This window comes from Nelumbo lutea, chromosome 2 (assembly GCF_056320005.1).
Source record: "Nelumbo lutea isolate HS-2025 chromosome 2, American lotus-T2T, whole genome shotgun sequence".
Taxonomy (NCBI): domain Eukaryota; kingdom Viridiplantae; phylum Streptophyta; class Magnoliopsida; order Proteales; family Nelumbonaceae; genus Nelumbo; species Nelumbo lutea.
Window position 1 is genome coordinate 56,893,173 of NC_142685.1, and position 58,811 is coordinate 56,951,983.

At 39.0% G+C, this 58,811-nt stretch overlaps 1 protein-coding gene across 4 annotated transcripts; it reads left to right on the forward strand.

Annotated features, from left to right (window-relative positions):
* Positions 1 to 9,766: 9,766 nt before the first annotated feature.
* On the forward strand, positions 9,767 to 45,705 carry LOC148870889 (DHHC-type zinc finger family protein). 4 transcript variants are annotated; one of them, XM_088972376.1, is made up of 8 exons: positions 9,767 to 9,859; positions 9,959 to 10,330; positions 21,164 to 21,256; positions 21,392 to 21,493; positions 21,576 to 21,647; positions 44,191 to 44,289; positions 44,390 to 44,485; positions 45,155 to 45,705. In XM_088972376.1, the coding sequence occupies exons 2-8, from the start codon at positions 10,058 to 10,060 to the stop codon at positions 45,248 to 45,250; spliced, it is 831 nt and encodes a 276-aa protein (XP_088828502.1). In that variant the 5' UTR covers positions 9,767 to 9,859; positions 9,959 to 10,057; the 3' UTR covers positions 45,251 to 45,705. The 4 variants fall into 4 exon arrangements, with proteins under 4 accessions (XP_088828502.1, XP_088828503.1, XP_088828501.1 ...); XM_088972377.1 differs by having other exon boundaries at positions 9,767 to 9,855; XM_088972375.1 differs by lacking the exon at positions 9,767 to 9,859 and having other exon boundaries at positions 9,910 to 10,330.
* The last annotated feature ends 13,106 nt before the right edge of the window (positions 45,706 to 58,811 follow it).

The window sequence follows — 58,811 nt, forward strand, 5'->3', positions numbered from 1 at the left end:
GCTGAACCATGTAATCTTAATTGTCATTTCTTTTCAAAAACCAAAATCAGTCATGTTGTCAAACACCCCATAACTTTATGATGACCAATAATAGGCATAGAAGGTGAAGATTATTTGTTGCTAAAAAGTGTCAAATTGAAATAATGCTAATGCTTGCTCTTAGTTACTCCCATAAAAGGAATGTTAATAACATTATAAAGTTATTTTTAAAGGAATAACATTTATTATAAGCTTTAAACCTACAAGTCAAGTTAAACATTATAATCTAAATAAATAATTTCAACAATGTAAATTATTATTAAAGTAATCAAAGGCCATTAAGCAACCGAAGTTATGACCAAATCAATTTTTTTGTTATTTAAACCATTTTTTTGTATTATATTTATATAATGTATATTAGTAGGGACTGAGGTGGCGATAGAGCAGAGTGCATATTCTCCGTCTTCGCCCCGATTCTAAAATTAACCTCATCCCCATTGCGGATAAAATTTGTCCTCCATCCTTGATTCCCGACAGGGATGGGTTCCCCGTGGGGACCCAAATCCATGAAATTTTTTTAGATAATAGTATTTTTTAAAAATAAATTTATTTAAAAAAAATAAAAAATTTAAATTATAAATAATGTTTTAAATATATTTGATATCTATAATACACATTTAATATAAATAACATTTAAATATATATATATATATATAATCGGGGTCGAGGTGGGGTGAGGACCTCAATCCCCATCCCCGACCTCCCTCGACCTCGACCTCGATCGGGGATTCCTATTAATCCCCATCCTTGCTCCGCCAAAAGAATCTCCATTGGGGTCGGGAAAGTCGGGTCCCCGTCAAGGATGGGAAAAATTACCATCCCTACTAGTCATGGAGAACTAGCACTTCAGCAGGATTGATCTTGGGCCTCTTTTGAAGCACTCCAGGTCTCCTATGTATACCGACAAATTCTTCTTAGTTACCTACCCACAAGACACTACAGCCATGCATTGTCATTCATAGAAAGATGTTCCCAATAATACATAGTGGAAAACTTGTTAAGCCGGACCCCTTTACAGCACAGAATGGAGAGAGAGAGAGAGAGAGAGAGAAGGGTTTCAAATCTCTTTGTCTTCAACATATCCGTTCTAATTAATTTTAGCCAATGATGTAACCAATATATCATAATGAAGATTTTTTCTTTCTAGAATAAGAATAACTGTACAGTAAATTCACACGTGCCCCACTGAGCACGTTTTCATGTACATCTCATCGTGTATTGGGAATATCTCAATACATGAAAACGTTTTCATGTACGTTTTCATGTACAGTAAATTCACACCTGTGGGGCACGCTCTAAGGGGTGCAAATGTAGTGCCTACAACATTAACTAAAGCTATGTATGGTTTAAAGGAAAAAATAGGGAAAGTTAGAGAAACCTTTACAAATCTTGTATAGGTTTTCCTACCTTTCCCTACATTTTCCTTCAAACCAAACACAACCTAAAGGAATAATGTAGTATCAGAAGCACTGCTACAACCTTACAAAAGAGAGTTTATCTTAGGTTGTTGTCTTTTATTCACCCTTCTTTGTCCTGGGTTTAGTTAGTTGTTCAGCAGTTAATCCAATTGCACTAAACAGTGAGACAAACTAAAGTTTTAAGTTGGTTAATTAAATTCAAGGCCAGAAGTTTAAAATCATCAATTGATGTAATACAATCTGAGCATCAAGGAACTTTCTCTATTAGTTTTGTTCTAGTTGTATTTAATTCTCCAGATTTTTCATGAACCATTTCTTTCAAAACGGTTTTAAGCAATTTTCTAAACCTAGGAAATCTGTACATGCTTATTAGAATGATCACAGGAAATTTTTAAACCTTTTGTAGAATCCCCATAATTTAGTACAAACTAACTCCAGTTAGGTGAGCTAGTGACTCCCTCTTTTGTACAACATAGATGGTAAAAGATTCTCAAGTGACTATATGATCAAAGTCCCAGGGATGCCATTATATACTAGATATATTAGAGAAGCTAGAGACTTGGCATCTACCATGAACAGGTCATTGAAATACTTCAGGTAAATTATACTTAGCCCTCCAAAGTTTCATTTGTGGTAAAACCCTTTGAACTTTTAAATTCTAACACCTTGCCCCCTCCCTGTTAACTAGATTAAACCTCTGTTCATGGGCTGGGTGGTCCATTGGGCTTGGTTGTAAGAGACAAAACCTAAAACCCAACGAAGCCATACAATTAGCCAAAAGAAACCCAAGGTAATAACTTATATTTTGTGTGTGATTTATTATTTTAGTTCAATTTAGGTGTATAATTGTGTCTAGGGCAACAATATTTTAATGTGCAAAATGTATGGTTGGATAGGAACAAGTTAAAAAATATGGAATTAAAAGATAAAGCTAAGGCCCCGTTTGGTTCGTGAGAATAGGGGTCTGCAATTGGAATTGGAATCCTATTTCCACTCCTGCTAGAATGACATTCCCCCATTTGAGGGAATGGCCATTCCTTTCCCCTCCCTAGGGAATTAAATCCCATTCCTGTTAATTCTAATTCCCATTCCCATACCCATTTCTAATTCTGATTCTAATTGCAAACCAAATGAACCCTAAGATACATAACATTCACTAGGCTTTCTTTTTTATTAATATGTGATAAAAACTTGGCTTGAGCTTGACTTGAACTCAACCCATGAATAGCTAAACTGGATTGATGGGTGAAGTTAAATTATTAAATGGGCAGGGCAAAACACATTATCTCTTTCTTGCCCACTCTGCTTCTAAATCTTAATTGAACAAAACCTTCACTTGTAAGAAAGAAGAAGAAAGAAAACACAAGTAAAAGGGTTTCTACAAATATGTAAGAGAAAGGGCAAAATGGTCCCATAAATTAAACAAATGGTAGTTTTGGGATTTAGAAATGTTTAACAAGCATATGAAAGTCAAAAGAGAATCTTTTTTAAAGTCAACAGAATGCTAATAAAGGGGGTAAGCTATTGGAACCTAAAAGTTTACGAGGTCTTTGTTGCAAATGAAAGTTTTGAGGCTAACTAAGTGTCACTACCCCCAAAGTACAAGGTGGTAATCTAGTTAAATACTTTTATTGCAATGCCAATTTGGATATTCAATTGTTGGGTTACTAGAAGTAACATAGGTGAGTTGTAATGGGAGTGGGAGACCATCCCCCAAAATAGAATCAATTTTATTTTAAATCATAGTTGAAAGCTTTTTCTTGGAAGAGTTGGAGAAAGTGAATGAACCAAAATAGGCATGCACTAATTTAAAATTGAGTTAATTAATATAAGTCCTAGAGAATGAGACATAGCAATAATAAATAATATTGTCCCTGACCATATCATCATCATCCAAGCCTTATGGGGTTGGTTACATGAATCCTATCTTGCTACTTCATTCTGTTAATGCCATATTCATTATTAAATTATCGGTGCTTAAATAAATTTTTATTACTTCTACCTATGCCCTTTTTTTTTTTATCTATCCCTTAGTCTAATTATTATGACATATTATTGGACAAAAGAAATGACACGCTATGAAGGGGGAAGAATTTAATGGAGATTTTTAATAAAATCTGCTTATATATTATGACATATTATTGGACAAAATGAGGATAATATAATGGAAAGCTCATTGTCCTAATAGAGGTAACGAGAAACTCACAAGAAAAAGTTTGCTAAGGGGCCTCAAAATTAATTGATCTAGGGAAAATAATGAAGTTGTGGATCATATTTTTATAAAAGGAGCAAGTCTGGGCCATTATTACCTCTTTATGCCTAAGCCCACATACAAGTCGTGACACAGTTTTAACATAGTGGACAAGAATGTTGGAATTCAAGGTGAATCACCGTCTAAAGCATTTTTAGGAAAAATGTGACCTATATTCTATGGTGCATATGGAAGAATAAAAACAATAAAATCTTCAACAATATAGAAATAGCTTATTCAATGCTTATAGAGAGAACTGAGCAGTATTCACCCAACCATGATTTTGGGTCTGGTTTGGCTAAAACTCAAGAGTTGGTCAAAACCCATTGATTTGGTAAAAAACTGTTCAACCTAGATGATTGAACTGTTGGCCCATTCCACTTGGTCACTGGATCATGATGAGTTGCACACTCAATGAATATACAAACTTCCCAAATGCCATAACTTTGCACTTGGATGTCAATTGGGGGTGATTTTTTTGTTTAGGATAATTTTTTGAGATCTATGCATCTCAAGGTGCCTTGTCCCATTATTTTTGTCAAAAAAAATTTTTTGACCACAAATTACAATTTTTAGCATTTTTTACAAATAAAAATTAAAATTTGAATTAAAAATACGCATTACATACAAAAATAATGCATATGTTATATGTAGAATATAATTATACATTATTTATTGATAAAAAATATGTTTATATAGATAGATAGATAAACAGGAGAAAAAATGATTCGACCTTTGGGTCAGTTTTTAAAACATTGGTATACTTGGAGTACAAGGAAAACAACCAATTCATGGATACAAATAGGAAAAATAGGAGGAGATGAACAAAACAGAAAATGCCAAAGGAAAATTTTAAGATTAACTTTGATGTCTCTAAGCAAAGCTAATGGGCAATGTGCCATCATTATGAGAGAGCACCAAGATTGTATAATTGAGGGCAATGCAAAGCCCATCAAGGTAACATCACTTAATGCTGCTAAAGGATGGGCTGCTCATTAGGCCCATGTAATGGCGAAATAGAGAGGGTCCAATTTTGTATTGAATGAGGTGACTAAGATTGTAATTGAAATATAGAACTGTGATGGAAGATAAGCAACATCATAGGATATGATGATCAAATTCAACCACTTCGTTGAGAAGCAAACCAAGCTGCTGATTGGTTCATCAATTTAGGTTAAGGATAAATATTTGCTTCTATCAACATTCTAACATAAACCTCTTATATTTCCTCTTTTACAAAAAGGGAAAAGTACTTAAACCTCCTCTCTAGTTTTTGACAACTTGTTTAACCTCCTCTGAACTATGACATATCTAAATTTCTTTCTTAATGTCTTCTATATCCACACAACAAGATCCCTTTCCTTAGTTTGACATTAAGATCTTAATAAAAAGTGTAAATTGTTGAAACCTCCCCTGAAGTTTAGTAATTGCAATCTCCTCCTCTAAACTTTCTGATACTATTGCAAGTAGACTCATCTGATAGAATCTTTAAAAAGGGCATGAAAATGACCCCAAATACCCATGAAGTTACGACTGAGGCTGGTTCTTACAAAAAAAAAAAAAAAAACAATACAAACATTATGAATAATAAAAACAAAGAGAATTTAAAGTTGCAGCCATTTGAGTGATATATTTTTATGGGGAAATTTGAAAAAATAAATCAGTTTCACAAAAGAGATTGAAAGGGTTTGGGATAATGAATCATATGAAGAAAAAATTTGGAAATAAACATTTTTTCAAAAGCAACTGCATTGGTATTTTAGACATTTTCATGCCTATTTTTAGAAGATTCTACCAGGGGGAGTCTACTTGGGACTATGTTAGAAAGTTCAAGGAGATGATTGAAATTACCAAACTTTAGGGAAGGTTTTAGCAAAAACTAGAAACTTCAAGGTAGATTTTAAGGATGTGACGATTTGAGCCCAAGCACTCATGGTTATAAAAGCCATGGTCTCACTTGACCATTGAATTACTTAAGTGATTTGATCATTTGTTTTTATTTTAATATTTTGTATGTGTATAATAAATAATATAAAGGGTAATATTTACAAATTTAAATTATAATGACAAAATTTCAACCATATATTAATATATTATGATAATCTACATATTAAATTATTTAATTTAATCAATAAAGATAATCTAAGTTTTAAATTGTATATTATCATTATTGAAAATCAAGTTTTTGAAGGACATGTTTCATTTTTTTCCTTGAAGGGGGAGAGCAAAGAAGGAACAAGTTCCATGGGTAAACCCTGGAACCGATCCTAGAACCACCAAGGACAGAACTAACCTTAGAACCGACCTTCACAGGGTAGGTTCCGGTTCCAAAAACCTAGAACTGATCCCTACAAGGAAGGTTCCAAGTTTTGCCTTGGAACTTAACCGAACTGACCCATCCTCACCCCTACTATTGATCAAAATACCCCCAAAAGGTTGGTTTACATACTTAAGTGAAAGGCATTGTTCATTTGGTTGAGTACACAATAGAGGCATTACTTAATCTAATCGAAGGGTAACATTGCTAATGCTCAATTTTGGAAGGACTACAAATACAAATATATAGAGTGCAAAACCTTATATTTTATATTATTTTGTATGTATTTGTACCTTTTCCACACTAGCATAAGGCTTAGTTTGGAAGGAGTACAAATATAAATATGTAGAGTGCCAAAGTCTTGTATTTTGTTTTATTTTCTATGTATTTGTACTATACATATTTGTATTTGTACTCTTTTTAAACTTGAAAAGAGTACAAATACAAATATGTAGAGTGCAAAATCATGTATTTTGTATGTATTTGTGTTGTATATATTTGTATTTGTATTCTTTTCAAATTGAGCCTAAGAGAAAATTGTACCTTTCTACCTAAACAAAGCCACAAAGGTAAGTGTAATTTTATGCTCTACATCTACAAGAACTATCCAAAGAGAGTGAATCTCTTAAAGGCAAAAACCATGCAAACACCCAAAAAGCACAACCAGTCACACATCAGAATGGTTAAATTCATGAGATATGTCTCGATGTGTCATGTATGGCTTGTTGTGTGCTCTCAGGGTGTCAATTTTGCTTCAAGGAAATCCCATTTCCTAACTGAATGAGGTCTTTGTTGTATTGATATTGAGCACATTGAGAGATAAATTTAAAGTCCCATTGGTTTGGTTTGAGGTCAATATCAAAATTTGAATCAGAATCAAAATCCCCTAGAGTTGGAATTGGAATAGCCTATTCCCAATATGTCTATTTGATTCAAGGGTAAATTTCTTAAACTACCATTATGGCTTAGCTAATTGACTAAGTGTACCCTTACTGTTTGAAAAATTAATTGATGCTACCCCTACTGTTTTAAAAAATTACCATCGCTGTTAAAATATTAACAGAAGGGCCAAAATACATGTTTTGCCTTTAAATCAAATTCTAAGATTTAGGGTTTCCCTTATGCCGTTGTTACTGTTTCGACCTGTTCCAAGGACGCACAACAACCGCCACCACTGCAACTCAAACCAGCGGTGGTAGAAACTTCCTTTCTCCCTCCTTCCTCTTATTTTCCTTTTTCTTTTTTCTTTCTCCCTTGTTCTGCCACCGCCGCTGCAACTCAAACCAGTGGCAGTAGTAACTTCCTTTCTCAGAATAATCTCAGTCTACCCATGCATTCTTCTCTCATTCCCAGAAGAGCTCTTGAAGAAACCAAAACTGAAGAAGACTTACCCTGGTGAACTTCATACTGTTCAAGGAAGCAAACCTCTTAAGCCTGTTTTTACATATACAAACACAAAACTCAAATTCCCTCATCAGGGTGCTTTTGAAATCTTTCTTATTTTTGCTCTCTTCTTTCTCTCTCTCTCTCTCTCTCTCTCTCTCTCTCTCTCTCTCTTTCTCTCTCTATTTTTCCAGATGCAAATTCTTGTTTAATTTTATTTTGGGTTTTACTTTATTCTGCTTCATATCTTAATTTATTTTATTTGTAATGTAATCAAATAAAAATAAGTTAAAATTTGAAACAAAAATAGATCAGAATTTACACTCAAATCATTTGCATTATCACAGTTTTACATCAGTGCAAATTTATTTGCATTGCAACCAAACACAACCTAAATTCCACTGATATTTGTTGTAAAAAAATAAATTCCATATTTTTTTTATTATTCAATGTTGTTGTCAAAAAATATTCTTCAACATCAATCAAATACTAATTCATGTTTTTTTTTGGGGGGGGATCCCATTTTCCAAGATTGGGAATTGGAGTCCCATACCGACCAACCAAATGGCCGGAATAGAAAGGCTTTTCTGATTCCGATTTCCTATTTTGGTGAATCAAACAAATCCTTACAGAGCAAAAAGCAAATGTTAGGAAAAGGGAGGTTTAAGTAATTTACCCAAAAAAAAAACAGAAAAATAATTATGATATTTGAAAAAAAAAACATAACAGAGCTTTTTTTTTTGAAAGAAAAACACAACTGAGCTTAACTACATGCTTTATGCAGTCAAAGTGCAAGAACTAATGTTGGTTTTAATGAATTGTTTTAAGGTTCTAAATATCGACACGGGCCCATATGCTCTGTGTTGATGCATTTTTTTTTTATGTTTTACTTACTTTTTTTTTTCGAAATCAGTTCAAAAGGGCCGGTTTAAGGCCTGGCTACACTCTGAACCAGTGACTGACCTGATACAACCGTTGTAGAGGCATATCGAGAAGCCATCGGCACGATATGTATCGGTCGATACGTATTGATACTTTGAACCTTGAATTGCTTTTGTTTACATTTATAGATTTAGTGCTTAGAAGATTGTTACATATTGTAAGTTAAAAATGTTGTTATCAAATAATGTAACAATAACAATTGTCAAATAATTATACAAATTATCAAATACAAATTCAAAGGAATTACCATTATTAGACATAAATTACCAATATTTATAAAAAGTTACTAAAAATAAATCAAAAGAAATTATCACAAATTAGTAGACTTTAGGATGATAATTACTTGGAATTATCAAATAATATAATCCTAAATACATTAAAATAATTTGCCAAAAATCATCATAAATTAGTAGAAATGTCCAAAAATAGCCACTAAATTCCATAAAATCGATAAATTACTAGGACTTACCAATAAACTATCATATAATAAATATAATACATTAGTATATATTCACCAAGAAATTAGTATATAATAAAAATTACCAGAAATTAGTAGAAATTATATAAGAGAACTAATTTCCACTAATTGACCAATAAACTATCATATAATAAGTATATATTGGCCAAGAATTCTCATAAATTAGTATAATAGAAATTACCAGAAATTAGTAGAACTTAGCCAAAATTAACCACTAATTTCCATAAAATGTTATTTTTACCAAAAATTATCATAAATTATTATATAATAGAAATTACCAGAAATTAGTAGAACTAGCTTAGGGAAAAATAACCATTAATTTCCATAAAATATGATAAAATAGATGAAATTAGCATAACTTTGTAAAAATAACCATTAAATTCCAAAAATTAGTCTTAGAATGATAATTACTTCAGATTATCAAATAATATGAAGAGTCCAAGTTTAAAATTATCAAAATCCATTTTAATGTTTTTTTTATGTTGCCCTCTTACACTTCGAACTTGATTTTATAGAACAAATCAAGAACTTCGAATTGAATTTATCTCCATCTGAGCACAAGGTATTCTGTTACTTTATTAAAGAAACTAAATAGTTCGATCTATTTTTTATTCCATTTTGCCCCTCGAAGCAGGGCTCCCCCGCTAGTAATATATTAAATAAGTTAATATTATATATAATATGTTTTGTAGATTTATTATAATTGGATCTATTGGGTCAAACCTGATTATTCTGACAATCGATTGGGTCAAACCTGATTATAATTCGACTCTAAGTCTAAAATTACAGATCCCATCGGGTCGGTCTATTCCGCTCCGAGTTCTTAATATTTCTTGTGAGATTAATTCCGGTTGTACTGGACCCGACCCGTTGACAGCCCTAAATGGTAAATGCATGTTACACTACTACATTTAGACTGACACACCATCGTAATTCCCATTGTAAAGGCATTGGGTGTATGAACTCATTTTTTATTCGGCTAATAGTTCTCCCGGTCCAACCGTCTGGTCTGATTGGAATCGCTGAAGTTCGTAAGAAAAAATATGAAATTACCAACTTTCAAAGTTTCAATTTTCGATTTGTGGACCGAGCTTCAATTGTTCATTTCTTCAATTGCAAATATTTTACAGAGCGTTTCCAATTTCTGGTGATTTGGGAATTGAGGACAAAAGGACCTGTGCTATATCATCCAACCATTTCGCTTTTTCTATCTTCAGAGAAGTAAATCGATGAAGTGCAAAAGACTCCTATCTGTTCCGGTTTTATCAGTTCTTTTCTTGGTCGGTTTCATTTATTACACCACGGTTTTCGTTTTCATCGAAGATTGGTTGGGATTGAAAAGTCCTGCTGGTATCTTGAATGCGTTGATCTTCAGTTCTTTAGCTTTCATGTGGCTCGTCTCCTTTGCTGCTTGTGTTCTCATTGATCCAGGGCATGTTCCACCTACCTTTGTGCCCGATGTTGAAGACGGTGAAGCCTCGGATCAAGCTCTTAAGAAAAACGTAAGTTTTTATAAGAAATTCGTTAAAATGTCGAAGATTAATCGTTGCGCTTCTTTTTGGTCCATTTATGTTGTATTCTATTGTTCAGTTGTAGCTCAGTTATCGTTGTTTATATGTTAATGACCAAGATCTATATGCTAAATTAAAACATGGAATGGGATGTCCTTTTCCCTTTATTTTAAAATGGTAAACGAGAGGATTAATTGAAGATATAAGAATAGGATCAATATTAGATAGTAAACTGAAAAATGGATTTATCGTTGAACGTAATTGTTTCATGGTACAGAGAAATGGCCTTATGAAGTTAGTGAATTAGAGAATATAATGTAATGAATTTAGGAATTGGTTATAAATTGAAACTAAGGTATTGTATTCTCTAGCCATCGTATCAATCATAAATTGTTAATCAAGATCGAGTGGAGTCAAATTGTAAACTTAGACTAAAGGAACTTTGACAACATCTAGTACTTGGAGTATAAAGGATGTAAGATGGGTTTTGTATCCATCACTTGGTTTTGCACGCTGTTGATTGTGATGTGGGGCTTAGAGTAATATCTTGCTTGGGTGGGCTAATGGTAACTGGTAAGCTACTCTATTCAGCTCAGATTGAAAATAATTGTTAATGGTTTTGAATGGGATGCTAATTGCAGCAGTGTTCTTGAATCCCAGTGATAGAGGGGGTTAGGGTGGGGTGCAGTTTGGTAAGAGCTTAACTACATGCTTCCTGCACTTCGGTTGCATAGAGCATAACTTCAATCATAAGATTTGTATCATGAGAACAATTGTGGTAGTAGAATAACCATAGATGGAGGGGTACTGAAGAGTTTGGGTCAGAAAGCATCTTCAGTCTCAAGGATCTGATTTGCTCACTATTAGTTTCAGTTGGTCTCTTTAGAAGCAATTTCAATCTGTTGCAAATTAGATATCTTCCTGGTGTCTGTTAGAAGGTTGAAACACTCTTAACAAGTTTTATTAGGACATTAGATCTATGTTTGGTCATTGCCCAATCCATTTCTCAATGCATCATTACTCTGTTAAAGAAAAAGAAAGTATATTGTTATAAGTTTCAGGCCTATAAAGAGTCTCCAGTTTATCATCCAAGTTGAAAATGTTGATAGGAATGTTTCTTTCTTCAGGACAGAAAGTTGAAAGTTTTAGTTAGATGGTAGAACAACACCCCTAGAGCCTGAAGAAATTTTGAGGGTTGGATATTAGAACAGTAGCATGAAGAAGTCTTTAGAAGAGAAGAGGTAAATTGATTCTAAAAATAAATGGACAGAAAAATACCTTTTTTTTTTCATATTATACTGAAAGGAAGGAAAATATTTTCTTTCCAATTTATTGAATTCTGGGATATACAATTATGACTAATGAAAGTGAGATTGAAAAGATGCTGATGATTATTTCTAAGGATCATGCTCATAAGTTAATGGAAGATCAAGTGTAAAAGGGGCAGGGGTGGGTGCTCTTCCTTGAATAAAGTGCAAAGGTTAGAGAAGATACTCGAAGAAGAAGAAATTAAGACCATTGCGGGATGGTAAAACAAGATTCATGTTGCCAATGTTATGCAGTTGGGATAAAATTTTGTTGAGTTGAGTATCTCATTTAGAATATAGGTCCAGGCTTAGTTGACTTTTCCTCTTCAGAATTTTGTGCCCAATTGTAAATCTAAAATGGGTAGGGGTGTTTAATGTATTTTTGGGCATTAATGTATGGTGGTTACTGGTTAGCTGTGGCTAACTACCATCTTTTGGGGTTTTCAGCTTCAGTTGTAATATTGTCATTGTATTTTGATAAAATACAAAAAAGTATCATTTTAATAAAATATTTCTGTCATCTATAAAAAAAGACTACAAATATGCAATAAAAAAGATATAGAGCATGTAGCACACATTTCCCTGCCTTTTAAATATGAAAAATGTAAGTTTGATGTGCTGTAAATATAAAAACGGTAAGACAGATTTGACTGTCCGATGTGATCATATTGTTTGTGCCAACTTCTTTACAACAATACCTCACATATTGGAAGAAGACCTAAAAGATTTCCTCTGTCACTCTTTCTTTTCATTTTTGTGCCTTTTTCAACTTCTCTACCTTCACCCCAACCACATGCTAGCATACCTACTTAAACTAATTGCCATACATATAACAAAATAAAAGGCATTCACGTAATGGATTGTTGGCATACCTACTTAAACTTATTGCCATTGTTTGCATACTAGTTCTTAGTTGAATTACTCAACCTAGTTAATTCTAAATCATCTAGTCTACTGCATCATGGGTATTGAACAAATAGATAAGATGCAGTTGATATGGTCCTCAAGTGACTAGCCAATTGACTAGTTGTTAAGTAATTTATGTTTTGAGAACATTGATACCTTAAGTCAAATACAATTCTGGATTTATGTTCAGTGAACATACCAACCATTCTGTATTGAAGATATTTCTGAAAAAATGTTTAGAAAGTCTACTCTTCTTACTATGTATATATAAACCTTTTATAAATTGGACAAACCTATATTATAGTTTGGTTAATTCACTAGATGGTAAACAGATATCAAAATGAAAACCTGGTTTGATCCACTGGATGTCTAATTGGTCCCTTTTTTGAAAAATGAATGATGAATATCCATTAAATGATAAAAAGGAATCCAAGAGAGAGCTTCCCTCAATATAAAGCAGACAACACAAACCACATCAGAACAGAAACAAGATCAACAAATAGAGCTATCATCCCACATAATTCTATCCCGATGATTATAAAAATGACTGCACTTAAAGCCCACAAGAATTTGTTTGTTGGTTCTTGATCCACCTTAATCAAATGAGACTTGAATCAGATTTGGATTTGTCAACATCCTTGGCTGAATAGAGAAAAGAACAAAAATAATCTTGGAGGTGTCAAGAATGAATGACCCCCACCTCAAAGAGTCTCTTATATATTAAAAGATATGTACAATTACAAAATGCCCATATAGGGCTGAAAGAGAAAAAAGAATAAGATATATAAGTAATATACAACAGGGACTATACTAATAAGATACATTAAGTCACAGAATCTCCGCATTCCCCCTCAAACTGATGCCTAGACATGAGAAGGAGAAGAACAATAACTGGAAAACTCATACTCACCAAGTAAGCCAATAGTAAAAAAGGCAAAAGAGATAGCAGGTGTTATCAGTTGTCGAATGTTTTCCTCAACCATAGATGCCAGAGAATCGCTTTTAACAAAAGAATCACCACCAGTAGTAGATTTCTTACTCTCATGTGCTACAACAGCAGTGTCAATCCCATAGGTTGATCCGTCCAGTTTTATAGGAATTGTTAGAGTTAACTAAAGAGGGGTATTTTGGTCTTTTCTCCTAAGTAAAGTGTTAGCTGTATGTCTCCTCATATGCAGGGGCATTTTAGTCCTTGTATTTTTTTTTGTAATGTTTAAGCTTGGTCGACTGGGTTAGACGAGTAGTCTTCTCAGTTCAACACTATTCACCTTCTTCTTCCTCTTCTCTTCTTCTTCTTCTTCTTCTTCTTCTTCTTCTTCTTCTTCTACTTCTTCTTCTTCTCTTCTTTCTTCCTCTTTTCTCAGTTCGACTAAACAACACAAACATGGTATCAGAGCGCCATTGATAACAGTCGATTACAACTTCCTCAACTAATATTTCTCAGTTCTTCTTCTTTTTTTTTCGGTTTTTTTTTTCTGGTGCGAGAAATCTGGGGTAGAAGACTGCAACACAACCCAAATTCCTGTGCAACCTCTAGGGTTTTAGAGTTTTGACTTCTAGTGACAAGGAAAGTGGACAACAGTCGAGTGGCTAGAAAAAAAAGGGTTTTTTTTTTTTTTTTCGTGTAGACTACTATCACCATGGGTGTGACAACTATGGTGGTCGAGTAGGTGCAGTCGTGGTGGTTTGAATCCTCTAATGAGCAGTTTCAAGAGGGATTCTTTGTGGTTTTAAATCTGCATGTTAGTAGTACAGTGGTGGTTGAAGTGGCCAAATGTATGCTAAGGCCAGTACTTGGTGATTGCAAGTGTGCTTGTGTGGTAGCTAACAGACTGTAGTGCAGTGGTTGGAACTTTTTTTTTTTTTTTTTTTTGTGTGTGATGGGCAGAACCGACTTTGTAGACTGAAATGGCTTTGATGGGAAATGCGAGTGGTGACCAGAAATCAAGTGTCATGATTTCCTCTGATTTTTTAATTGTCCAGATGACCTCGATCAAACTTAATGGTGAAAACTATGTTCCATGGGCCAAGTCGGTGGAGGTGTTTCTGAAGGCTAAGAAGAAAGTGAAACATGTACGGGTGGAGAAGCCTAGTGCTGAATCCTTGGGTTTTAGTGGTTGGGAGCAAGAGGATGGTCAAATTACGACATGGTTGTGGAATAGTATGGAGCCTAGAATCAGTGTTAATTTCATGTTTTTAGATACAACAAGGGATATATGGGAACATGCCAAGAAACTCTACTCTAGACAAAACAACACAAGGGTTTATTAGCTTTATCAGGAATACTTCAGTTTGTAGTAGGGAAACCATACTCTTGAAGAATATTATGCCAGTATGAAGAATCTTCGGAATGAACTTAATGTCTATCATCCCTTAACACCGGACGTTAAGATTCAACAACAACAAAGGGAACAACTAGATGTTACTCGGTTCCTGGTGGGACTGAAAGCAAAATATGAACCTGTCAAAGCACAGATATTGGGAGGATCTTCTCTCCCTACTCTAGAAGAGGTGTTTGCCTATCTCCGTAGGATATCTCTTACCCCCACAGAGTGTAACATACGTTTCGATAGATCAGCACTTGTTGGCATTCAAGGTGGTTCTTATGGACACAGAGGAGGTGGTCATACAGTTAAGGGAGGCCGTGGTAACCCTATGGGTGATTGTGGTGGTGGAGGTCGTGATTCAAGGGGAGGCTGTGGAAGAGGAAGGGGGAGCACCACTAGAAAATGCACACATTGTGGGAGAGAAGGACACACAGTTAACTTCTGCTATGATTTGCATGGCCCACCATCAACATGGGCTAATCATGCAGCTGTTGGTGGTAGTGAAGTCAGTGATATTCAACCAGTTGATCCAACATCCTCTACAATCACAACTACTTCTGGGAAGGAGATGATGAGTATTCCAAGAGGAGTATGAGAGGTTTCTTCAGGCCACCTCACATCAGAATACTGCCACTCTTGCTCATTCAGGTATAGCTTGCCTAGCATCCAAACCTTCACCTTGGATAATTGACTCTGGAGCCTCTGATCACATGACTGGGACTCCAGGTGTGTTTTCCTCCCTTTTTCCAACTTCTACATCGAATAATGTGACCCTTGCCAATGGATCTACTTCCCCCATATATGGTGTTGGTAATGTTAACACAACATCTCTTTCTTTGACTTCTGTTTTATACGTTCCCAAGTTTCCTTTCAATCTTATGTTTGATAGTAAACTAACCAAATCCCTCAATTGTTCTATCACGTTTTAATACAATTTGGTGTTTCACTTAAAATTCTTCATTCTGACAATGGCGGAGAGTATTTTCTTTCTTCATTCTAGCAATACTTGGAACAACATGGTATTATTCATCAGACATATTGTGCTCACACCCCTCAGCAAAATGGGGTGGCTGAGAGGAAGAACCGACATATACTTGAAACAACTCAGTCTCTCCTTCATCATATGAATGCTCCTAAACATTTTTGGAGTGATGTAGTCCTGACTGCTTGTTTTCTCATTAATCGCATGCCCTCATTTATTCTGAATGGTCGTTCTCCGTTCTCTATCTTATTTCCCACTGTCTCCATATCCTCTGACTTCCAGGATCTTCAGGTGTGTGTGCTTTGTTCAGAATCTTGGTCCTGGACTAGACAAGTTGGATGCTCGTTCCATTAAATGTATCTTCCTTGACTACTCTAGGACCCAGAAATGGTATAAATGCTACAACCCTATTACTCGAAAATCCTTTGTGTCTTGATGTTACATTTTTCGAATCGGTGCCATACTTCTCTCCTTCTGATATCCCTTCTCCTCCTATAGAGGTTCCTCTTCCTCTTCTAGTTGATAATTCCATCTTGGTGGTTCCCATTATGCCTGGGTCTACATCTTCCCCAGTGCAGGAGTGTTCTGAAAGACCATAAATTCGTTAAGTGTATACTCATCGGCAAAGGCCAGCACCTCCACCACCTTCTACTCTGGCGGCTGATCCAGCTCTTTCCACAACTGAATTGCCTTCTGACCTTGACCTTTCTATTGCAGTGCGGAAAGGTAAATGTAGTTGCACACTACATCCTATATCCAATTATGTTTCTGTATCTCACATTTTTGCTGCCCATCGTGAGTTTATTGCCTTGTTATCCTCTATATCTATACCTAGGATGTTCAGGAGGCTCTTACCTCACCAGGTTGGCGAAAAGTTATGGAAGAACTCTCTGCTCTTCATCACAATCATACATGGGAACTCACTAATCTTCCCCCGGGTAAACATGTTGTTGGTTGTAAGTGGGTGTATACTGTTAAGTATCTACCAGATGGGAGAGTGGAATGGCTGAAAGCAAGTTTAGTTGCAAAATGGTACTCTCAACTTTATGGTGTAGACTATGTCGAAACCTTATCTCTAGTTGCAAAGATTGGCTCAGTACGTGTGTTGATTTCTTTATCTGCACTGTATATTGGCCTCTCTTTCAGCTTGATATTAAAAATGCCTTTCTTCATGGTGATCTTCTAGAGGAAGTGTACATGGAGCAACCACCAGGGTTTGTTGCTTAGGGGGAGGATGGTAAGGTGTGTAAGCTCAAGAAGGCTATCTATGGGCTCAAACAGTCTCCCTGTACTTGGTTTGGAAAATTCAGTGAAGTGGTGAAGGAGTTTGGAATGATATAATGTCAAGTTAACCATTTAGTATTTAGCTATGACTCTGTAGCCGGGAAGATCTTGTTGGTAGTGTATGTGGATGACATAGTCATAACTGGTAGTGATAGAGTTGGGATTGATAGATTGAAGACATTCCTACAAAATCACTTTCAAACAAAAGATCTTGGGAAGTTGAAGTATTTTCTGGGTATAGAAGTTGCAAGATCAAAGGAAGGCATCGACCTCTGTCAGCAGAAATATGTTCTTGACCTGTTGGAAGAAACGGGGTTGTTAGGTGCTAAACCAGCTGAAACTCCAATGGAACTAAATGTGAAGTTGGGAAGTGACACAGGTGAATTGTTTGATAATCCTGGAAGGTATAGAAGGCTAGTGGGAGAACTGAACTATCTAACTATCACTGGGCATGGAATCTCTTTTGCCGTTAGTGTGGTAAGCTAGTTCATGCAGAATCCTTGGGTGCCTCACTGGGTTACTATACAAGCCAGGAGGTGATCTTGAAGTAGTTGGATACACCGACGTAGACTGGGCTGGCTCTGTATCAGACAAGAGATCCACTATAGGTTATTGCACCTTTTTGGGAGGAAACCTAGTGACTTGGAAGAGCATGAAGCAGGCTGTTGTAGCAAGGAGTAGTGTAGAAGTAGAATACAGGGCCATGGCACATACATGTAAGGTAGTATGGTTGAAGAATCTATTGCAGGAAATCGGGTTTTCAATAAGCAAACCCATGAAGCTATACTGTAACAATCAGGTTGCAATTCACATCTCATCCAACCTAGTTTTTCATGAGAGAACTAAACACATAGAGGTAGATTGCCACTTTGTAAGGGAAAAGGTCATCAATGGTGAGATAAGTACTAAGCATGTGAGAACAGGTGATCAATGGGTAGATCTATTCACAAAAGGGTTGAGTTCGGGAAGAGTGAGCTATATATGTAACAAGCTGGGATTATATGATATATACTCCAGCTTGAGGGGGAGTGGTAGAGTTGACTAAAGAGGGGTATTTTGGTCTTTTCCCCTAAGTGTTAGCTGTATGTCTCCTCATATGCAGGGCATTTTAGTCCTTGTAACTTTATTTTTTTGTAATGTTTAAGCTTGGTTGACTGGGTTAGATGTATAGTCTTCTCAGTTCGACACTATTCACCTTCTTCTTCCTCTTCTTTCTTCCTCTTTTCTCAGTTCGGCTGAACAACACAAACAGGAATAATGTCGTCTCTATCAAAGGCCATTTCAGCAAGAAAACGACAGTCTAGACACAAGGATATCAGAGAAAACCAAATTCAGCAACAGTCTACTCTAGTCCAAGGGAAAGTGAGGTATTCCAATATTAGAGAAAGTCAAAGGACCCCAATAATATACCATAAACAGCTTCAGCAATCAAGAACTCAAGTTGACAATCCAAAAAAGGCAAGTTTTAGAACTGTCGAATCTAAAATCTCTCAAATATCAATCTGAAATCTGAAACAGATAAGTGGGCAGCAAGAAAACCCTAGGATGACACCAGATCTATGGTTTTTTTTTTATTGGAAACAGTAACTTTCATTAATTCTTTAAGAAACTTAGTACAACTGTCACCTTCAAAAAACAAGGTGACCCCTCCACAGATTACAAACAGGCCCCAAAAAGGTTCTGCCTACTAACTCCTTGCTTTGCTAATGTATCAGCCATTGCATTGGCTGATCTCCTACTCCATTTAAACCTGACTTCAAGCTCCCTTGTTAGTTGGATAATCTCCCTTACGGGTTGTCTAAGGGACCAAGCGCCCAAGTTGTTTGTTTGCATCCAACCTATTATCAATTTCGAGTCTCCCTCCACTTCCAACTACTGAAAGCCCAGCTGTTTAGCCAGCTTGAGCCCTTGTAGGAGTGCCAAAACTTCTGCTCTAAGAGAGTCCCCCAGTCCTATAGGGCCAAAATAAAGGGCCAAGACATTTCCTCTCCCATCTCTAAAGACATCCCTAATTCCAGAGGGGCCTGGATTACCTATGGAACTGCCAGCAAAGTTTAACTTAACATCCAAAGATAACGGGGGCGACTAGTCCTCTTGAATAGCTAAAGAGGGGCAGGAAGAAGCTGCTACCGCACTCCACCCTCTAATTAAATCATCTACAGAGAAGTCCTAGAACAGATCTAGTGATTTCACCCAATGTATGATCCTGATGGTGATCCCTTCTATGACTTCATGTGCTGATTTTTTTTTCCCTTGAAAGATTCTATTATTTCTCTCTTCCCACACTGCCCAAACAACTGCTGCCCCCGTTGCTCTCCACATTTCCTCTTTTATTTGACTGATGAAAAAAGCTAGATTCAAAAAGATCCACCACTCTTGTAGGAGGAACCCACTTACACCCAAAGAGAGAGGAAAACCAATCCCAAATAAGAGTAACAAAATGACAAGATATTAGTAGATGATTTACTGTCTCACCACTCTTCAAGCAAAGGCTACAAACATGAGGGGATAAGAACCAATTCAGTATTTTTTTCTGAAGCAAGTCCAAAGTGTTGATTTTCTGAAGCAAGTCCAGATCTAGGGTTATAGGTTGATTGAGTCAGCCAATTGAGAGAAAACTGTGATTTACCAACATATCAGGCGTCTTTTCCAAGAACAAAGAGGTGCCTTGTGCTGATCGAAACAGTCCTTAGAAAACTCCAAACCAGAAACTGAGTGTAGGGTTAAAAAGAGCTTGAGAGAACCCTTCAATCTGGAGAGAAAATCCTAAATCGTAGGCTAGTGTAGAAGGCTTGAACTCCAAAGCTGTTGCAGTCTAAAAAAGGAAACTGTACAGTATTGCTGCCCCAAGAAGATCAGAACTCCTTCAAAGACTTCACCAAATCAGATACTGTTTGTAGGGAGAATAGATCAGGTCTAGGCGACACCAGATCTGAAGTTTGGCCTCGAACCAATGTCTCCCAAGAGAGATCTAATAAAATCTCTCCTGCTGGTTGCACAAAGTAGACTGAACAGAAAAGGTTTGATCAAAACAGCCCTGATACGACAGGATTACTACTGCTTCTAGTGATGTTCAAAGAGAGAAAAAGTAGATCAGAGAGCAACCTGCTTTTATACCATGTCAACACCCTTGGCTAAATAGAGAAAAGAACAAAAATAATCTTAGAGGTGTCAAAAATGAATGACCTCCACCTCAAAGAGTCTCTTATATATTAAAAGATATGTACAATTACAAGAATGCCCATATAGGGCTGAAAGAGAAAAAGAATAAGGTATATAAGTAATATACAGCAGGGATTATACTAATAAGATACACCAAGTCACAGAATCTCCACTGGATTAACTTCCAATTGGTCAGTAATCCTACATTGTATATATCTCAAATGGATTTCCTCCTGGATGCCAAGGCTTCCCACCTCTTCAATGAAATGCCTTGAACTCCAAGGGCCATTGGTACCATCATACATCCAACAAAAAGCAACCCACAAATCCCCAGAATTCAATCCTTTGGGAACATAGCAGATGCATTAACAAGTTAATCAAGAATTTGTGACTTTTGAATTTGCCCCTAGAAGGAATCATGGACAACATAATTGAAATTCAATGCTTTCTATTTGTGGTAAACAGCAGAGGATATCTCGTTAAGGTTGAAGTAATGAGTAAACAGACATCTAGACATCTAGGTCTTGGGATATCCTAATCCACTAGGTTATAACATAAACAGGACCTAGATTATCTTGAGATTTTGTATACTTGACACCTAGCCAATCACAAGTGCCTAGTCATTTCTTGGTAGGAATTTTCTATGGAAATAAGCCATAAGCACCATAAATAAATGAGGATTATTGCAAATAATTATCAAAATGTCTGTGACTGTATAAACTGTCATGCTGATTATGATTTTAGTTGCACCATATACCTTATAAGGTTTCAAATTTGTGTAGTTTATCCAGTAACATGTCTGTCAAAGTTTGCATGAGACAACTTTTAAATTCCAATTTTACATGTTACTTAACAGGGTGTACGATCAAGATATTGTGACAAGTGTTGCATTTACAAGCCCCCCAGAGCTCATCATTGCCGGGTCTGCAGAAGTTGTATTCTGAAGATGGTAGGTACATGGACTGTGTGTGGTGTAGGCATATCGAGTTTAAGTTCTAGGCTTAGCCGTGATGTATATTTTGGTTGTTCATTCTTCTCTTCAGACAATACAGGTAAGTTTCAAAAACTCAAATGTTGGATGCAGGATCATCACTGTCTGTGGGTAAACAACTGTGTTGGCTATTCAAATTATAAGGCCTTTGTCAACCTTGTCATATATGCAGCCATGGGCTGCCTCTATTCCATGGTACGTTATCAATTTATTCTTGTTATAAATTTTATCAAATCAAACATGAAAATGTGAGTAAAATTTTGTTGGCATGTTTTAGGTCATCATTTTAAGTGCAGCGCTTAAAAAGGACTGGAAATCTGGTGAAAAATTTCCTCTCAAGATTTTCTATGTAAGTTACCTAGCAGTAGCCATATGAGCAAAAGGTTTTGGACTTTTTGTCTGAACACATGGGTCTAGGTTTATGCATCTCTCTCTCTCTCTCACTCACTCACTCACTCACTCGTTCACTTGTTTGCTCACACACACATAGACACAATGTCTGGGGGAGTCAACACCAAACCCCACATCAAATCCCACTTTCATCAATCATCATTACTTACTAGTAACAATTGACCACTGAGCTTCCCTATCAAAAGGCAAAAAAATAATAATAATAACTCACAGGTATATACCATAATTTCTATTTGGACTAAAGAGCCCTTCAATTGTTTGTACAAATTTTTTTACACGTTGCAGCTAAGGTGGTGTTGAAACATCTATTGTTACATCACTCTCTTTCCATGTGATCTGTTACAAGTTGAAGGGGCTTGAAGAGTTATGGGATAGTGTTTTCAACCCATCGTTGATCCATCCAGTCAAACCATATGAATTGTCACTTGGTCACAATTCTGGGTCCGGTTTTCCTAAAACTTGAGGTTTGACCAAAAACTGTTGACTTGGTCAAAATCCATTTGACCTGGTCACCAGGTCATAGGTTACACACTAAAATGTATGGAAAACTTCTAGAGGCCAGAACTCTGCACTTGGTTGTCCGATTGGGCTGATCTTTATATTGATTTTGAGTAACTTTTCAAGATTTATACATTCCAAGGTGCCTTGCCCTGCTCTTTTTTCCAAAAGACCCCTTTTCTAGCTTCAAATTCTAATTTTTAGCAATTTTTATTAATAAAAAATTAAAAACTGAAATAACGATAATATAAATTAGACATAAAATAATACATATATTACATGTGGAATGTAATTATATATTATTTAAATGATACAATACGTATTTATAGTTATATTACAATGGATATGATACAATGTGTAATTATATGTTACACTGCTATGGGCAGACCAAAAAGTACATGGGTTATAGTGAGAAATGATTTAAGGTCCCATGATTTAACAATGGATATGGCATTGAACAGAATGGATGGGAGGAGGAACAGGATTCATGTAGTTGACCCCATATAGTTGGGAAAAGGCTTAGATGTTGACTCTCTTTCCATGTGAAATTCAGTCCAAATATTTCTTAATTGGATGACGAAAAATTTTTAACCTTTAAAAAATTTGAGAGAATAAGGCTGGGTTTGGGGATTGCAGTCTAGTTGTATTTGGATAATCCTGTGGAAGTGGGTAACTTACCCACAGAATGCTTAACAAATTTACCTTTACTGATAAAAAAAAAAAAATTGAGAGAATAAGTCCAAGTCCTATTATTTATATGGGAAAATTATAGTTCATTCAGTGGTTTACAATTACATGAATATGGATGTGGATCCTGTGCAGAAAAGGAAACAAAAACATCATAATCTCAGTTTCTAAGTCTTCATACAAGTCACGTGCATAATTCTTGCCTGTGTCAAGATAATAAATCTGATTTGTTCTCAGGGTTCCAGCAATTTCACCATTGTCCCCAAGCATCCAGAATCAACTTCAAGTCTGTAAAGGGATCAGGTTTGGATAGGTTTGAGTATATCCAACTCTGATCCTATCACTAAAAATGCAAAACCTTTTAGTTGAATGCACAAAAATGCAAGTCAGAAAAAATAGTCCTGTGAAGAACTAAAGACCCATTATTCTAAACAAGGAATAGGAGAAAGATCATACAAATTCCTCCATTCTACTCTGAATGAGTATGCATTTTCCAGTCTCATGATTGTTGCATAAAAGAAAAACTCTATACATTCAAAAGCCTCTATTCTTTAAATGATCCATGGTTAAAATACCACTAATAGCCACAAGAAAGAGTACTCCATATCTGCTCTTCTGTTTATTTGTGTGAAAGAGGCAATGGCCATGCTGATAGGTCAAGTTTTATAGGAGGATATGTTGACAACTTTGGAGTAAAGGAGGGGGCTTCCAAGGCGGGTTTGCTTTAGTTTGTTGATGACATCGCTTTCATTATTGGTACCTCCCAAACTTTGCTGAAGTACTTCCGGTGAAAATTTTAATTGGTGAATTGGGTTATTCAATTGACGACCCAATGTCCCTTTACTACGACAACAAGGTGGCCATTAACATTGCCGCTTGATGAAGTTCAGACCTGTAATGTTCTAAGGTTCGAAATAGTAAGGAGATAAATAATGGTGAAAGAGTAGAAGAAAGAAAAGAGAAGATAAGAGAAGAGGAGAAGAAGAGAAAATGTCTGGTTCGAACATGAGACATCTCTCTAGTTGGCCAATTTTATTTATAGTTTTCTAAAACAATGCACAATGACTATTGTGCCCCCACTTAAGTGTGGGACACATCATTTAACTTAGGATCTACTTTAACTACATCAAGCATGTAAAACAATGTAAATTGACTATACTACCCCTTTACAACCGACTCTAACACTCCCCCTCAAGCTGGTGAGTATATGTCATATAGTCCCAGCTTGTTACATATGTAATCCACTCTTCCCCGACTCAACCCTTTGGTAAACAAGTCTGCCCATTGATTTCCTGTGTTCACATATGTTGTACTTATCACTCCACTAAGCACCTTCTCTTTTACAAAGTGACAATCAACTTTTATATGCTTTGTTCTTTCATGAAACACATGATTAGAAGAAATATGAAACACAACTTGGTTATCATAATGCAGCTTCATAGGAGTGTTAATCAAGTACCCCATTTCCTCTAAGAGATGCTTCAACTACACTAGTTCACATGTTGTGTGTGCCATGGCTCTATATTCAACTTATGCACTGCTTTTTTGCTACCACTATCTGTGTCTTACTCTTCCATGTCACCAAATTGCCCCAAGAAACGTGCAATACCCTATAGTGGACTTTCTGTTAGATATGAAACCGACCTAGTTAGCATCAGTGTATCCCTCTATCTCAAGACTTCCTCCACTTTTATATAACAAGCCATGACCTGGAGCCCCCTTCAATTACCATATAATTCTTAGAACCGCATCCCAATGTGGGATTCAGGGATTCTACATAAACTGGCTGACTACACTAACTACAAATGAAATATCAGGCCAAGTGATGGATAGGTAGTTCAACTTACCTACCAATCTCCTATACCTTTCAAGATCTTCAAACTCCTCACCTGCATCACTACTTAACTTGACATTCGGTTCCATGGGTGTTTCGGTTGGTCTGGCACCTAACAACCCTGTCTCCTCTAGCAATTCAAGAACATATTTCCTCTAACACAAATTAATACCATGCTTGGACCTCACTACCTCTATCCTTAAGAAGTATCTTAATTTGCCAAGGTCCTTTTTCTGGAAGTGATCATGCAAGAAAGTTTCAACCTATCAATCCCCAACCTATCACTTACAATTATAACAATATCATCTACATATACCACCAATAAAATCTTTCTAGCACTAGGCTCATAGTTGAATACATAATGGTCGACCTAACATTGTTTCATGCCAAATTCCTTCACCACTTCACTGAATCTTCCAAACCATGCACGGGGAGACTATTTAAGCCCATAAATAGCCTTCTTAAGTCTATACACCTTACCATCCTCCCCCTGAGCAACAAACCCTGGTTGCTTCATATACACTTCCTCAAGGAGGTCACCATGTAAAAAGGCATTCTTGATGTCAAGCTGAAACAAAGGCCAATCGTACATAGCAGCAAGGGAGATTAAAACACGAATTTAGTCAATCTTGGCAACTGGGGAGAAGGTGTCTGTGTAATCTCTACCATACATTGTGAATAACCTTTGGCAACCAATCGAACTTTTAACCTCTCAACACTCCCATCAGGTAAAAACTTAACAGTGTACACCCACTTACAACCTACAACATGCTTATCAGGTGGAAGAGTGGTGAGGTCCCATGTATGATTATGAAATAGAGCCGAGAGTTCTTCTTCCATTGCTTGGCGCCACCGCAGAGAAGTAAGGGCTTCCTGGACATCCTTAAGAACAGAAACAAAGGATAACATAGAAACAAACTAATGATGGGAAGTAGAAAAGTGAGATATAGAAACATAATTAGAAATGGGGTGAAGAGTGGAACTGCATTTACCTTTCCACAAAGCAATAGGGAGATCAAGGTCAAAAACAGGGGGGTGGGGCTGGTACATGACAATGCATATACACTTGCCGGATGGGTGATCGTTCAACAAGAAGCTGCACTAGAAGCGAAGACTTGGTCACAACTGGAACAAGAGGAATGGGGTCCTCAATGGGAATAGGAAGTGGAGGTGGAGGAAGAGAAGAGACACCTGACCTAGAGAAAAATGGAATGGACTCAAAGAACGTTACATTAGGGCACACAAAAGAACGCTGGGAACTGGGCTTATAACACTTATACCCTTTCTAAGTCCTGGAATAGCCAAGAAAGATACACTTAGTGGATCGAGCATCTAACTTGTCCATCCTATGACCAAGATTATGGACAAAACAAACACCTAAAAACCCTGGGGGGAAGAGGAAAAGGAGACAAAATAGGAAACAAAACAGAGAATGGGGAATGGCCTTCAAGGATAGACAAGGGCATGTGGTTAATAAGGAAACAAGATGTAAGCATAGCATCGCTCCCAAAGTGTTTAGGAACATTCATATGGTGCAAAAGGGACCAAGCAGTTTCCAAAAGGTGGCGGTTCTTTCTCTTAGCCACCCCATTTTGCTAAGGGGTGTAGGTACATGAGGTTTGATGGATAATGCCATGTTCTTCCAAATATTCCTAAAATGGTGTGTAAAAATACTCTCGACCATTATCAAAACGAAGAATCTTAATGTGCACCAAATTGATTGTGAATCTCAACATAAAAATTTTGAAAAATGGAAAACAATTCACTCATTTCTTTCATAAGGTAAAGCCATGTCATCCTTGAATAATCATCAACAAAAATTACAAGGTACTTGTAACCATTATATGACACTACTCTATTTGGACTCCAAATGTCCGAATGGATTAAAGAAAAAGGACTCAATATATGACTATCAACCTTAGGTCTAAAGGGAACATGATGATGCTTCCCAAACTGACATGACTCACAATCCAAAGTAGAAAGACAACTCAACGATGGAAAAGTAACTTAAGTGCTTTGAGGGACGGATGACCAAGCCTGCAGTGCCACTGAATAGGAGAAAGAGATGTCCTTAAAGGGTTATTGTCAAACCACCTCCATTAAGGTAATACAGTCCACCAGCTTCATGCCCTCCACTAAGCTTCATCCCCGTCTTGAAATCCTAAAATACACAAGAAGGGTAAAAAGTGATAGAGCAATTAAAAGACGGTGTCAATTTACCAACGAACATAAGGTTAAAGGGAAACTTGGGAATATACAAAACCTGGGACATGGATAAGGAATCTATGTCAACATTACCAACACCACATATGGAATATGTGGAACCATTAGCAAGAGTAATAGAGTGTGATGTGGGTGACTTTGAGAAAGGGAGGAAAACACACCTAGAGTTCCAGTCATATGATCAGAAGCTCCATAATCGATAATCCAATGGGAAGGTTTGTATGCCAGACAAGCCATACCTGAGTGTGGAAGGGTAGTCGTGTTCTATTGAGATATATCCTGAATGAACTGCTCATATTCATCACGTGGGACACAAATCATCTCCTTTCCGGAGGCATCCGTAGATGTAGAGGGTATTTGATCAGTTTGTTGAGTTTCCTGTCTCGAACCACCACTAGTAACCATTGCATGATTTGCCCAGGTTGATGGTGGGCCATGTAGATTATAACAAAAGTTGATGGTATGTCCCTCCATACCACAATGTGTACACCTCCTCTGACCATTACTACGTCCTCTACCACGGGCTCCCTCTGAATCTCAACTTCCAATACGATCACCACCACAACCATAGAGAGACATAGGACCTTCCACACAAAAACCCAATTCTCCCAACAAGATCTTAATCCACAATACTTCAAATTCCCATGAGCCATGACAAGTACTCAGCTTCAGCACTAGATCTAGCCACTATGGAGTTCTTCTTACTTCCCCAAGTTAACTCCAACAAAAGTACAATAACATAAAATAGACATACGGTCATTTGTGGATCCAACCTAGTCAGAATTACCATAGACTTCAACTTTCATATGGCCAACTTTGGAGAATAAGATACCTTTTATTGATCGAAAAAAAAAGATACCTTTTCCTGGATGCTTCTTCAAGTATCTAAGAACCCTTTCTATTGCTAGGAGGTGGGTCCTTTTTGGAGAATGCATGTGTTGGCTCAGAAAATTTATTGCATAGGCAATATCCAGCTGTGTCATAGATAGATACAGTAGCCTTCCAACCAATCGCTGATATTGTTTAACAACTAAAAAGGCTTCTTCCTCACTATCTCCAAGGCTATGGTTCTGCTTAATGGGGGTGTCAACTATCTTGGCTCCCAACTTGGTAGAATCATGTAGAAGATCTAGGATATACTTCCTTTGGAAAATGAAGATGCCCTTGGTGGAGCACACAACCTCAACTCCTAAAAAGCATTGAAGGTGACCTAGATCTTCTATATCAAATTGAGAGGCTAGAAATTTCTTCAACTTCACTATCTCCAACTCCCAACTTCACTATCTTTTATCTCAACTTCACTAACTAGCACCACTTGCTGGACTACTTTGTTAAATCTACTAAACCAAGCTCTGGGAGACTTCTTTAGTCCATATAGGGGCTTTTTCAATCTACACACCTTTTGTTCACTACCCTCGACATAAAAGTCTAGAGGTTGAACCATGTACACTTATTCTTCCAAGTCCCCATTCAAGCATATTTAATATCAAGTTGGCGAAGATCCCAATTGAAGTTGGCAGCCAAGGAAAAGAGAACACTTATGGAATTCATTTTTGCACTTGGGACAAATGTTTAAGCATAGCCGAAAACTTGTGTGAACCCCTTTGCTACTAGCCTTGCCTTGTTTCTCTCCACTAAGCAATCTACCCTATGCTTGACAATGAAAACCCACATATACCCAATTGGTTCCTTCCCCTTAGGAATATCAACTAACTCTCATGTATTATTTTTATGTAGGGCCTGGATTTCTTCCTAGTTCCTTCATAACATCTATCCGTTTAGGTGAAACCAAGGCTTTTGTAACATTCTTAGGGATGAAAACATGAGAAAAAAGATGGAGATAAGTAACTCCATTAGGTAAAAAGGGCAATAGAGTGTTTTGTGATGCAGGACCAAACACCCTTATAGAAAGCAATAGGAACATCACTAGAAACAACATGAGAAGGAACACTATTATTAGGAACTTCAACAGGAATGATTATACCTTGCGGATTTTTATCATGAGAGCTTATTAGTGTTGGTTGCACGATCTTTGATCTTCCACACCTTGTAAGCCTTGACGCTTCCAATGGTGACAAGAGCAATCATAGGAAAAAACATGAAGAGGAAAAGAGCAAGGAATGGGAAGAGAAAGTTGAACCCTGTCAAAACTCCTTAGTATAACATTCTCCCCCTAAGGAGAAAAGGAAAGAAAGTATGACTCTGAAAAATGGACATGTAATCCAACAAGCAAAGAAGCAAAAGAAGAGAAAGGAATAAGGAAGAAGGGAGACGAGAGGAGAAATGAGAAAAGGCACCTAAAGTGTTTAGGTGGCAATGCCTTAGTTGTTATTTATACTTAAGGTGACAGCTTACAATAAAAAAAGAAAAGGAAAAAGACTATAACACCCCCTTATGGCTATATACTAGTAGAATTACAACACTCTCCCTTAAACTGGGGCGTATATGTCAATCATGCTCAACTTGCCACACAACTCATTATGCTGCAGGTCGTGAAAACCTTCTTTTGTGAGAACATCTGCAAGTTGTTCCTTGGAGCTGATATAAGGGGTACAAACTTCACCCTTTTCAAGTTTCTCTTATAAAGTGCTTATCAACTTCAATGTGCTTGGTTCTATCACGGAGGACTGGTTTGTTAGAGTCAGATGTAGAGGGGTAATATAGTCAATTTACATTCTTCTACATGCTTGATGTAGTTACAAGTAGATCCTAAGTTAAGTGATATGTCCCACACTTAAGTGGAGGCACAATAGTCGTTGTGCATTGTTTTGGAAAACTATAAATAAAACTGGCCGACTAGAGAGAGATGTCTCATGTTCGAAGCAGACCTTCTTTTCTCTTCTTTTCTCTTCTCTTTCTTGTACTCTTTCACCATTATTTCTCTCTCCTTACTATTTTGAACCTAAGAACATCACAGCTCTGAACTTTATCATGGTATAAAAGCCAATATAATCAGTTCAGATCAACCCAGTTTTTCTTCTTTTCAGCACCCATCCTCTTAGGTTTTTTTTAGGTTTCTCACTGGTCAATAGGAGTTTCACAGAAGGGTTGAAAAAGAGTGATCGTTTTTTTTTTTTTGTTCTGGAGGATTTCATGCCTCCAATGGGTGGTGTTGTGACTGATTTGTGCGGTTGGTAGAAAACCCTCTATTCGATGGTTCGAAGAGGGCTGATTTCAGTGGTGTAGTTGACTGACAATGCAAGTTTGGTTTGTGGGGATTCAAATAGGTAGGTTGCATGGGTGTTGGAGTGAGGAATAAGTTTTGATGTGTTGCAGGACATAGTACTATATATGTGAGGTGTATTCTGGTGGTTTAGGGTACTGTTGCTGAAAGTGGAAGACAGCAGTGGTGCTGTTGCTGAAAGTGGTGAACAACAGTGAGTTTAGATGTGCAGATGACATCTATTATGTGCCTTGGGCTAAATCTGTTGAAGTTTTTCTAAAAGCTAAGAAGAAAGTGAAGCATGTGAAGGAAGATAAACCCTCAGCGGATTCTCAGGGGTACAATGAGTGGGAGCAAGAGGATGCACAAATTATGACATGGTTATGGAATAGTATGGAACCCAAGATCAGTGTAAACTTTATGTTCTTAGATACAGTCAAGGGGGTTTATGATCATGCAAAGAAGCTTTATTCAGGACAAAACAACATACTAGAGTTTACCAACTGTACCAAGAGTATTTTAATCTGCAACAGAGTAATCAAAATCTCGAGGAATATTATGCTAGTATGAGAAATCTGTGGAATGAGTTGAATGTGTATCATCTACTTACATCTGATGTCAAAATTCAGCAACAATAGAGAGAATAGTTGGGTGTAACCAGATTTTTAGTAGGGTTGAAGTCTGAATATGAACTGGTGAGAGCACAAATACTAGGTGGGTTGTCCTCTTAAGATGCTGTCAGTTAGTTATTTTCTTTCTTTCTTATTAGTTTGTTTCTAGGGAGTGCCGCCAGGGGCATACTTGTAATTTCCATTCTTTTTATATTAAGTTAATATAAATAATGAACTGGCGGCAGCCATAATAGGTTTTTCTTTTTCTTTCTCTCGTCTCACTCTCTCTCCATGAATGATTACATGGTATCAGAGCAAGGTTCTGGGCTATAAAAGAATTTCGGTCTCTCCTATTTGAACCTGCTTTGTCCTCTTTTCCTTCTTTGATTTCTTGGACGTGGAAGATAGAGAAACCCTAGCAGACTACTTGCGGCTCTTCCTTGGTCGTAATATCAAGGAAACCCTAGTCGAAGAAGGGCGATGCAGATAGAGACCCCCTTTCTTCTTTGTTCGATGTTGTGAAGTCAGTTTCTGGTTGGCACCTTCATACAAGTGTTGGACAGGGTATGTGTTCTTGTTTTTTTGTTTTTGGCCAATGGTGTGAAGGCCTTATTCCTTGGTCCTACACATTCGTTTGGATGCTAGATTGTTAGACTGTATGGGCTGTAGTCGGACTGATAGTATACTATTCTAACGTCTGCCTTGGCTGGTGTTGGACTGATTACCAGGCTGGTTTAATGACTGAACCATCACAGAGTTGATTTCAGCAGTTTTTTGTTTTCTTTTCCACATCCCAGAAGTAAATTTCTTGAGGGTTGGTATTTTGTTTGTGGCTGTTGTGTAGTTGTGTGGGATTTGGACTGATTTCAGTAGTACTCTATGGCAAACTATGATTCAACTTCATTGGGGGTTACACCGACCCACAACACAGCTGGTATGGGAGGTGAAAACATGATGTTTCCCATGCCCATTACCCCTTTAAATAGTCTAAACTACCTGGAGTGGGCTAAAAGTGTAAAACTTTATGTAACGGCAAGGGGAAAAGCTGGTTAAATAAATGGAAGGGTGAAAGAACACAAGAGTGAGACAGTTGAACATGATAGGTGGGACCAAGAAAACAGTATGGTGATGTCTTGGCTCCTTGCAGCCATGGAACCTGATGTGAAGAAGAACTTTATGTGGGTAGACACCGCTAGTGAGATTTGGGAACAGGCCAAAACTACCTATTCTGAGCAAAGGCATTATGCCAAGGTTTACCAGTTGCAAGCTGAATCCTCAACCTGTAAACAAGGAAATCGTAGTTTGTCTTCCTATTATTCAGCCCTTACTTCTATATGGAAAGAATTGGATCATTATCAGGCTATAAAGTGGAAACATGATGACGATGCTAAGGCCTACAGGAAGCTGGTTTCTCAGCAGTGTGTGTTTGCCTTCTTGTTGGGACTAAACCCTGCCTATGAACCCTTGAGAGTTCAGATCCTAGGAAGCAAAGAGTTGCCGTCAGTCCGCGAGGTATACTCTCTTGTTCAATCGGAAGAAAGTAGGTGGAGTGTGATGGTTACAGCCAAGGGGGAGCAACAAGTTGCTTTGGCTGCAATGAGTAATAACATGGGGAAGAAAAGTGACACCAAGAAGGTTGATGATAAAGACAAGTTGTTTTGTACCCACTGTCGGCGCTCACGGCATACACGTGACACATGTTGGGACATTCACGGGAAACCCACGTGGGCAGTGAAGAACCAAGAACAGGGTAAAGGGCAAGGTCAGAAGAAGATGAACACATCACATAATGCATCAAATGTGGCAACCCAAGATACTCAGGTTACCGGTACTACCCGGGACCACCTTAATAATTCTGACCCCAAGGAAGATATAATGAATTCCTTCAGAGATCACTTGGAGTCTTATGGTAGGGCTTTGCAACAGATGGATAGCTCAGTCACTGGTACTCCTACTTCATTTGCATCTACATCAGGTAATACGGCTTCTGCATTCCATGTCACTCCCACTGGTTCCCCTTGGATCATTGACTCATGGGCCTCTATCCACATGACCGGTAAGTCGAACTTGTTTCAGACTTACAGCCTTTTGTCAGGAAGGGATAAAGTGAGGCTTGCAAATGGCTCATTCTCCTCCATTGCAGGCCAATGATCAATATCTCTTCCCCATGGCCTTAGCCTGAATTGTGTATTGCATGTCCTTCAACTTCCTATAAATTTGCTTTCAATTAGTAGTATCACAAGCTCTTTAAACTATAGTGTAACCTTTTTTCCTGGCTCGTGTGTTTTTCAGGACCTAACTTCTAGGAGGACGGTTGGTAGAGGGAGCCTAGTGGATGGTCTCTACATTCTCGACAACAAAGCTGGTCTCTTGGTGTCATCCTCAGAGTCACATAGTCAATCAAATAAGAGTCAAATTTTTTTGTGGCATAGTCGGTTAGGTCATGTTTCTTTTGAAATAGTAAAGTCTTTGTTTTCGGTTTTATTTAAGTCATGTTCAGTGTTAGAGTTCCAGTGTCAAACGTGTCAGTTGAGCAAACAATGTAGAACAAATTTTCACTCAAATAATAAAAGATCAAGTGTTCCTTTTCATGTTGTGTATTCTGATGTATGGGGGCCTACTACTGTAATCTCTGAGGGCGGATAAAGTACTTTATCACATTGATCGATGACTACTCTCGCTATACATGGGTATTCCCTATGCATAGTAGAGACGAAATTCCAAAGATTGGGAAAGACTTCCAGAGGATGGTATTTACGCAATTCCATGTTGAAATACATATCTTCCAATCCGACAATGCAAAAGAATACTTCCATGGTGAGCTCAATGAGTTCTTTGCCTTTCACAGATCTATTCATAGGAGCTCATGCGTCAGAACACCACAACAAAATGGTGTTGTAGAAGGAAAAAACAAACACCTCCTTGAGGTAGCTCGCGGGATGATGTTACACATGAATGCTCCAAAAAGGTTTTGGATGGATGTTATACTTGCAGATGCTTATGTCATCAATTGCATGCCCTCCAAAGTGCTGAACTACATGGCCCCTCATCAGTTGTTGTTCCCTCAGTCCCCTTTATTTTCCATTCCCATGAAAGTTTTTGGTTGTCGTGCCTTTGTCCATGATTTGTCTCCATCTCGAGGTAAGTTAGACCCTCGGTCCATTCCTTGTGTCTTTCTGGGGTATCCCTCCTCTCAAAAAGGGTATCGGTGCTTTGATCCCGTTAGTCATAAGTTTTTTGTATCTATGGATTTGTCCTTCTTTGAGTCTGAGCCATTCTTCCCTACTTCTCCTCAGGGGGAGAGTAGTAGTGTGGAAGAGGAGAAGCAGGTTCAGGTCCGCCAAGTCTCTCTTCCTTCTATTCCGGACCTTGCTCCCTTTTGTGTCTTCCAACGTACACGTCATAGAGATCAGCAATGTGATAGAGATGTGGAGCAGCCAAACATTGAACAACCGACACCGTTAGACTCCCAGGAGGTAAGTCCAATCCCTGTTGCACTTAGTGATACCCCTACTCCTGTGGATGACCTTGACATTCCTATTGCTCAAAGAAAGGGAGTCAGGTCATGCACTACCAAACACCCCATTAGCCTGTGAGTTTGTCTTCTATGATCACATTTCCCCATCATACCGAGCCTTTCCATCCGCAGTTGATTGCATCCCTATTCCCATAAATGTTGCAAAAGCCTTAAAATGCCCCGAATGGACAGATGCCATGAAGGAGGAGATTAATGCTCTTCATAAAAATCAACTTGGGAATTGGTGGATCTTCCAAAGGGGAAAGACCCCGTAGGGTGTAAGTGGGTGTTTATAGTTAAACACAAGGCAGATAGAACAGTTGAAAGGTACAATGCAAGATTAGTAGTCAAAGGGTACACTTGAGTGTACGAGGTTGACTATGATGAGACTTTTGCTCCAGTAGCTAAGATGAACTCAATTAGGGTTCTCCTGTCATTAGCTGCTAATTTTGACTGGGAATTGCATCAACTGGACATAAAGAATGCTTTTTGAATGGTGACTTAGAGGAGGAAGTATACATGGTTCAACCCCCTGGATTCTGTGCCAAGGGAAGTGAAAATAAAGTGTGCAAACTGAGAAAGTCTCTTTATGGTTTAAAACAATCTCCCAGAGCTTGGTTCAGTAAGTTTCACATGGCAATTCAGCAGGTGGGCTTCAAACAATGTCAGTCTGATCATACACTCTTTGTGAAGAGATGTCAGGAACATGTTGCTATATTGATAGTGTATGTGGATGATATCATCATTACAGGAAGTTGGAGTTCAGAAATACAAAAATTGAAACAATTCCTTGCATCTAAATTCGAAGTGAAAGATTTAGGTCCCCTGAAGTATTTCCTTGGAATTGAAGTTGCCCTCTCAGAAAAGGGTATCTTCATTTCTCAAAGGAAATACACCCTTGATCTATTACAGGACACAGGCAAATTAGGTGCAAGGCCAGCAGATACTCCCATGGGTGTTGACCACAAGTTGGGTGACTGTGATGGTGAACCTCTGAAAGATGTGAAATAGTTCCAAAGGTTAGTGGGAAAGCTGACTTATTTTTCCATGACCCGTCCAGACATTGCCTATTCAGTTGGGGTTCTAAGCCAATTCATGCACTCTCCTAAGAAACCACACATGGAGGCAGCAGAGAGAGTTCTTAGATACTTGAAAAAGTATCCCGGAACAGGTCTACTATTCTGTAAACATATTCACCTAAAGGTGGAAGTCTTTACAGATGCTGATTGGGCAGGTGTTGTAGATGACAGAAAGTCCACGAGTGGGTATTGCACATTTGTGGGAGGAAACCTAGTGACCTGGAAAAGCAAGAAACAAAGTGTGGTAGCAAGGTCAAGTGCTGAAGCTGAATATATGGCACATGGGGTGGCTGAAGTCCTTTGGCTAAAAAATCTTTTAGGGGAGCTTGGATTTGTTGTTCATAATCCTATGTCTCTTTATTGTGACAACAAGGCAGCCATAAACATCGCCAGCAACCCTGTCCTACATGAGAGGACCAAGCACATTGAGGTGGACAAACACTTCATAAGGGAAAAATTGGAAAAAAGGGAAATGTGCATCCCTTATGTCAACTCTAAGGAACAACTCGCTGATGTCCTCACAAAAGGACTTCCATACTCGTAGCACAATGAGTTATGTGAGAAGCTGGGCATGATAGACATATTCAGCCCAACTTGGGGGGGAGTGTTGTGAGGATTATTTGATTGTTATTTTATAGTTGTCGTTAGTGGGTTGTCCTCTTAAGATGTTGTCAGTTAGTTATTTTCTTTATTTCTTATTAGTTTGTTTCTAGGGAATGCCGCCAGGGGCATACTTGTAATTTTCATTCTTTTTATATTAAGTTAATATAAATAATGAACTGGCGGCAGCCAGAATAGGTTTTTTCTTTTTCTCTCTCTCATCTCTCCCTCTCTCCATGAATGATTACACTCGTCTCCGAAGGATCGTGGTTGGACCTACGGAGAACTCCACTATATCAGATAGGTGGGAGGCCGTGGAGGTAGAGGAGGAACTTGAGAAGTTCAGCTTAGTCATGGTTAACAAGGTAGCCATTAATATAGCTGTAAATCCTGTTTTGCGTGATAGAACAAAGAACATAGAAGTCGACAAGCACTTCATAAGGGAGAAGATTGACAAGGGGGAAGTGTGTACTCCCTATGTACATTTTGAAGATCAATTAGCTAGTAATCTAAGCATGTGAATACTCTATGCCATAATGAGTTATGTAACAAGTTTGGAATGACTGACATCTATGACCTAACTTGAGGGGGACTGTTGAAATATGCTCACTTATTGACATAGGGGTAGTTCAGTACTTTTATCCTTTATTATGTCACCCTAATAAAATAATGTGAGTGGATTGTCGGTAGGGGTGAGCAAGAAAAACCAAAAAACCAAACCGAAAATTTGGTTAACCAATCTGGTCGGTTCGGTATTTTAAAAAAACCGAAGGTACCGGTTTGGTTTCGGTTAACCAAAATAGAAAACTGAGGGTTAACCGAACCAGCTGGTAAACATATATTTATATATATTTTATATTTTCTATACATTATAAATTAATAAATATGCATTATATATAAATATATATTTATAATATATAATATGTTACTTATTATTTAAAATATAATATTTTATATATATTTCTAGTGTTTTATTATATATTTATACATTTTTTATAATATATATTGTAAACAATCAAAAACCGACGAACCAAACCGATGGTTAACTGATTCGGTCAACCAGTTAACTGATCGGCTTTGGCTCGGTTTCATTTACCGGTTTTCCAAAAAACCAGTAACCCCAGTTTGGTTTCAAAAATGAGGCCGAACCGTGAGCACCCCTAGCTGTGGGCAGCCACAACACTCATTGGATTCTTCCTTAACTTTCAATTTGTTACTCTCACTCTCTCTCTCTCTCTCTCTCTCTCTCTTCTTTTGCAGGTTGATTTCTATTATGGGCCCTCGAATAGGATCTCGTCACTGGTCGGTCCACGGGGAAAACCTCCCGCTTTCCCTTCTTCCTCCCTTTTCTTGAAGAACCTATCTTGTCGCCCTAAAAGGTGATTTGTTCAAAAGATCACCAACTCTCCTTTGCTCTCTTTCTTGACTGAAAATTTCAATACCTTTATTGAATAATATCAGCTCCTTAAATAGGAGATTACAAGAGGTAGAATCCTACTTTTAGGAGGACTCATTGCTAATCTACTACTCTATCCTATTAAACTGATAAGATAAGACTGAACTGATAAGATAAGATAAGACTTCCTTAATCTATCCTACTGAACTGATAAGATAAGATAAGAACTGTATTTAGATAAGATAAGGCTCCCTTAATCTATCCTACTGAACTGATAAGATAAGAAAAGACTCCTACTAATCCCTACTACTGAAAGCAGATAAGGTAAGAATATTGAATAGATAAGATAGGATGAGAACACTAAATTGCTGCTGTTGAGAACACTAAATTACTGTTGTTGCTGCCGGCGCCCACATCATTACTCCCCTCTTGGACTATGAGCTTGTCCTCAAGCTCGAACACAGTCAAAGGAATCCAGGATAGGTGGAATGATTTTGCCCTCCTGGATCGGGTTCCAATGAAGAGGGTTCATTCTAGACAACTGTAGTGAGATACCAAGATTTGACCATGCGTAGCTGCATTCTTTGCTGCGGCCAACTGCAGCCTTAAGGTACTTCTGAGATGTCTTGAACTATAGAGTACAAAGATTGTGAAGGCCAAGCTGGTGCCACTGAACCGCATCGTCTGGATCCTCTTCTATTGCCTGCTTTAGTGTGTACAGAGCTCGCTCTTCCACTTTCGTCAAACCATTATGTCCAGTTCCAAACGTTGCTGCAATTTCATGCTGAGCCTTGTGAACCATGGCAAGTCCTGCCCATGCTATCCGAAGCTCAATTGTTGCAGAGTCCCCTTCTTTGAGTATTGAAGCCATTTCATTCGCAGCCCATGAAAGTTGTTCAGTGGGATCTTGAGACCTTTCTGCATCCTTGATACGATGAAGCGCAACAACATATCGAGTTGACATGCAATTAGGCTCCAGTTTTGCTGCCTTCTCCAGGCACTTTCCAGCACTTCTATGATCACCAGCCAAATAGTATGCATTAGCAAGATTCACCCAGATATGTGCAGCCCTAGGATCTGATCTGACTGCAGCTAACAAGCACTCTTTTGCAACATTTGCAGCCGCAACATGAGGCATACAAGCTCCTTCACCAGCACTTGCCCCAGCACCTGCAACAACTTGAAGATATGCAATCCCAAGATTCTGCAACACCTCGACGACACCGGATTCCTACTTAATTGGGACATTCTAGGTGTTGCTAACCTGCACTAGGGCAACGACCTGCTGCTTGCCCGACGATTCTGCCACGTTTGGTCGGCGGCCGGTTGTGGTTGCAGCCCCTTCCGGGTTCCTTTCCTTGCTGAAAAAGTACAACTCCATCAAGTGCCTTAATTCTTGGATGTTGTCCTTGATCTCGTGCACCTCCGTGCTATTTTCCATGATCTTGAGCTCCAGATCCTGAACCCTAGTCTTCAACTGCTCAAGGTCACCCATGACGCCTTGCTCTGATACCAAATTGTTATGAGCCCGCGAATAGGATCTCGTCACGGTTCGGTCTATGCGGAAAACCTCCTACTTTCCCTTCTTCCTCCCTTTTCTTGAAGAACCTATCTTGCCGCCCTAAAAGGTGATTTGTTCAAGAGATCACCAACTCTCCTTTGTTCTCTTTCTGGACTGAAATTTTTGATACCTTTATTGAATAATATCAGCTCCTTAAATAGGAGATTACAAGAGGTAGAATCCTACTTTTAGGAGGACTCATTGCTAATCTACTACGCTATCCTATTAAACTAATAAGATAAGACTGAACTGATAAGATAAGATAAGACTTCCTTAATCTATCCTACTGAACTGATAAGATAAGATAAGAACTGTAATTAGATAAGATAAGGCTCCCTTAATCAATCCCACTGAACTGATAAGATAAGATAAGACTCCTACTAATCCCTGCTACTGAAAGCAGATAAGGTAAGAATACTGAATAGATAAGATAGGATGAGAACACTAAATTGCTGCTGCTGAGAACACTAAATTACTGCTACTGCTGCTGCTGCTGCTGCCGGCGCCCACATCAATTTCTCCCTGGGATTCAGATACTTGGGCTTGCCCTTAGGCACAAAGTGCACCTCTAGTGCAATCTAGGACCCAATGATTGAGAAGTTTGAAAGGAGGTTATCATCATGGAATTCAAAATACTTAACAAAAGGAGGCAAGATGACTCTTATCCAAAATACTCTTGCAAAACTCTATCCTATTACCTCTTCTTGTTCTCAATCCCAACAAAGGTAGTAAATAAATTCCAGAAAATACAAAAGCATTTCCTTTGGAGAGGCTGGAAAGATGAGCGCAAATCTACTTAGTTGATTGGGATAAAATTTGCTCCCCCAAGACAGCAGGCAGCCCAGGATAACCAATGAATTTTCCCTCCTCAAAAAATGGTACTGGCACTTCAGTATTGATAAAGATAGCTGATGGAAAAAGCAAGTCAAAGAAAATTTTGAAGAAAGAAATGAAGGTTGGTAACCCAAAACAGTCTCTATTATATGTCTGTTTGCTCTGGAAGAGAACAGAAAAATCTTTTAATTCTGTTTGTCAATAGAGTAGCACCTAAAGCAGGGGACAGTTCAAGGGTCCGTTTCTGGATGGTTACATGGTGTGACAATTGCTGTCTGGCTGTACCACTAAAAATTGCTTTTATGTTGTGGATGAAGGCTTGGGGAAAATGTCTTATGAAGGATTAATTAATTAGTATCGACATGCAGATCCTTCACTCAAGGTGTATGTTCTGTGACCAAGACCTGGAAACTGCTTAAGAAGTTAAGATCTTTTTATCCACTGCCCAAATAGTAGGAGAATCTGAATTTTTCCCTTGGCATCCTTAAATATCAGTTGGTGCTTTCAATGTTCTGTGAAGGAATCCTTGCAGAGTTGATATATTCATGGCTTCAAGAGAATGGGAAAATTGGCCTGGTACTCCATGTTTGCAGCTATCTTTTGGTTGATTTGGAAGGATTTAAACATAAGATCAATCAAAAACAAGAAGTCCCAGGATGATGACTTTTGACTCTCAAGGATTGTTATTTCTACTGTCAATTTGTGGCTTTCAATTTTTAAAGACTACAGTACCTTTTTGTGATTATTGAAGTGCACATAATCTGTTAGGTGGAGTTAATCTTCCATGTATTTTGTGGGCTCACCTCTTTTCCATGATATTTATGCCCTATCCTTTCTCATAAAAAGAACCCGAAGCCAAGAAAGAGCCTCTATTCTGGGTAGGATTACTTTGTATGCTTTTGGTATAAGAATGTTTCACCTGATTACTTATTACTACTACATAAAAAAGGATTTAATTGATAAAAACTCATCAAAAGAATCCCTCCACCACCTAGCATCAGATGTTGAGCAAGAAATATTAGAAGCCTCCAATCTACTGAACCAGTTAACACACTCTTATGTACCTCCTTTAAGAAATGGTCTGCTAAAAGTAGGAAATTGTACCATGTACTTATTTCTGACTTCAAAACATTCACTAACAACAGCTTGATACTTAAATAGTAATGTGGTGTACATACATTGCATAATTTCCCTACTACACAATTTGTTTTCCCAAAGTCTTGGGAAACCTAGAATTCCACAAACTAAACCCATAAGTAGATGATAGAAATCTAGAATTCCACCAAAATCTCGCCACTGCATACTTCAAACCACCACCCTATGCCATAAAGCTTCTCTTTCCATTCCAGACCTCCAAAGCCATTTCCTTTGATGTATTCATGGCTTTGATTCTTCTAAACCCCAATCCACTATTTTTTGTCTACATATCAAATCCCATTTTGCAAGGAAAAATTTTTACCTGCATCCCTCCATCCCAAAGGTCCTAATGCTTCAATTCCATCAGCCACAACAATTGGTACTCTAAGACCAGATAAGTAACAAATTGGCATTCTATCTAATATATTTTATAAGAGTAATGCTACCTCCAAATGAAATATACTTACATTTCCATCTAATCATTTTATCAATCCTGCTAATAAATGGATGCCATGTTAAAATTACAGATGCTTTAGCACCTATTGGGAGTCCCAAATAAGTGAAAGGATAGTTCCCAACCTAACACTCAAGAGAGACAACTTAGTCTTCTTATATATTAGGAGCAACATGTTCAACCAATTATGACACTCCAGTACATTTTTACTTTCAAATCAATAGATGCCTGATACATACCCTTGACTGCATGTCTTCTTACATGGCAATGCCCATTGCCTCTAACCCTTAGATTGTAATTAGAATGTAGGTCCTATTTATCACCCCCTATTGATTATTAAGCATACTTTTGGTATGGCGTTGGAACAGTCTTGTGCAACTTCACATCCATGGTTAGGGTATGGATCTCGTGTATGATTTTGATCATTGGTTGTTCTGCTTGATCAGATGTGGTTCTTGCAAGGTTCTATAGGTTTCATGCCCTTTAGCAGATAAGTTTTCATGAGGAATATTTTACTTACCTTTTGCTCTGCACTGATTATTTACATGTGATTTCCATGGGGAAATCTATTTTCAATGATGAAAATGAGTGGGTCCTATGGGGAATGCTGATTTGACTAATGCAACTAGTTCTGTGAAGGACTGTTGGTACAGTGATCCAATGAATATTATCGACAAATATGAAAGCATTAATAACGTGCCTGATCCTTGTGTACGATCATTTCATGGAAACTGATTTAATCATATAAGAAAGGTTGACATTTTCAGAAGGGTTGTTTACATATCATAGGAAAACACACATGGATGAGAGTTGGGACCTACATCAATATACATGGTTTTGTTGGAATAAAAGAGAATTTTGTGTCAAGTGTTAACCTTCTTTTCTGACACTATGTCTAGCAAATGTGTACAAAGGAGTTTCTGAAGCTATCTGATGTGTGTGTTCACATGTGCTATCCCTTTTCTTATTATCTAACTTGATTGTTTCTATACTTGGAGAAGCTATTTTATATTGCATACCCATATGTCATTATTTCTATTTTCTCTCAAAATTTGTTCTTTATATATACTAGTTGTTGTCTAGAAATTACTAGTAGCCATTTCAATTACAGCAGCTTCTTCCTAGTGTTTTAGATCTGAAACCTATCAATTTCCTCTTTCCCATTCTTATCTCATCTGAATTTAATTTTATTTCAGATGAATATTATGAGAGGCTGACTTCATAACACCATGTACCCATGCACTATTGCTAGTGTAGCCAGCTCCAAGTAATTGGGGCCAAGGCCAAGTTGAACTGTTGAACTGAGTCATTTTAGAGATTAAATAAGTTAATCCTTCTTGTTAATGTCGACTGTGTAGGGGTATTTTGGTCTTTATATTTATGTTTAAAGCTGCTGATGTGTAATGTTTTGTTAGTGGTTGTGACCCATACTTAAGTAGGGGCAAAGGAGTCTTTTATTTTTGAATAGAAACATATAAATAAACCTGGCCAACTAGAGAGGTGATTAATCTCTCTTGTTTGAACCAGAATTCTTCTCCTCTATTCTCCTCTCTTCTCCTTCTACTTCTTCTTCTAGTCTTTCTATTACTTCTCCAACCCTCATTCTAACAGGATTCTAGTGCAGATTAGGTTTATAATACTTCTTATAGTAGAAATGGCAGGGATTTTTAGAAATCTGAGAATATGTTCCTTGAAGATGTTGGTTTTGATATAAATTAGTTTTATTTCATTTAGATTTAGTGCTTTTTAAGCAAAGGAAATGAGTTCCTTTATCCCTCTTATATGCATGGAACCTGTGATGATGTTTTGCTAGCAAGAACAAGCTCCATTTTTGCTTCCTTGGGTCTGTAACTTTCTATTAGTTCTTTTGAATTCACTCCCTTAAATATGCAACTAGTGATTTAAATAGATTTAAGGTTGATTATTGTTCTTGAGAAATGGTCATAGATTATCTTGCAAACCAACCGTCAGTTAGTAATTTTTTGGTCATAGTGTTGAAGCCATGGAACCATGCTTTCATCATATGGGTCAATTTTGCTTATTGAGAACTGGATGTTATGATCTGTATTACTAGCACAATTTTTGGTCCAGAAAACTTCTTGTAAAAATAGCCCACCCCATATAGTTGGGTTAGGCTTGAATGATGATGATAAAAGCTTCTTGTTAAAACCCAGCCAATGGAATATCCAAACAGCTGAATGCATGTTACACTCTGCATTTATGGTTGGGAAATTATATCCAGTTTGAATACTCCTCTTTGTTATGATATTATCACCTAACAGACCATTACCTAGTTGCAAGCAGCCTAGATAATCAGGAGCTTGCCAACTGGTGTTCTTTAATTAGTTTTAGTTGGCAAAAGTTTCCATTAAACTTAGTTCTGGAACATGCCATTTGGAATTTGGAATTCATTGTACTTTTCCATCTTGCCTTGGCGCAATGGTTGGGTTGCTCCATTGTGACCTGGGTGACCAGGGTTCAAATCTTGGAAACAGCCACCCTGTATGTGCAGGGGTAAGGTTGCATATATCTGTCCCTCCCCAGACCCTGCATTGGTGGGAGCCTCATGCACTGGGCTGCCCTTTTCATCTTGCCTAGGGATCTGATCCTAAAGGGCATGGGTTCAAATCCCACATCTGTAATCAATTGTTCAATAAGTTAAATGTTAGCAAAGAAAATGCCAAAAGATTATGGCCGTGTCCAATCCACCCATCCCAAGACCCCAGATAGTTGGGATTGACATTGGCGAATGGCCTTTTTTTATACTATTCCATTTTGTAACCACCATAACCCTCCTCTCTCCTCTTTTTCTTTTCCTTCCTTTTTCCTTCCCGGCTGACATTTTTCGCTAGATTTTGAGCACTGCTGATAACAGTTTTTCTTGCAGATTACATGCGGGTGTATTATAGTCACCTTAAGTTTGGTCCTTGGAACTCTCTTGGGTTGGCACATCTACCTTCTAAGTAATAATATGACAACCATAGAGGTAGGTTAAATCCAGTGGTTCAAGGTTTTAATACCAATGAAGATGTTCCTGCCTTCCTGGTGTGGTTATTGATGTTAGTTTGCTCACGTTTGTTCATCAGTATCATGAGGGAATAAGAGCAATTTGGTTAGCTAGAAAGTCAGGACAAAGCTATCATCATCCCTACAACTTTGGCCTGTACAGAAACATTAACTTGGTATCTCTCTCTCTCTATCTATCTTTCTATCTATCTATCTATCTGTCTATCTATCTATCTATCTATCTATCTATCTATCTATCTATCTATATATATATATATATATATATATCAGACACATGCCCATATACAGATATAGATACAAACATGGATATGGGAAATGGGGATACATCTCCCTATTTCTCAAGATCTAGGACAACACATAGATACAAATCCCATTTACTATGCTGACATCATGCTTATGTTTTAACTTCATTGATAGAACCATTTATTAATACTAATACCTTTGCAAATTTCATGAAAATTCTTAACATTTTACATTATTGTTATATTATGATTTGTCAATAATAATAATAATAATAATAATAATGATGATGATGATAATGATAATGATAATGATAATGATAATGATAATGATATACAATTATGATGATATATATCCGGTCCACCCCTCCCAATACCAGATATCTCAAGAAGTGCTCATGTATTTCCCATGTTGAATGAAATAGGTGTAAATACAATATCTATCTTGGGTATGGTAAGCATGTATAGAAGTATAGGCATCTAGGTGTCATAACTTTTGTGCTTACAAATCTTATTTGTCTGTCTTACCTGTTGAAGCCTTGAGATATATCTGCAAAGATGTTTACTTTTTTCTTTCTTAATCAGATATTGGGTCCAAAAATGCTAAAGTGGTTTTGCCCCATGGCAATTAGCCATCTCAAAGATGGGATTAGCTTTCGAACTGTGCGGGACAATTTATAGGAACTTTGCCTCCAGCCAGACTGGATAAATTGGATGCTCAATGATGCTGAGAATGAGTGTGTAAGAAACATGTGTTTTGCTTGTTCATTTTCTGGATCTTATGTGAAAACAAGCTCAAATGGGCCAACTGATGGTGAGTGAAAATAGTCATGATTGTACCTTTTAAGAGAGGCCAGAAACTTCACCATTCTTTGCTTTTCAAGAAGTTGCCTTTTGGCAGGGATGTTTTGACCCAAAATATGAAAGATGAAGAGCAAATGTTGAGTCCTGTTGTTTATGACATGGTTTCAATGTTTGTAAGATGAGGGTCTTCTTGAAAAAATGATTTGTGGACAGGAATAATGTCTTGAAAAGAAATGCAGTAGAACTCTTGTAATCTGAAGTCATGAAATGTAATTAATGTGTATTATGTTCATAATATAGCCAGTGTATTTACTTTTGCTGTTACAAATAAAGATCTCTTCCAATTGAATACCTAAGGAACCATTTCTTGATGTAATGGTAAAATCTCATGCTGACAAGCATGAGAATGCAAGTTTAAGCTTGAGAGCATCCACTTTGTGCCATAAAAAAAAGTCAGAAATTACGTCCATATCCAGTACCCCTCCCAAGACCACAGATAGCTGAGACCAACATTGGGTAATGACCTTTCCCCATTGAATACATAATGCTTGAGTTTAAGGAAGTTGATTATCTTGTTGCATAAGAAGATTTTATTTGTGACTATGTTTAATGATTGTCCTTAACATGAGACCATGGCATTTTGCATCAATGATTCAAACATTGCTCATGGATCCAATACTTTGCAATGATTGATAGAAAAATAGAGGGAGAAAAAGAAATATCTCCATATCCATTGATCTAGAGAAAGCATATAGAGTTCCTAGAGAGATAATATGGTAGGTCTTAGAAAAGAAAGAGGGAAGAAAGGGGGGAGGGTCGACGAGTGGGTTTGGGTAATTACAAAGTTTGGGAAGGATGGGAAAGTAAATAATGAAATTAAGAGGGGAAGAGGGAAGAAAACAAAGCTTGATTCTTCTATGCAACCTTCAGAACAAGGAGCTTTAGGGGAGGAGATATCTAGAGAAGAAGAGGTCAAGGAAAACCACGAAGCCCCAAAGGGATCGAATAGGAGATGACAAGCAGAGAAGTCGAGCTTGATACTTAAAGTAGAAAGCACACAATACAAGGACGTTGTTGTCATAGGCAGTGGGGACGCAATAGCGAACTGTTAGCGTAGGGGTATTTATGTCTTTATACCTTGATTGATGTTGCTGATCTGTAATGTTGTGTTGAAATATGTGTTCTTAACTTAAGTAAGGGCACATAGGTCTTTTCAGTTATGTTTTAATATTAATATAAATTCTTACTGGCCGAATGGGAGAGGATAGGTTGACTCTTTCAGTTCGAACCAGAATTCTCTCTTCTCTCTTTCTCTCTTTCTCTATCATTCTCTCTTCTTCTACATAACTGAACTCAGTCAGGCCAAACTCTAAGGCAGACCTGAATTCTATCATGGTATCAGAGCAGGTTAAATCTGCCTAGATTTCTGCTTGCCTAGGGTTCATTATCTGCGCACCCTATCTAGGGTTTTCCTTTTTTTTTTCTGTGTTCGATTGGAGATAAGGGAAAGGGCTGAAAAGGAGTGATCGCCCTCTTCCCTTGGGGGTCTCTATGCCTCCAATCAGGTCGTATGTGGTCAGTTGCTGTGATTTCTGAGATCGCCCTCTCCTAGTAGAGGAGGAATAGAGGGCCGAACTGTGTGTGGCTGTTGTGTGTGAAGTGGCTGTTGTGTGTGGACTGCTCTCCTGCTCGCATGGGTGTTACTTCAGCGATAAGGTAAGAGATTTCAGTTCTGGTTTATGGATTAAATACGAGGTGTGTTTCAGATCATTTGCTAGTGTTTCGGCCAGTCAGTGCTAGGGTTTATGCTAGTTTCTTTGCGCATGTTGAAGGAAGAGATATGATCATATAGTGGTGAGATTTCAGGTAGTTGTAGGAGCAGGGTTTGTGGTGTAAAGAGCACACATTCCAGCAACGATTAGTGCTGCAATCAGTGTGATAGGTGTGACCTAGTGGTGTGTAGTGTGCAAATCTTAGTGATAATAGAATTCAGCAAGTGTGTAGTATTGGTGATAACATAATGGGAGACAGTAATGATTATAAACCTAGTGTGATGGTGCCTACAGACTACCTGAATGTTCAGATGACCTCCATTAAGTCAAATGGAGAGAATTATGTGCCTTGGGCTAAATCCGTTGAAGTCTTTCTAAAGGCAAAGAAGAAGGTAAAACATATCAGAGAGGAGAAACCTTCCTCTGACTCTCACGAGTATGAAGATTGGGAGCAAGAGGACGCTCAAATCATCACGTGGTTGTGGAACAGTATGGAACCTAGGATTAGTGTGAACTTCATGTTCCTTGATACTGCCAACGACGTGTGGGACCATGCGAAAAAATTGTATTCGGGGCAAGACAATACAACCAGAGTTTATCAGCTTTATCAAGAGTACTTTAATCTGCAACAAGGCAATCAGAGTCTTGAGGAGTACTATGCCAACATGAGGAACATACGTAATGAGTTGAATGTCTATCATCCTCTCACTTCTGATGTCAAGATTCAGCAACAACAGAGAGAGCAGCTTGATGTGACTAGATTTTTGGTGGGACTAAAGTCTGAATATGAACCAGTACGGGCTCAGATATTAGGGGGATCAGCTCTTCCGTCCCTGGAAGAGGTATTTGCTCGACTTCGGAGGATTTCTATCGGATCTACTGAGAACTCTAATATCTCAGATAGATCGGCCTTTGCTGCATCGAGAGGCTGTGGTGGTAGAGGTGGAGCTCGAGGAGCTCGGTCTGGCCGTGGTGTTGGTAGTGGTTCTGCATATGGCCGAAGTGGCAATGGTGGGTCTACTTATAATCGTGGTGGTGGTCGTACTGGGAGCAGAGATTCAGGGGGAGTCCGTGGTAGAGGACGTAGCTCAGGCCCGAGGAAGTGCACTCATTGTGTTATGGATGGACATACCATCAACTATTGTTATGATTTACATGGTCCTCCCTCAACCTGGGCCAATCATGCCGCGACCGGTGACTCAAGTTCCACCTTTAAACAAGAGAATCATTCATCTGACCAGTTGCCTCTACATCCACAGATGGTCCCATGAAGGAGATGGTGAGTGTTCCACGTGATGAATATGAGAGGTTTATCCAATCCCTGGATAATTGAATCTGGAGCCTCCGATCACATGACTGGAACTCCAGGTGTGTTTTCCTCCTTGTCTCATTGCTCAACATCACAATCTGTCACCCTTGCTAATGGTTCCACATCCTCTCAATTTGTGGTGTTGGTAATGTTGACCTAGATCCTGTATCCCTCTCATCAGTTCTGTATGTTCCTAAATTGCCTTTTAACCTTATGTCTGTTAGTAAGCTGACCAAATCACTTAACTGCTCCATTACCTTTTATCCTTCTATGTGTGTCTTTTAGGATCTCAAGACGGGGATGAAGATTGGTGGAGGGAATGAAGCAGGTGGACTGTATTATCTTGACGGTGGTGGTGGTAGAATTTCAACAGCTCTCTAGTCATCTCTTTCTCCTCTCCAGTGGCACTGCTGATTTGGTCATCCGTCACTCAAAGTCTTGAAGTCCTTGGTTCTGTCCTTGAGTCAACTTTCTGTTTTGGATTGTGAGTCGTGTCAGTTTGGGAAACACCATCGTGTTCCCTTTAGTTCTAGGGTTGATAACCGTGTGTCGAGTCCTTTTTCTTTAGTTCATTTAGATGTTTGGGGTCCTTATAAAGTAATGTCATATAATGGATACAAATATTTTGTCATTTTTGTTGATAACCGCGAATATTTATCCTCATCATTTCAGGAATACCTGGACCAACACGGCATTATACATCAGACCTCGTGTACCTACACCCCACAACAAAACGGGGTGGCTGAGAGAAAGAATCGCCATCTCCTTGAAACAGCAAGATCCCTAATCTATCACATGCATGTTCCCAAATCTTTTTGGAGTGATGCAGTGCTTACCTCTTGTTTTCTGATTAATCGGATGCCCACGTTCATCCTTGATGGTCAGTCTCCGTTTCAGGTCTTGTTTCCCTCTTTGTCTCCGTTCCCTCTTACACCGAGAGTTTTTGGGTGTGTCTGTTTTGTCCATCATCTGGGTCCTGGGAACGACAAGTTTGATGCCCGTTCTCTCAAGTGCATCTTCCTTGGCTATTCTCGGACCCAGAAAGGGTATAGGTGTTACCATCCTGGTTCTCGACGGTCCTTTGTGTGTGCTGATGTCAGTTTCTTTGAGTCTACTCCGTTCTTTTTGGGGTCTGGTGATGCTTCTTCCTTCTCATCACCTCCTCCCCTTCCACTTCCCGTTGTCGATCCTCAGTTTGTTCCAGTTGTGACCAAATCCTTGCCTCCGGTGCCACCACCTGTTGAACGCCCACCTATTCGTCATGTGTATACACATCGCCCACGTGCACCGGATACTACTTCTCCAGCTACATCTCCGTCGACGGATCTGGCACCAAAACCTCACTTGGCATCTGAGATTGATCTACCCATTGCTTTGCGGAAAGGTAAACGTACTTGCACCCTTCATCCCATTTCTAATTATGTTTCTCTTACTCACCTTTTCGCTTCCCATCGGCAATTTGTTACCTTGTTATCATCAGTTATTGTTCCTAAAGATGTCCAGGAAGCCCTTGCCTCTCCAGGGTGGTGCCGTGCCATGGAAGAAGAACTCTCAGCCCTTCATCATAATCATACTTGGGACCTCGCTGCTCTTCCTCCTGGGAAGCAAGCTGTTGGTTGTAAGTGGGTTTATACGGTTAAGTACCTGCCTGATGGTAGTGTTGAACGCCTGAAAGCGTGATTAGTTGCAAAAGGGTACTCCCAAACCTATGGCATTGACTACACAGAGACCTTCTCACCGGTTGCTAAGATCGGGTCAGTTTGTGTTGTGATCTCTCTTGCAGCCATGTATGAGTGGCCACTATATCAGCTTGATATCAAGAATGCCTTTTTGCATGGTGACTTACTCGATGAGGTCTACATGGAGCAACCTCCAGGGTTTGTTGCTCAGGGGGAGGATGGTAAGGTGTGCCGACTAAGGAAGGCTATATATGGGCTTAAACAGTCTCCTCGAGCATGGTTTGGTAGGTTCAGTGAGGTGGTAAAGAAGTTTGGCATGAAACAGTGCAAGGTTGACCATTCTGTATTTAGTCATGACTCTTCGGGAGGAAAAATACTATTGGTGGTGTATGTAGATGATATTGTTATTACTGGGAATGATAACATTGGTATTGATGGGTTGAAGACTTATCTGCAGGATCACTTTCAGACAAAGCGAGATCCAAGTATGGGATTAATCTGTGCCAGAGGAAGTATGTGCTTGATTTGCTAGACGAAACAGGCTTGTTGGGTGCCAAACCAGCTGAAACACCCATGGACACAAATACCAAGCTAAGCAGTGATATGGGTGAAGTGTTTGAAGACCTTGCAGATACCAACGACTTGTGGGCAAACTGAACTACCTAACCATTACCAGACCAGACATCTCATTTGCAGTTAGTGTGGTAAGCCAGTTCATGCAAAAACCTCCAACTCCTCACTGGAATGCGGTTCTGAGAATTGTGAAGTATCTAAAAGGGGCCCTGGGTCGCGGTCTGATATACAAGAGTGGGGGAAAACTTGAAATAGAAGGGTATTCTGATGCTGATTGGGCCGGTTCTATGTTTGATAGGCAGTCTACTACAGGCTATTGCACGTTTCTGGGAGGTAACCTGGTGACATGGAAAAGTAAGAAGATGACGGTTGTGGCAAGAAGCAGTGCAGAGGCAGAATATAGGGCTATGGCGCATACCGCTTGTGAGTTAGTGTGGCTAAGGAACCTTCTACAGGAAGTAGGGTACAACATTAACACTCCAATGAAGCTCTACTGTGATAATCAGGCTGCAGTTCATATCTCCTCGAATCCAGTGTTTCATGAACGAACCAAGCATATTGAGGTTGACTGTCACTTTGTGAGGGAGAAGGTGCTGAATGGAGAGCTAGACACTACACATGTTAATACATGAAATCAATGGGCTGACTTATTTACAAAAGGTTTGAGTCGGGGAAGAGTGGACTACATATGTAACAAGCTGGGAGTATATGATATATACTCACCAGCTTGAGGGGGAGTGTTAGCATAATACCTTGATTGATGTTGTTGATCTGTAATGTTGTGTTGAAATATGTGCTCTTAACTTAAGTAAGGGCACATAGGTCTTTTCAGTTATGTTTTAATATTAATATAAATTCTTCCTGGCCGAATGGGAGAGGATAGGTTGACTCTTTCAGTTCGAACCAGAATTCTCTCCTCTCTTTCTCTCTTTCTCTCTTTCTCTATCATTCTCTCCTTCTACATAACTGAACTCAGTCAGGCCAAACTCTAAGGCAGACCTGAATTCTATCACGAACAAAGGAGAAACATCAGAAAGTCAAACAAAAACAATAGTTCAACCACAAGATTCTGGTGCAACGACTTATCTGGAAGAGGTAAGCGCCATTTTTCCTTCCTTAGTATACCTTCAGAGGAAAAAGAAGTTTCAAGCAGAGGGAAGAACTCTCAGGTAGGAGGTAGACAAGGAGATAAGGTGAATAGGAAGAGGCAAGTGGAGGTCGAGAGTAATGGGACACAAAACAAGGTCAAGGTGTATAAGAGAAAAAGGTTGTTGGGGTTGGATTAGGAGATAGAAGCAAGGGGAATAAATTGTTAACAGCGTCGGGGTCTTATTCAGGAGTGTCGAAGGGGGTGGCTGACGGAAAGGTGATTGAAGGGAAATCGAGGGAAGCGATGGGGTAATTGAAAAAAGGAAGTTGGTGTTGAGTAAATTAGTTGATCTAGAAGTTAAAGTAGGCAAACCTATAGGTTTGCTTTTTTAGGGAGGAAAAGGCTTTGCAAAAATTGACTTTGAACAATTTGAAAAAAAAAAATAAAAAAGAAGGGAGAGACAAAAAAAAAGGAGAAGAAAGCAAAAAAGAAAAGAGTTGGAATGAGGAAGGGGTGAGGAGGATCAAGCAACTGTAGAAGGCTAATCGCAGTGTTGTTGGAGGTGTTGTCAGGAGGGGCGAGGGTGAAAGTGTTGAGTTGGAAAGTTAGGGGGCTAGGGAAGAGAAATAGAAGGCTCCTGGTAAGCAACTTAATAAGAAAGCATAAGCCTGATATTGATTTTCTACAAGAAACAAAACTATAATCGTTAGATATGTCTCTAATGAATGAGATATGGGGAAGGGCAAAGGGTAATGGTTGGAGGTGAATGCGGTGGGTTTGTAGGAGGTTTGGTTATCTTGTGGGATGTAGGAGTCTTCAGGAAAGTAGGGGAGTGAACTGGAAATCATTTTGTCTTAGTGTTCTTTCAAGAGATTAATGGGGAGTGTTCTTGGGGAGTGATGAACATGTATGGACCAAACGCGGAGGAGGTGAGGGTGGCTTTCTAGGAGGAGCTAAGGTGGGTAAGGCAACTTTGGGAGGGGCCGTGATGTTTGGGAAGGGATTTCAACATTGTCAGAAGGAGTGAGATGAAAGGGGGAGGGAAAGGAGAGTCAGTTTGGGGATGAGGAGATTTGAGGCTTTCATCAACGAGCAAAAACTACTGGATCTCCCCTTGAATGGGGGAAAATTCACATGGTCAAATGGCCAATATCCAGCAATCCTTAGACGGTTGGATAGATTTTTGCTTTCTAGTGAATGGGTGGATCAACTAGGAATTTTGGTCCAGGAACCACTTCAGATTCTATTATCAGATCACAAACCTATCATTCTAAGAGAATTTGTATTTGTTTCTAGCCCAAAACCTTTTAGATTTGAGAACACTTGCTTCTTCAACATAACTTTGTGGCTTGGGCAGAAGATAAGTGGAGAGGTTTTCAGGTAGAGTGATTAGCTGGGTTAATGTTGATGAGGAAACTTTAGCTACTAGACTCATAGGACTGTTCGGTTGATGGTACTAGCGTGGGCAGTGCAAACGACGAAGGCAGTTGCGCTGGAGGTGACATGGATGGGTGGAATATTGTAAGCTTATTTCAGGGTGGCGATGGTAAGCGGTACAACCCGTTCCCAAGACCACAGAGTGTGCAAGGAGGATCAGAAGGGGCAAACCGGGAGAACCGGAAGCAGAGCAGGAACACACCATCAAGGGGTGAACCAGGGGTAGAGTGGAATGATCACTAGGGTGACCAAAGGACAGAAGTACTTCCTGACCAACTCAGGGAGATAAATATTTACCAACCTCTGGAACAAGAAAGGGAGGCAGGGAGCAGTCCTTTTCCAGCTTGTCCATCAGTCCTAGGTAACCAAGTGATTTCGGTTTGTGCTACTAATGTGTCTCTAGTGTCTTTGGTTCCAGATTCCGTTCCTGCCCCATGTCTTGTAGCCCATGAATATGTAGCCGAGCCAGCAGACAGGCTCTCCGAGGAGGGAGAGATCAGAAGGAAGGCAGGTGGGAAGGTGACAAAAGGAAGGTTTAGGAGTGAAAAAGTATGGGAAATTATTAAAAGAGTGCTTAAGGAAGTGGAAGGAGAGCTGATCTGGAGAGGGGAAGGGGAGGTAGGAAGAGGGGAGGGGTTAGTGGAGAGGAGGGAAAGGAATGAGGGCAGAGATGGAGAGGACTACGGGGAGAGAGCAGGGTTGGAGGGAGGTAATAGGAATGGGAGGGTGGATGGAGAAGAACGAATAGAGGTGGGACTAGAGGAGAGAAAGAAGGGGCAGGTGGATAGAGATGGAGGGGAGTCTGTAAGAAGGGTAGGGCTGGTGGACTCGATGAGAGAAGACATGATAGCAGAATTTGTAGGGAAGCTAGGTTGCATGTTGAAAGATCTGAATGTGCTGAAAGAAAACTTACAGAAGAGGAAGGAGAAGATCAGAATAAAGAAGAGGAGATTGAGTGAAGTAGAGAGATTGAAGAGAGATATAGAAGGTGATAAGAGGCTTGGGTTAAAGGGAGACAGGAGGAAAGGGGAAAGTAGTGGTAAGTGGCAAGGGGTTTACCAAGAAGCGGAATGAAGATTATTAGTTGGAATGTGAGGGGAATTGGGAGTGCAAGGAAGAGGGCGACAATAAAAGAGGTAATAAGACGGTGTGACCCAGACATTGTGCTGCTACAAGAGTTTAAGAGAATGCAGTTTAATGATAAATAAGCAAGGAGTGTATGGAAAGCCAGGGGAATTAGCTGGGTGGTTGTTCCCTCGTGGGGTGCTTCTGGGGGGATTGTAACAATGTGGAAGAAGGATGTGGTGGAAGGTCTGGAGGAGTTGATCGGAAAGTACTCGGTGTCTCTGAAGTTTAAGCAGCAAGAGGATGACTATACATGGGTGCTCACAAATGTTTACGGACCGAATGGTTATAGAGAGAGAGGAGTTGCGGGAGGAATTGGCTGATGTTAGAGGGTTGTGGGATGGGCCTTGGTGCATGGGTGGGGATTTCAATGTGATCAGATTCTCGAAGGAGTCCAATAAGGTTAACCAGAGAGTGACAAAAAGCATGAGGAAGTTTAATAGTTTTGTGGATGCCTTTGAGCTTAAAGAGATTCCCCTAGCCCGTAAGACATTTACATGGTCAAACCTCCAATCTAGGCCCATTTGCTCTAAACTGGATAGATTTCTGTTCTCTTTGGATTGGGAAGAACATTGGGGAACCTTGGCTTCTAGAGCTCTCCCAAGGGTGACCTCAGATCACTGGCCCATAGTATTATGTAAGGAGGAAAGAAGGTGTGGAGGTCATACCCCCTTTAGATTTGAAAATATGTGGTTACTTCATCCAGGGTTTACTAACAAAGTGAGGGAATGGTGGCATGACTGTAACCCACTAGTGTAATGGGAGGGGATGAGATTTCATAAGAAACTACAATTCTTGAAAGCAAGAATCAAGGAGTGGAACTTGATGGAGTTTGGGAGGACAAAAGAAAGAAAGGGAGATTTGATGGATAAGATTGCAAGCCTTGACTCTAAAGAAGAAAGGGGAGAATTTGGAGAGGAAGACAATGATCTCAGGAGAGATTTGAGAAGACAGCTAGAGGATTGTCTGCACAAGGAGGAAATTAGTTGGAGGCAAAAATCTCGATGTAAGTGGTTGCAAGAGGGAGACAGAAACACTAGGTATTTCCATTCTCTAGCAGATGGTAGGAGAAGGAAGAACTTTTATCTCCGTTTTGGTAGTAGATGGAGTCGAGTTAGTACAACAAGAGGAGATTGCCAGGGCCTGTGTGGAGCACTTCAAATCTATTCTAAGAAGGTCTGTGAGTAGAAGGGTGTGGGTAGAAGGTTTGGACTGGCCAGATGTAGGGGTGGAGAATAGGAGAAGGCTGGAAAGAAGTTTTACTCTAGAAGAGATCAAGGAGGTTGTGTTTTCTATGGATAGAACAAAAGCTCCAGGGCCGGATGGGTTCACAATGGCTTTTTATCAAGACTGTTGGAATATCTTGAAAGATGATCTCTTGCGGGTGTTTGAGGAGTTTTTCAGAAGAGGAATTGTCAATCCGGGTGTGAACTCTACATTTATAGCTTTAATTCCAAAAAAAGAAAGATGCATTCCACCCGAAGGTATTGTCTATGAGGTTGTATAAGATCATTGCAAAAGTGTTGTCTATGAGGTTGAAGAAGGTATTGCCCGATATCATTCAACACTATCAAGGAGCCTTTGTGAGTGGAAGAAGAAGGGAGTGGTTTGTAAGTTGGACTTGGAAAAGGCTTATGACTTGGTGGACTGGGATTTCTTGAGGAGAGTTTTGACTAAATTTGGGTTTGGGGCTAGATGGTGCAAGTGGATCATGGGTTGTGTCGGGAGTTGTCATTATTCAGTACTAGTGAATGGGACAGTGGTAGATTTCTTTCTAGCCAGTAGGGGTATAAGACAAGGAGACCCCCTGTCTTCTTTCTTGTTCATTCTAATTGCGGAGGTTCTGGGGAAACTTATTCACAGAGTAGATGCTAGGGGGCTCATTAGAGGCTAGAGAGTTGGGAGGGTGGAAACCCCCCTCACTTACAGTTTGCTGATGACACGATTCTATTTTGTGAAGGCGGTAATGTGAGCTTGATCAGGAACTTGAAGTTGGTGATACAACTGTTTGAGCAAATGTCTAACTTGAAGGTTAACCTTGGGAAGAGTTGTATTGTTGGGGTGTGAAGTTTCGGGGTGGCCTTTGAACTACTTAGGGTTGCCATTAGGTGATAATCCCATGCGAGAGAGCTTTTGAAACCCGGTGGTGGAAAGGTTTGAAAAAAGACTAGTATTCTGGAAAAAAGAATTACCTCTCTCTCGATGGGAGAATTACACTATTTAAGGCCACGCTTGCTAACTTACCCATCTTTTTCTTATCAGTGTTTAAAATCCTAGTGAATGTTGGTAACAGATTAGAGAAGTTTATGAGAGATTTCCTGTGGGAGCCAGGAGAGAAGAGGGATTGCAGAGTTAGCTGGGAGATAGTGTGTAGGAGTAAGTCTTGTGGTGGTGTGGGGCTTGGGAGTATCAGGAGAAGGAATATGACTCTGTTGGGGAAGTGGTTGTGGAGGTCCTTATGGAGAAGGAGAAGCTATGGGCTAAAATAGTGGCAAGTATACATGGGCTAGAGGACAATGGATGGGACACTGGAATCAGAGCTAGGACCACAAGCAACTCTCCTTGGAAAGCCATTCATGACCTGCTACCAGTTTTCTCCCCTATAATCAGGTATGACTTGAATTCCTGTAACTCCATAAAATTTTGGGAAGAAATTTGGGTGGGGAGCGCCCCTTTAAAGGATCAAATTCCTTCTTTGTATGCTCTTTCTGATTTGAAAAATGAGCCGATCTCGTCTTTCATCACCCCGTCCTCTTCCACTTCTGGGATTGGGTGGAACTTGGGTTTAAGAAGGGATTTGAGGGACTCAGACCTCAACAGTATTTCAAGCCTTATTGCACTTCTTGATAACGTTTTCTTAGACCCTGTTAACAGGTGTAATATATGTACTCTTCACAGACTTAATACCCACTGGGGTATTTTTGTAATTCTGTAGACATATTGTTATGTACGGCCAGAATAGTATAAATGCAAAGCTTCACTCGACTGAAGCTAAGTTTTGTTGAGGCCTTAACTCAGTTGCCTCTTATTCTTCTTCCTCTTCTCCTTCTTCGTTCTTCTTTTCTCCTTTTCTTCTTCTTCTTGGCCTCTTGCTCAACCTAGTATCAGAGCAGGTTCGTCCAGGCCTAGAAAACAACTAGCTGAGGTCTCTCTCCTCTGCTGCGAAGGAGCTATAGTACTGATGCTCGAAGACAAGGAGGAGGAAGCTTTTCTAGTGCTGCGGTTAGTCTTCACTGTCGAGTAGGGCTCTGCTACAAGTATGCTGATTGTTCAACTTCCTAGCACAGAAAAATGGTTCAGCTACATGTTTTTTGCTGGTAACTGGGTTGCTTCGGCTAAGAGGATTGTAGAAATCCATCCCAGATGTTCGAAGGAAGGCTCTGACCTGAAGGGGAGTTCGAGTTCTTGACTGAACTGCCTATTGCAATCTGACCTGAAGGGAAGTTCGAGTTCATGACTGATGACTGTGCTGCCTATTGCTGGTACTGAGATTTTTGTTTTCTCTCTCTTCCCGTTTATGGCTTCTTGCACGATTGTTAATGTTCCAGAATCCCGTTTATGCCTGTTGATGAACCCTAGAACTTGAGTGATTGTTCGGCTGCCCTGGAAAGTGGATATTAGCCGATTAGGTGTGGTGAATCACCACTCGTATTGCTGCTCCTACTGTGCCTTTTTTGGGCTGTGAAGCTGTATCAAAGTTGTGAACTGTAGGTCTTTCAAACCTGGTTACATTGCATGTGCAGTTCGTATAGTGTTTTTGTGAACTCCTACACAGTGTAGGTGATAACCCCTAGTACTGCAGTTGCAATGTTTGTGTTTGGTTCTCTGTGAAACTGAAAATCAGCAAGTGTACCTGTGTTTTTTGAGTACTTCTAAACCTAGAATCATGAATAAGGAAAGTTTGTGGTGCACTTTTTGTCAGAGGCCCCGACACACCAAAGATACTTGTTGGGATCTCCATGGGAAACCAAAGTGGGTTTAGGATTTACCTAAGGAGCAAGGCTCAAATGTAATTAGAAGACCCGGGCAACAAGGTACCAAGAAACACCACATGGAAAATATGGTTTCTTGGAAGAATCAGCCCTCCACTTCTATTGTGCCTCAAACACCACATAGCCAACACAGCTACTCTGGATCAGACCCAAGGGAGGATATTGTAAACTCCACCACCTCTTTTGCATCCATATCAGGTAATTCTGCCATTGCTTTCCATGCTGCCTCACACAACCTTGACTCTCCATGGATCATCGATTCTGGAGCGTCAAAACACATGACTGGTATGTCCTCTTACTTTCAGACTTATCACCCTCTTTCCGGAAGAGATAAAGTGAGACTAGCTGATGGATCAACACTTCCATAGCTGGTCAAGGAACTCTCTCTCTTCCCCTCGGCCTTACTCTTTCTGGTGTTCTTCATGTTCCAAAATTCCTTATGAATTTGTTCTCAGTTAGTA

Bases quoted from the DNA above. Each gene is read 5' to 3' on its own strand.
- LOC148870889 (XM_088972376.1), top strand. From the start codon at position 10,058: ATGAAGTGCAAAAGACTCCTATCTGTTCCGGTTTTATCAGTTCTTTTC. The intron at 21,494-21,575 runs GTACGTTATCAA...GGCATGTTTTAG, and splicing joins TGGGCTGCCTCTATTCCATG to GTCATCATTTTAAGTGCAGC. The intron at 21,648-44,190 runs GTAAGTTACCTA...TTTTTCTTGCAG, and splicing joins TTCCTCTCAAGATTTTCTAT to ATTACATGCGGGTGTATTAT.